General features: G+C 39.4%; 2 long non-coding RNA genes across 2 annotated transcripts; both read right to left on the bottom strand.

Moving 5' to 3' along the window:
• Nucleotides 1–792: 792 nt before the first annotated feature.
• On the bottom strand, nt 793–11,541 carry LOC120410522. The gene is made up of 5 exons (XR_005602721.1): nt 10,375–11,541; nt 7,963–8,120; nt 7,663–7,805; nt 1,441–1,556; nt 793–1,186 (listed from the first exon to the last, which is right to left on the bottom strand). It is a non-coding gene; the product is annotated as an uncharacterized LOC120410522 (long non-coding RNA).
• A 40,537-nt stretch (nt 11,542–52,078) lies between these two features.
• On the bottom strand, nt 52,079–59,524 carry LOC104683956. The gene is made up of 3 exons (XR_750890.4): nt 59,376–59,524; nt 59,201–59,286; nt 52,079–57,056 (listed from the first exon to the last, which is right to left on the bottom strand). It is a non-coding gene; the product is annotated as an uncharacterized LOC104683956 (long non-coding RNA).
• Between the last annotated feature and the right edge of the window lie 1,424 nt (nt 59,525–60,948).

Here is a 60,948-nt window from a genome sequence, read left to right as displayed (position 1 = left end):
CCTCAGGCTTCTATTTTCTCATGCCACCTATCCCAAAGAACTTGGAAATCCATAGGTTTTCTTATTATGTAGTAACTACATATTAAAATATCATAGGATGGATCAGGGGCTGCAGTTCCCATCCTACTGATTTTCAGAGGAAAGTGAGAATTTTGTGAAGGGCAACTATAGGACAAAGAGAATGGTATCCAAACATCTGCATAGGAGGAAGGGCAGTGCTTTCAGATTTTTACAATCCACCTGCAAATGTACTCTAAACTCTTACCAGCTCCTCTGACAGAGGTGTTTGCAGGGTGCACATATCCAAGAACTCCCCATGGGCCCGAAGCTCAGCTGCTTTCCAAAAACCTCATTCTGCAACCCCTTAGAACAAATGTGCACCAACATCACCCTGCCCTGGCATTTCCCTTCAGCTCTCCCTGCAGTGTGTCACAGCGTGTATAACCTCAGTTGAAGTAAATAATGTTGTTTCTCTTACACTTGATGACTTTCACCTGATAACTGGAGAGGGCCCTGGTCATCAGGACTGCAAATCTGTTTTCTCTTTGTCTCTATCTGCGTTACGCCCCAATTTCCTTTTTCTGTTGAAGGCAGTCAGGGACTCAAGATGGCAATAGAGAGCTGGAAAACACATAGTCCAGGAAAATGCTATAAATATCCCTTTTGTTGCTTAATGTGTTGTTAAACCTCTTGCTAGAGAGGCCTTTAGTGTTAATCTGCCCATCAGTATCTCAAAAATTCCCATCCAAAATTATCAACAAATAGTTTGGTTAGTAGAGAATGTTTATTTGCAGTTGCACAACTCTCAGTTTGCAGAATATTATCTGCTTAAAACATAAGCAAACAGACACAGTCTAGGAAAACCAGGACTGTGAAAATTAATTCATAACCTTATTTTGTAGTAAATTTAGCGTTAGAAGATTTAGCAACGTTTAGCATATTTGGGATATATCATGTGCCTTACAGGCAAATATTGTATTTTTTTTTTTCAATGGCTATCAGTAAAAAATATGATTTTAGAAAGCAAACGTGCATTTTTGTAAAGAACAGGTTTCTAGTTCCCCTTGTGTGGAACCACCCCACAATACAAACTGGATGCAGGGTTTCTGGCTTGGCTTTGAGGCTGCTGTGGAGAACTGCTGTGTGCTCCCTGCCAGGTGCTTCCTTCCATCCCAGAGGTGGCAGCCTGGAAATGATGAATGAACTAATTCATACAGTCTGCAGCTATCTGAGTGTCAGAGATATACCTAATATGTATTACATATGTCTAGATATAAGGACACAAACTAAATTTGGGTTACTAGCACTGAAAAGCCAAGGAATTGTACAATTATCACATACCAGTATTCCCCATGTTAAATACATCCAAAAAAGAGTAACATTTTCTACAAGATTATCCTTAATTAGTCTTTGTTCCTTGAAGATCTCGTAATAGTTTACCTCTTTCAGCCTAAGTGACTCTACTGGCCAGAGAACGTGCTCTGTGAAGGGCTGGGCCAGAGCTGATAAGGGTTTATCCCTTTTCTTCTGTGGAGTTTGCATCAAGCCTACAGCTCCTGCTGGGGGAGAAAAAAAAAATGTTTTTTTAAATAGAAAAGGCTAATTTATGCCTAAGCTCCTGTTTCTGATCAGAGTAAATGTTGAAAGCTTTAAAGCTGATTACAAATTAAATATCTGTGTCCCCAAATGCTTGCCTAACTTCAAACAATTGGCTGCTGGGCAGGAGCTGCAGGGACAGGTGTGCTGAGAACTGACACCTATTCCAAGATCAGAAGAGGGCACTAGGGCTTAAGTTATATTCAACATAATCCCAGACAAAAAAAAGAGAGAGGGAGCAAAAAACAGTGAAAAGTGTCAGAAAGAGTCTTTTGTTATTCTAGTGCTTCTCTCTCAAAAAGTGAGAAAACAGGCGGGGCTGGAGGCCCATGGGACCAGGATCTGTGGCAGCTCCAGCACAGCTCAAGGGGCAAGTCCTGTCACAAACATTTACAGCAGAGCCTCCAAGCTGTGGGACCTCATCCCCCGCCAGAGCCTCCCCTCCATCCCTTGAATCTTTGCATGTTGTTCCTCTGCTGGGCTCTGTGCTGGCAGCAAAGGCGAAGCCACCAGGATGGCAGCTGCTCACAGAGACAAAGAGCTACCCACCCACCCTACCGAGCATCAGGAAGGGTCAGGAGATGCCCCTCGTGGGCTCAGGAGAAACAGGGAATTTTACACTGCAGCTTAGTGGTGATAAAGAGCCACACACCCCACAACAAAAAGCCCCTTTGTGTCTTGTTCTCCTCGCAGCCATGAAACAGAGCAGTTGCATTATGATTGTTACTTGCTGTTAAATCTGATGTGGTGTTTTGAAACAGCACAAAATGAATTTTCATTACGCAGGACTTTGCCCCAGATTGTGCACGTCCTGTGTTAAGGGGGTATCTTCAGTGGTGGTGTGGAAACCAGTCAACACAGTGCAGTTTAAATCAGCCAGCTCAGCTGGTTTATCTCCCTCTGCTATCTTTGCAGAGAGACAAAGAGAACCCAAGGTTTCTCTGAAACACCTTCTGTGTGAATATTCTTCTCCCCTTTGGCTCTAAAGAGGATTTAGGAAGAACTGCACCACATATTAGTTAAAATAGACATGTGAATATCCACTATGTATCAATAAATCCATATAAATCCAAGTTGCAAGACATACAAACAGCTGTACTAGTTGAAGCCAAATTATCCTGTGTGATAAAAGATAAATACAGATGACTGTAATAGGAGAGTAATCAACACTTTCCCAGGTGTCCTTTCCCAACTCCCAGCAATTTGTGGCTCAGGGACTTCAAGTCAGATATTGTCTTTTTAAAATATCCCTTGGTAGATTTTTCATGCATGGATTTCCTCCATCTTCCTCCAGAGATGCAACAAAGACCCAGAAGGAAACACAGTGAATTAATTTTCCTGACATTCATTTCCGTTGTCCCCAAAAAGACCAACCCCAGGACTCATCCTGACCCCACACAGGAGCCAGCCCATGCAAGGCTGCTGAGAACGAACCTGTTGGCTACGACTGGCTTAAAGATATGAGTATTGTGTCCATTCCTTACTGCTGAACATGAAACACATGCAAATGTCCCTCCTGAAAGTCCATATCCACATACACCACCCTAATGGGGACATTTGGCATCAATCTTCCAGGACTTGGAGAACTCAGAGGCCAGAAAGCCCTTTCAGAGAAGAGAAAAACCCTTTAAAGAGGAGCACCTTGAACACAATCATTGTTTAAAAATAGATTTACAGCTTACTAAAATGGAAAAGTCAAGTTATCTAGTGTATATTCCTCTGTAAGCTGGAGGGGAAAAGAAATTTGGCTTATGCCTAGAAAAAAAGATATTCTGAACCCACCGAGATGAATTCAAATTGCATTTTGTAAGAAGAAATTATGAGTACAAGTGACCATCTGTCTTTGGTTTATTAAATGGTGCCTTTCAAAATGCAAGATCCCTACCCTGAGTCTATTTTCTATTTAAAAAATAATTATTACTGTGTTTTACTAAAAATTGAGTGAGGAAAAGCTGAATTTCTCATGCTGCTTCTAAGATAGACAGGAACAGAAGGGGACTGGCACATTTGTGTGTAAATCAGGAGTGACTTTATAAAAGGAATTAATACTTTGGGTAGAATACAGAATAAAAATAATAATTAAAAATCAGAGAACAAAGCATTTGGATTTCTGAAGCAGCTTATGTTACAGCACCTCCGCACAGACTGACACTGACAAAGCTTAGCAATGTGGTTTCCCAATGTGTTTGAGGGTAGCAGGTCTCTGTAACTAAAGTCAGACCTTCTAAGATGACTTGCTATTGCTCTGGCCTCTCCCTTGGACCAAGAATTTTAAATCTTACCCTGCAGCTTTTAGATCACCTTGCCAACTCAGGCCTGTATCTCTTCTGCTCCAGGGAGAAGGTGCTAACAGTTGTCTTCTCAAACCTTAGGAGAAGATGCACATCTGTAGCACAAATATCAGCACCATGAGGAATCCACAGGAAGTTGAGAGGAAAGGGGTGGAAAAACTGAATTACAGGGAGATAAAGCTGCTGTACAATGGGCTTTCCCAGGAGACCTAGGCAACCTCTGCTGTTCACCTGATATAAATGTCTGTGGACGTAGGATATCAACTACAAATCAACAACAGAATATGCCGAATTTCTAAAATATAAATTTGGTTAATGTGGAAGACCTTGTCAGAACTTTTTTTAACTCCTCACAATTTAATCATGACACCACTGAGGTTATCTTGACTACTACCCCAGATTGGCTATCACTTCTCTCCAAAACAATCTCCTTTTGGTCGTCTTTGCTTTTCAAACTCAAGAAGTTGAGTGAAGAACCTAAAAATGCAGATTATCAGAGGAACACAAACAATGTTGTCTTTCATATAGTCCATCCCATGCTTACAGCAGACGTGCCATTTTTATCTAAGGACCAAAATAAGAGCCCGTATCTAGCCAGATCCTCCTTGTTGCCAGTACTCCCACCTCAGAATTAGTCAGGTCACATGAACACATCACTGAAATAAATTGTCTTGCTGGACAATTGGTTCTTTACATGCACAGTCACAGTCAGGACAGCTCAGGAGATTCTGATTGCACAGATTAAAGGTATGATCTCCCACAGAGATCTAAAAAGGCAGTAACACCCACCAGAAATTTACTACAGTTATGAATCAGGACCTTGCCACCAACATCTTGGAATGTCTGGATATTTTAGCAGAGACATTGCAGGGGGCATACACTGTCAGAAATATCCAAAGGATTTCCATTAGCCAAGAAAAAGGAAGAAAATACTCAAGGAGGGTATATTCCTGACTGCAAAATTATTCTGATGTAGTTCTTAGAATTTTGAAATTGGTCTCCCTATTCCACTGGTGTAAAGCTGGCCAGGAGAGAAGGATTCTTGATGGCACTTTGTGAGAAATGGAAGCTGAATTTGAAATGAAGTAGCTAATTTATGGCTAATGCCTGCTAATGATAGCAGCAAAAGTGTGTGTTTATTGCAAACATTTAAAACTTCGAGGGCAGACGTTTACAAAGGTGTGAGTCAGTAGTGCCTTCATAAAGCTGGAAAGTAAAAAGACAAAAATGAGCATTAATGTTGTTTTTAAAAGGGAAAAGACCAAAGTTATACTAATGCAGATGCAGAATAAAAAACACAGCAATTGAAAAAATAATTAGGATAAAAAGTGTGGCAGCTTAGTGGGAATGATTTGCTCTTTGAAAGTCAATAATAAAAAAATCACTGCTTTGAAGAGGAAAGACAGGGTCACTAAAAGGCAAATGCTCATTACTTTTATTTTTAAAAGCATGCAGAATAATGAGGAAAAGTTGAAAGCTAGGGGTGTATTTTGGGGGAATATGTCATAACTCCGACATTAAATGGGAATAAAACTACATGATTTCAAACTGGGACTTTAGAGACATGAGATACACATTATATATCTCTTGGAAAAGGGACAGTGATTTTATGGGATCTTCCTTTAAATTTAGACCTTTGGTATTTTCAAGTATTGAATATACCATCAGGAAAGGTTAGGAGCAATGTGCCAGCTTCACTGATATCATCCATTTCTATCTGATCAAGCCAGTAACAGATTGGACACAGATTGATCAGGATAAATTTGTATGGAGTTCAGCTCTCCCTGGAAGAAAGCACTACATGAAGTTAAACGTGGTTTCATGGTATTAGGAGAAAATGATGAAAACAGAAAGGAAAAGCAGAGAAATGCTCTGAGCCAGTCCACTTTTGTAAATGAAGGAAGTGATAAGAATGGTGCAGAAATTGCCCTGACACCTAGCACTGAACCTTTTGGGCAACCTCTGCTCCCAGGGAGGACACTTCTGTACTGATTGCTGCAGCATAGCTGGACATGCACCTATCATTATTCCCCAGGAAATCATCCCAGCTCTTATTAATGCCAGCACAGGAGACAGGAGGACATGAAATGCTCCTTTTGGTAAGAGTTGCCTCTCAGAGCACAGTGGGGATTTGGACTGAGGGTTTAGTTTAGTGCCAGCTTGCCCACAGCTCTCCCTAATAACCATACAAGCATCCCAGAATGGTGCATTTTGAATTATAAAAGATGCTTTTCCAAAGACAAAAGGACTACCGCCATCCACCCATCCCAAAATCCAAAAAAGACTAGAACCTTGGAGAATTTACAATAAAATAAAACCATAGCTAATTTTTAACAGATCAGTGCTCTATCTTTGCAAGCTTTGTGTAGCAACACATCGTTCACTTCACCTTAACTTCACCATTATGTTATAGTTTGCACCACTGTAATTGTCTCTCTGAAAGGGATCCCAAAAAGATTCAGAAAGGCATCTCTTTACCCAGTGTACTGACTGTGCTTATTGATGTGAGTGGTAGAATAATTTGCATGACAGCAATTAAGAAATTCTACAGCCAATTTATAATCTTCTGTTTTTATGGTATAGACAGCAAACATTTTCATGAAAGAAGGCTGACTTATTTGACTGGATGGATTTTTAACTTGAGGGTGACAACTTTCCTTTTTAAAATATCAAATGAAGACATCTGCAGACATCAAAAAAAAAAAAAAAGGAGAGAAAAACCCTCACAACTTCTGCTTCTCTGTGGAAGATGTTGAGAACTATCACATTTACGCTGCAGTCACAAGTGTGCAGACCTGTTCCTCATGCACAGCTTACACAAACCAGCATTTGAGGTGATGGAACGGAAGAGTGCACAGGCTTGCTCAATATGCTCCTTCCTTTAACCACAGAATTTACTGCTTGTAGCAACAGCTAAGAAAAATTTAAATTGTGGTTTTTGCTGAAGTGCACCACTAACCAACAATTCTGCCATAAGAAAAACTGATTACATAAAGCCATAAAGCATTGCAGCATAACAATATACATAATTAAGAAATTAAAAAGTAGTTAGGAGATCTCACCAAGACCTTGGTGGAATTAAGATAAAATTTTACAAGTTGAGGAGCCAGCACTGAGACTGGAACAGTTTTTGGAGGGAGGGCAGTGTGTACGATTGGGTTTTGTAAGGCAATGCTCATCCATAACTCAGGAAATGTTTTTGGTGAGCCTCATGGGGCAGAGACAGCTCCTTCCACCCTGCAGGCCACAGGTCTCAAGTTTCACACACTGCTCACAATAACCGTAAAGAACACTGTTAAAAAAAAAAAATTAAAAAAAAAAAAGAGAAGAAGCTCTATTTTTCCACCTCACAGATTCCTTCAGAAACCCCCACAGTTCCAAGGGCATGGATGAAGTGGTAGTTTCCTAAAGGAGAAACCTTATGGGCTGAAATAATGTAACACAGATAATGACAACTTTCTCCTTAACTAAATACAGACATTTCTCTGAAGCCCCATGAGAGGCTGGCAACACCTGAGCAAGTTAAACATCAAAACTTGGATAAAGTCACCATATATTTGGTCCCTAGAAGGAAGAGTCACCTTTTCAGAAAGGCAACTGCTCTTGCTTTACTGGGGTGGGTCTTTTTGATGCTGGTAAACAGAACATGAAAAATACTCCAGCAACACAAACCTCCTGAAGGTGCGAACCACTGCTAGACTAAACTCGCATTGTCTGCGTGGCACTTGGGTTGATGTTTGTAACGAGATACTGTGAAAACAAAAGTGAACTTGACCTTGCCCTTATCTTTGGACTTGCAAAGTGATCTCTGCTGGAAACTTCCTCGCATTTCCTTTCATGTGCCAGATCAAGACTGAGACCCATCAGATAAAGCAGCGTGCCTTGAAGGCTTGACTCGCAGCTGTCCAGACAGTTAACCTTAGCCATGGAAGAAAAACAATAATCAAACAATCTGTTTTCTTTGCAGCCCCACAACTGCTGCATCACACGATGTGACACTAGTTTCCCAACAGTGTGTACTTTGAAGCTGACAAGTGTTAAGCTGTGATTAAAAATTCCAAATGAATGTGAGCACCTGTCGCTCAGATGGGTCCCTCAGCTGCACTGGTGGCCACAAGAAAACAACCAGGAATCCACCTGCCCATTTATGTAGGAGGAAGGTGCTGCAGAGACTTAGTTAGAGGGTGCATCAGTTAACTTCCACAGCAGATACAGACTTGACTCACAATCAGCCTAAATGAAAGCAATTAGTTATTATTTTACCTTTAGGATCAAGGATTATACGGAAGACAAAAAAAACCAAAACCCAAACATACCCAAAAAACCAAACCCCCTAAAATCACCATGGGAAATTTTGCACACCTGCTCCCAAAACTCACAGGTCTGTTTTGATCAGTTTTACTACCTGGCTCAGGAAAATAGCTGTTTTATCAGCTAATTTTCATTTATCCATGAAAAACCTCTACCAAAACACACTAATTGTAATAAACAAACTAGAAGTGTAATTGGATAACTTTATTACCTTCAGGGGAAATTGTGACTTTTGAAGTAACTTCATGTCACACAAAAATGACAGCTCCTTGTGGACACTATTTCTTTCAAAACTACACTACAGCTAATTGTAGATGCTTTGAATAAGCACTTACAATTAAACAAATACCTGGTGTCTTGTTAGCAGGACACAAAATTGAGCTATTTTAGCTTCTTTGATGAATCACTCATTCCAAAACCTTTTTAGAGTAATGAATGCTTTTTAAGTAAACTGCAGCTGAACTGCAGAGGTTATTAAATTGTATTAAACAGACATTCTAAACATTAAATACCGAGGGAACACACTAAGTAGGAACACTACAGATGATTTAAATCAAGAACCAAAAGCTAGAAAGTGAATAGAAAAATTCAAAACATTTTCAGTAATAGTTGCAGCAAATACTCAAAACAGTTGTTTAGTCTAGATTAAATCCTTATTTGGGACATATTAGACTAAAAATGCCTTCTGGTGTTCATGTGCTGGCTTTCTTTCATGGAAGAGCAGGAGGAATGTGGGAGAGGAACAGTGACATTTTCCTCTCAAACATTTATTTGTATGAGTAATTTTACCACATGAAGACTCCTGTTGATTTTACCAGGACTATTTGTGTAAGGAGTTCCTCATGGGCATGATTGTTCACAGGTTCTAAGACATTAGATGCTATTAACTCTCCTCCACGGTAATAACCTTATTTACATATTTATTCTCAATAAACAGTCCCAGTCATTGAGAGAAAATAAGGAAAAATATTTCACTGGACAATATATTTCTCAAAAGTACAGTTATTTAAATTATAGTTTGTCAAAGCTGCTATCAAGCAAGGAGTTGACGAAAGGCAAGTCAGGAATTTGGAAGTCACTTCCTTTTTTTTTCCAACCTTTTTTTTTTCCCTGAAAATTGACCCAAAAGAAAGAGGGGGAAAAAGTCCCTGACACAGGAAACATCTTTAAATTTTGAACACCCCTCTTTGATTATGCTGCAGAAACCTCAAGTACAAAACAGTTCCTTTTCCCTTTCCCATACCAAAAATGTTACAAAACAGACTCCTTTCTCTTGTTTTGACTTACAAAATCTACATGAATTTTGATGAAAACAGGAGCTAAATCATATAGCATTTTACCCTTAAATTTGTAGAAAAAACAGTGCTTTTCACTGTCATGGCAATTTTCTTACATCACTAGAAATACCCACGGTAATGTGGGCACAGGTTTCTCTACAGAGAATCTCTGTATAGTGTGTGTGCAGTGTCCTGGCAAATTCCAGGATGCTTCTACAGCATTGCTGGAAAAACCCCTTGTAATCACACAGACCTCAGGGCTCTCTGTGTATTACACAACCAGATCCTGGCTGAGAGCCTTTCCCTTCCCCACACCTCTTTTCATTTAAGATGGGAGAAGTCAATGTCGGCACCGGATGCCTCCTTGGATTCCAGTATCCCTGTGCAATCACCACAGCTGTTTCCAGAACAGGAGGTGACCTGGCACTCCAGTAGGGATGACAGGATGGACTCAGACTTATCCTACTTTCACATCCACCTACAGTGACTTCTCTTGCCTTTGCCCACCTTGTTTTTGCCACTGAAAGGATGGCTGTCTCCCCCAAGAGCAATGGGCTTTAACACACAGGGTTATACCCGCTGAGAGACCACGCACAACAAGAAATTAATATTTTGTTAGAAACATGACACTGAAACAAGGGCATTATAATCACTGAAAGATTTAAGCGGACGTGATTATAGTAATTTATATCTTGATGTGATTACAGTAATTTGTATCTATTAAAATTAACACACATTTTAAATCTCTTGCCATGTTAACTTTTTTAAGGAAATTATACGCTTCAATTTAATGATACAAAATTCACCCCAAACACATTACTTCTTTCTTTTCAATTTTGTTGCATAACTATAACACAACCACAAAACAAAAAGTACCAGATACAGAAGGATTAATTTACCTAAATATGATCAGAACGAAATTGTGGGTATTTCTGGCAGTGTTGGTGAAGATTTTTTTTCTTTTGAAGGGTCTTCTGTGTAAGTGACAAAACTATTTCCTTCCCTTGACTTCACCTGTCATAAACATAGCATTAAAGGGACATATCAATATATCTTCAGCCCATACCAGCATTTCCCCAGTCAGATGTTGCTTTTATGTCATTCAGATCCATCCACATTTCCAAACTACAGGGGAGAGAGGATTTCTGACGAATAAATATATTGAGCAATTAAAATTAATGCCCAGAGTGGAAACTTGCTTGGATAATAATAGAAAAGTAATAACAGATAAGCAATCCTCACACTTTATGTGTTCAGAGGAATTTCAAAACATCAATCACTCACCTCAGCATCAGGTAGCAGACGTGCTTTTGCTGTTTTACAGCTGAGAAAGGCAAGTGGCAGCAACAGAGGCATTTGGAAGAAGGATGAAATAGCTACAAGGACAGCATAAGATCAAGCACAGCTTTTCAGATGCTAATGTCACACTCTCAAGAGGCTTCTTTTTCTTCTTCTCTCTCCTCTCCCTGTGACACGAGGGGTCTCCAAGCTGCCACGTAACTATGTTAAAAAACTGGGGAAAAGCCAGTGTTGACCAACTCTTCAATCTACTAACTTTCACCCACTAGCTGAGGTTCAGCAGTTAATGCTGTTCAAGCACTTTCTCCTGGATTTGAATTCTGATTCCTACCTTTGGAGAAGGATGTGTAAGCAGTGGCAAGCACAAAGGTTAGATGATGACGGTAATGAAGGAAAAATAACTAACAAACCCCAGAAGCAAGTAAGATGAAAAGGTCACAGGCCAAACAGTGCCAAAATGAATTTGGCAGATGAGAAAAAAGCAGGGAGGAAAAATAGCACCAAATTCAAATTACCCCGTGTTAGCACAACCTGGAGCACTCCATTTCTGCCAAAGGCTCACAATCATATGCTATTGATCTTCCCTAACTTCTAGCAGATTTCAGGCAGAGGAGAATCAAGTTTCAAGAAAACAAATCAAGTGCCAGAACGGTGATATCTATTTCTGTCTCCTTTCCCTGTTAGGTCTTTGAATTTCCTGGGCAGGACTGAATTCCATCAATTTCACATTAATCATCATTTTAATGTTTTACATTTACAGTAGCAAGCCAGAGCTAGCAGCACTTTTCCCTGTATCCTAAACTGGCATAGTTTCAAAACATTGTGCCATAATTTCACAAAACAGGCTGGGGACACACTAAATTTATATCTACTGTTGGCAGCAGTTTATACCAACGAGACACTGTGTCAGGATGCTAAAACAGTTTTCAAAAATCCGGGAGAATGTTCTGTACAGCACACCTTTCAGTAGCTGGTTTCAGGCAACCCACGTGTAGCACTGTTACACTGCTGTCTCATAAGAGCCAAACAACTGAGCTTTGTTATAGGCTGACTTAACATCAAGAACGTGTGTATTTTTAACTTAAGTCTAAATCAAAGGGAGTATTTGATTCCAGATACGGCGTTGAATAAATGTACGTGACTGCTAAAACCAATTACAGGAATTATGTGAGGACATGCAAGGAAGAAAGGTCAGAAGCTAGTTTATATTAAAATTCATGACAAATTGGCTGTTCTCTTAATTTAGAAAACAAAGTTCTTCATTTGCCAATTTGATCAAATACATGTTTAAAAAAGCCCGCTCCTACCAGATGTTGGTTTTATATGGCTTACTTTGTACAGTTCACACAAAAGACACATGTGGTTCATAGAATTATTTTTGGGAGCTCTCAAGGATTTCCTAAAATGCTTTAATAAATTGCTAAAAAATCAGGTTAGCCCCTCTAGAAGAAAGAGCAGATAACACATGTATGGATGAATTATGAGACATTGCTTCAACACCCAACACCTCCAGCTTTCTTTGCAAAAATGTCCATGTTATTTTCTGTGTTCCCAGCTGCACAGCTTCCCCTTATTCATCTCAGAATTTTGTGCTGCTCTGTTTACATTATGTATGAAGGTAATACCTTCTCCAAAGAAGAGACTTAAATTTCTTATAATGTATTAAATAAGAATAAAATGGATCTAAACTAATAACAGAAGATTTAATCACAGTAAATCAAGCAAATATTATGGAACACGTTTTACAAACAGGTAAACCGAACTGAAATGAGCAAGGTGATGGAACAAAGTAACAGCACACTTGGAAATCAAAGCAAGAAATCCTATTTCATTATTTATTTGAACTCAGGCCATCAGATATAAGCAGCACACGTGAGACACTCCCCACTTCGTGCCTTCCCCACACAGCAGATGTTTCTGAGAGAGACAGAGGCTTGGTGCTGTCCAGAGCCTGCCTTGTTGTGTTGGCAGCTGACATTAAGCAAAGTCACCCCCCATGCTGGAAATAACATGCAACAGAGAAAGGGCCATGTACACTATAGAGCACACCCCTGCTCCAACCTTTCCAAATAAGAAAATATTGCACTACCTTTGAAATTTAGATGAAAGGACATGCCTGGATGGTGGGAGCTAACCCACCAAAGAAGCTGCTTTGACTGGTTTTCTATTCCGTCAGCTGTTCAGCTATTGAAGGGCCATGCTGTAGTATGTCCCAGAATTTTAGTCATCCAAATAAAAAAAGCACAAGAAGCCTGCAGTACTGGGATAAGTGTTTTCTCTTTTTCAAATAACTGATCACTGCTATTTCTTGAAATAGCAACATACAACAAAAAGACAAGAAATCACCTCAAGCGTCATATTTTTCAAGATGTCTTCCCTTCCCAGCTCTCTCAATTCTTCTGTCCAGAATCACAAATTCCTTACCCTATGACCCTTTTCCACTCCCCCTTACACCATGAGACCAGTCAATGCCAGCAGCCTCACCATGCCAATGACTGTAAAAGGTTCAGAGTCTGTCTCTGAAAGAATGGCTGACTAAACAATGACAAAGGCAGAAAAAAATTCTATGAAGTTACACTCACTTTCCCCCAAAAAGCCACATCAGAAGGAAGGAAGGAAGACAGCTTGACTCGATACACTAAGGAATTAATTTAAATTTAAATTAAAACCTGATTATTGTCATAATGTATTTGTATTTAGGAAACCCAATGATTAACTGAAGAGAAAGTCAAAAGAAATGAAGTGTGGCCTACAATAGAACTGTGGAGGCAGCATTCTTTAGTTGACTAGAAATGCAGATATCTCTATGTAAAACTGTTGTAGGTTTTGTTTGATTGGGTTTTTCTTGGTTGTATTTGTTTTGTGCTTTAATTTTCAAAAGACTCATGAATTGTATGTGAAAACAAATTTCAGTGCCAATTAGTTTCTGTAGCTTAATAAAAAAAAAATGTTCTTAATGAAGATATCATGTGTTTAATTTCTTTTGAATATATAATGAGGAAAATGCAGACAAAAAAATGGTCGTGCTTCTGCAGGTTGAAGGGAAATCAGCTTATGTCAACGTAACAGAATTTCTTGTTGTACAGATTTCATCAACATTTCTAATCTATCTGCAACTTCCTGAGCAGGTGGAATGTGTTTGGAATAAGAGCAGTATTAGCTTTGCAGTGCCATTTCTATAAATGTGAAATTCAGACATTTTCTCTGGTAATTTTCATGTGTCTGTATCATCACCAGTGATGCCACTAACATTTTGACTAAACCAATGATATAGTTGTCAGTGTTGTGTTAATATTATCTTTTATTAAAATAGTATCAGCCATTCAGTTTTTCAGTCATTTCAGAATTTTTTTAAGTGTTCTGTTTGTTTGGGTTATTTTTAAAGAGCCTATGGACATTTATATAATATATATATAATTAAATAATAATAAAAAAAAAAAACATTTTGGACATTTATATAATAAATTTCTCTCCCAGGTGAGGCTGACCAATATTTCTCCCTGTCACTGCAAGTGAGAAATAGAGACTCGAATCAGAACTCAGTCTCCAGAAAGATGAAAGATGAAATGACCGAGTAGCAAAAGTCTGGAGTGGTGGCATGACAACTGGGTTGGATATAAAATATACTGAAAGGGTTAAATAGCACAGGAATCCCTGGTTTCTGTGATAACAAAAAAAGACATTAAGCTGTTAGAGAGTGTCCAAAGGACTGTAAGGAGGATGGTGAAGGGTCTGGAGGTGAAGCCGTGTGAGGAGCAGCTGAGGGTGAGACCTCACTGCAGTTACAACTTCCTCGTGAGAGGAAGAGGAGGGGCAGGCACAGATCTCACCTCTCAGGTGACCAGTGACAGACAGGAGGGAACGGCCTGAGGTTTTGTCAGGGGAGGTTTAGGTTGGATATCAGTAAAAGGTTCTTCTCGCAGAGGGTGAGTGGGCACTGGAACAGGCTCCCCAGGGAAGTGGTCACAGCACCAGCCTGGCAGAGCTCCAGAAGTGCTTGGATAATGCTGTCAGGCACACGGTGTGGCTGTTGGGGATGGTCCTGTGCAGGGCTAGGAGTTGGACTGGATGAGCTTGGTGGGTCTCTTCCAACTTAGCAAATCCAGTGATTCTGTGATAAATGCAAAGACCTTGATTTATCAGTATTTGACCAGTAAATAAAAAGGGGCTCCAGGTGTTCTTTTAAAAATAAAACTTGGCAAAGTGGAAAAGAAAAATTCATCATCAAGGTACTTCTGAATTTGGCAGGTCCAAAAAAGTTAGTAACCATCCTTTTTCCTTCACTTGCTGCTTGGGGTTGCTCCAGACATTTGCCATTGGGTAAAGACCCTCCTTCAATGGGTCAGTGCTCACCCACTTCCACGTGCTCTTCCAGATCCTCTTCCTCTTTCCACATGTTCATATTTTCTTTCTCTGACTTGGAAAGTGCAGCCTCATTCTACCCTGAAAGATGACGAAAACAAAGGAACGCTGTTCACACATCACATGTCAGCAACTCCCATGGATACGGTGGTTTGGACTTCCATGCTGGACCCAGGAACATTGTGTGGGCAGAATGTTATTTCCTTGTCTTCATGTTGAAAAAAAAATTGCTCTTCTCTCTGCAACAAAGACGACTTGTATATTTTTAATGTGAACAAGCAATCCTAGGAACCTCAGACAACCTGGGAAGCCTAGTAATATCTCTGAAATTCTGTGATGATAAAGATTAAATCCAGCAGTCTCTGCAGTGAAGGTACAGGGCAGAAACTAAGTAATAAAGCCTTAAACTTGTCCTCCTTTTCCTTTATTGTCAATGTCTTTTATGGCATTTTGTCATCTGCTTGAAAAAAATTCTCCACTATCAATAAATGTGTTACAGTTCAAGAATAGTTACACTTCAGCTAAAGTCTCATTAATGTTATATAATTACAATGCAATCCCCTGATATCCACTGCCCCCAATAAAGGACAATAAAAAGCAGGCAGCAAGGTAATGAAACAAACTTATCTAAAAGCCAAAAAAAAGTAGACATTCACAAGTTTAATACTATTATTTCCTCCTTGGCAATGAGTCTCCTCCGCCTTTTTAATAAAGAGCAGAAGTGTTATAAAATGTATATGGAAAAAATGCTCAGTGCCAGATGAAAAGGGTTCTGGGTAAGTAGCACTCCCAGTTTAGCAAATTGTAAAGGCCCCGAGTTGTTTGAAGCTGAGACCCCACACACAACAAGCTGCCTTCAAGTGCCAGCATTAACCCACCTCCTGCTGCCCTGGCTGCCCTTTTTGGGGCTATTTCTATAAATGTAACAAGATATTAGATTGCCAAGATCACCAGTCAGAACGCTTCAGGTCCTGACATCTACTGGGAGAACCATTTGGCCACAAACTTTCATCATTTTAGATGTTTTGAACATGAAGTCATGGGCAGCATCACCCTGGGAGTCCTACTTATAGCTCTTATGCTTCACTGTAAGCTCTTGAATTAAAGGTAAAAGATTACTTCAGTTCTTTTATACACACTAGAAAACTTGTTGAAATAAAGTCAGTTCAGTTGAATTTTTAGAGCAAAAGGAAATCAAACATTCAAAGTGCTGCCTTTTAACAGTGAAAGGAGCTTTTATTCTTTTTATAAATATCATATTTTATATGAGTTTTATAAATAAACTTGGCAAAGAAGCTCCATCCAAATGTTAGCAATTTCATATCTTTCATTTAAAGGATATTGACCCAGTTGATTTGTAATTAATTGCAGCCTTTTTTCCCATTAGCTTATCGATTGAGGAGCCTGCAGTGCATTCCTGACTGCATTATAAATTACAGCCGTGCTTCCAGGGTACATTTGGTTGCAGTTAATTCCAATTGTCTACATTTTTCACATTGTAAGAGTTACCTGCTCTAGATCTTGCCAAACCGTATCCCTTACAGTAGAGAACTATGGGTCCTTTGTTTTTGTAGATCTGCTTCTATTAGAAATAAATCCATTTTTCTGCTTATTCAGATTTAAGAATGCAACAGTGAAAACCAAAAATGCCTTCATTCTCATGATATCAAAAAGGCCCCAGACAAAGCTCATGAAACCTCTGGAGGTTTTCCTTTGATTTCAGAGAGCTTTGGATCAGTCCCCCAACTGAGTAGGTTGTTGCAAAAGTAGGCTTGAAGGTCATACCTTAAAAAAAGCCCCACACCTTCAAATCATTATTTAAAAAAAAATCCTTTACTGGAAGCTCAATAAACCTAGCAACAGTATAAAAACTAAAACCTTAGATAAAATAAAAACAAAAAGTCTAGGAAAGGGGTAAATTCCAAATGTGTTCAAAAAGATGGAGACATTAGAAAACAGCATTTGTAAAAGCTTGTTTTTCAGTAAAGGTAATTCCTCTTACTAAAAACCCCAACCAAACAAAACTTGTGCTAAGTAGCACTTAGCTGATTTCACACTAGGGGAGTTCAGTATCATGCATTGAAGTTCACATGTAATCCACACCCTGGAACAGGTTTAGTGCCTATACAAAAAAGAAACACAACCAAAAAACCAAAACCAGTAAGAAATTAAATTAATTTAGTCTAGATTATGCCTGGATTGTGGCAGGAGAGAACAGTATCACACCCTAAATTTTGTTTAGCCAAGAGCAGCTCTCATTGCAGAAAGCAGAGTCATTTCTTTTCTGTTCCAGAAGGTGCAGTTCTGATCGTTGGTTGTAGGCACAGATGTGTGTCCCGAGCAGCACCTCTGTCAAACACAGTCTCAGCAGCCCATAATTCCATTTTAGACATTCAGAAATTAAGCTGCCTTCCCCAGAATGCATCTCCTTGGCACTGCAAACACAACATCCTGAAAATGAAAGGAATTCTTAAGTACCTAAATTACTGACATGTTCAAGTCATTACCAAGAGGAAACACTTCTTAGAACACTGGAATTATGATCCATTCTGGCAAACACTGAAGCACTGCATTTCCACCAAAAATCAGAAGGCTTCTGAGGCCAGTCACATTTTAAATTCCATCTCTCTCTTGATCTTCACAGCAGGATTTCTACTAAAATCCCAACTATGGGGGAGAAACTGATGTCTTGCTTTTATAGAAAGGTTTTCCAACAAATGAGATAGAATTAAACTATAGAGGATAAACCCATCCCAGCTGAAAAAAAGCCTGCCTCCGAGCGGGTTTCTGTGCCAGCACAGACTAAACCAGTTGCTAAAACAGAAGACAGTTCAACACCAGACAGTTGTTTTACCAGATTTCTTTCAGAGTCTTTGCCAATAGAGCAGTATCACTTTAAAGGCTCAGCTGCTTTGCTTCCTGGGCAGCACAGCTACATCCATGAACACTGCTCAGCCTGGGCACTATGAGCAGGGACAGGGTCCCCCATGTGCAAATTCCTTCTGAACTGACAAAGTTGCCCTTGCACCATGAGCACAGCCAGGCCCATTCACTGCTCACTCCTGCCAAGCAGGCACATGTAGCTGAACCAGAAAAACTGCATCTGCTCCAAGGGCTTCTCCTCACACAAATCTGCCTGTCAGGGATCAAATTCCCCATCAAACCTGGCTTGACACAGCCCTGCCAGCAAACATCTGTAGCAGAGACATGGCCTAGAAGTCACTGCTTTAAAGGGAAAGGCCACCAGCTGAGCCTTGATTTCTCTTTGATCTTTTTGAATGTTTACATCAAAGCAATCCAAAGGGCCTCAGCTGAAGGAATTGTTGCTGCACTGAAAAGGCAAAAAAAGAAACACAAGAGGAGGTGAGGGATGAAGTACGCACACACAGAGTACCTCCCAACCTCCAAAAAATAAAGGGGGTTTTGGCAGTATTAACTTTATTGTGGATGCCTGTAACTGGCTATCTAAAGACCTACCATGCTGCTTATGTAAGACCCAAAATGTCTGAATGCATCTGGCCAGGGATTACATGTCCATATGTGCAACCAAATCATTAATTAAATAACTTATTTTTCTTCTGCCGCTCATCAAATTTCTTTCAGAATGGTATCAGTTAAAATGTTTGCACAGATGGTGGCTTCCAACAGCAGAGACTAAATACCACATACTCCAGACACGCAATGTAAAACTACCCTGACACTGCATTATTTCAATCTATGCACCTAATTGTTTCAAGCCCTTGAAAAATGTTACTGTTTAAACCATAATTTATGAATGGTCTCAGAGTAATCAGTGGCTGCAGCCAGCACAAAGTCATTGATCAGGCTGAATCCATTCACCCTGTTTTGACAGAGGCTAACACGCTGTGTGATGGGGCTGCTGTGCAGCTTTTCTGTTCCCAGGTGGAAATTCCACCCACTCATGCCTGCTCTTTTTCCAGTGCACCAGCTGAGATCAGACAAAGATGCTGAGACGTGTTCTCACACAGCCTCAAGCAACCCAAAGTAAAGATTCTGGATATCTGTGAATGTTCGCTCATTATCACACAGCAATTTCTGTTTACCTAGAGACCCTTGTCCCTTTCTCCAAGGCAAGTCAGCCAGCTCCCATGAGGAATGGTGACCTTGACACACATTAATTTGACAGAGCTACCATCCCTGCTGTTATTCCCTGGAGGAATCAGATAGTACTGACCACAGTTCCTCAGGGCGTGGGTCTCAGTAGTGTCCTTGGAAAGCAAAACATTACCACTGCCAAATTGGTGAAAAAAAGAGTCTTTTGGAAAATCAATAGCCAGACTGACTGGGTATTTCCTCTTCGCTTCCACAATACGGAGAAGGACAAGAGAAACTCCAACAATGTCCCTGGGGGAGGGTAGAAACTCATAATCCTTTAAAGCAAATACTTAGAAAAACACAAATCCTCAAAGGAGTTCTCTTGTACACATTTATTAGCAAGACTAATCTTGGCTTCTTAACTCCCTGATTATGCTTTCGAAGAATAAGGAAGAAGGTTTTATTTTTCTTGGCAGTCCCACTGAAAACTGCCAGGATGAAGAGCAAGTAAGAAAGGCCATTCTAACATCTGGGCAAATGGCAGAGGCAGACTACCAAAAAGTAAGAGGGACATGATGCAAACTGAAATGTGTTAGACAGAATTGATTGATTCCCCCCAGCAAACTAAAGAGGAAGGCTGCTCCAAATCCAGCTCACAATCTTTTTTTGCTTCTGCTACATCCCATGTTACCTTCCATCTTTGCTCCTCAGCAGTCCAGTATTGTTCCTGTCCCTGCTCATGGCCGTTCCCATTTAGCCATGCCTGCCTCTGAAGCACAGGTACACACATTGACATTTCACACACAAACACCTCTCAGAAAACAGAGCTGAAGTTCTCCTTTGCACTCCAGCCACTCACCTTGCTCCAATCTCATGTTTGTCCCCAACACCACTTTCCTCAAAGTGACTTTGTGATGTGGACTCATCATTAGAGAAATTAAACCAGGCTTACAGAGTCCAAGACATCTCAGCTTTGATAAATTACTAGAGGCTAACTTCACTCATGCCTGAGAGTGAAGCATCCTTAGATAGCTCATAACTTGTTAATTTTGTAATGAACCTTTTTATTTACAGCATCCCTACTGAAATCCTTGATGTTGCACTCCTGTGCACAGACAGCAAATATTTTTTTTCACTCACTATTTTGACACAGACAAGCTGACTACCAGTTAGCAGCATCAAGCCAGGCTCCTCAGCTGTGTAACAGGTACTAAGATGAAATCACAGCTGCATGGGTTTGGTTTACAAATATCCTTCTCTGGGTGAGGGGAAGGACAAATTAGGCTTAGTTTTAAGTGACATCAGTTTAAAGGATTGCAAACATTGTGAGTTAGGTCAAATATACAATTACTCGCTAGAAAGTGCTTATACCTTTTGTGTGCTTGAAAAATCAGTCTAATGGACTGTTTCAGTGGCAATGGCCTTATTTGTGCATGCAGAGCACTACAAAGGATACAGGTAAACTGCTTGGTTTTCATGAAAGAGAGCCTCAAAAAAGGCTGGAGGTGAAGACTGTTTGCAGATGGCTTACAGCAACAGAGCTTTTGCTGGTCAATCACAAAAGCATAAACTATATTAATTCACTTTGATATAGTAACTGCATGATTCATCCTAAAATATTTATCAGCTGGGTTTCCCTCATCCACAAGAACAAGCATTTAAGCAGATCACATTGGTTTAACTGAAAGGATTTTATGCAACATTTTAGTGAAATTCATGCTTCTGGACAAGATGCTTCTGTTTGCAACTGTGGCCTGAAGACAGCATTCTCTTATAAAGTTAATTAATTTGCTTTCATTCTAATTTGTCATTTTATCGGAGACAGACAAATAAAACAACTGGGTGGAAAAAAAGAAAAAACAAAGGAGGGGGGGAAAAAAAGGAAACCTCTTCCAGAGAACAAAGCACAGTTTATGTTTTGGTTTTATTAACCAAATCTGATTAAGCTATATCCAGCAGAGCTGGAAAGTCAATACACAGCATTCATATCACCAGTGATACTTGCCTCACTTCTCCAAAGGATGATTAAATGGGTGTAAATATCCACTGGGATATTTTCAGTGTGACATTTCTGCCATGTCTTTATCCAAAACACAGAGTATCTGCTCTCAGGAAACATGCCACTTCCTAACTCAAAGGTTTCACAAAGACTCAGTGGCACTCCAGATAGAGCAGGAATTTCAGTGGTAGTTTGATCATGTACCTTGCTCCGTAGGGTTTTCATTCCCTGGAATCTATCCTAAGAGAAGAGTGGCAGAGTTACACAGGCTATAAATGAAAGAGCTGGACTGCTTTGGGCCTTCCCTTGCACACTCCCCACACTGCTGGCCAAGGAAATTTTCAGTGAGAGGAAAATGCAAGTGGCTGAATGGAGTCAGATCCTTCTCACTGCAGAGGAGGGGGGAAATAGTATTGCCAAGGCAGCTGAAGCAGGGGGATTTCAGCTCATTAGACTTGTATTATTATATTCTTAAATGAATCCCAGAGAAGTGGAAAATCAGGCAAAATTGTGACAGGCAAAGCCTGAATGCTGCTCAGAAATCCAAGAGCCAGTTTAACCTCATCTGACCTGTCTGGCAGGGTTCTTGTGGCAACTCATATCAATAAGTCACCTTAATGCCAAGAGTGTGTATTTTTTTCAGGAGTGGATTAACTACTTGAATCAGATGATGCTTCTGTTAATAAAACCTATAGTCTATAAGATGATTAATTAATGTGACTAAAATATCAACAAGCTTGAGAGCCTACATGTCAAAGGCAAATCAATCATTCCTTCCTTTGCTTTTTAATGTATTTATGGTCTTGTGCAGAGGAGGAAAACAGTCAGTAAAGGAGAAAGCTATAAATAGTAATGGGCAAGCAACTATAGCAATTTATTTTTTACCATGGTGAAATAAGAGTTGAAGCAGTTAATACTGGAATTAGCCCATATGTTTAAAAGAACCAACAAACCAAGCAGGGAGAAAGAAAAAAAAGGCTTCTCAATCCCTAATTTATTATGAACAAGTTGACCTTTGGGGGAAAAAAGCCTGGGTCTCTTGGAATGGGACCAGCCTGGATTTCTATCAAAGCACTGGCAGTGGTGTTTCTTGTGGTAAATCACTGGGATTAAAAAAACAAAGCAAAATTATATTCTCATTTCTTAATGTCAGGACTTTGCAAAACTCCTGTAAGAACACAGAACATGGTTGGTTGTGTAGCAGCAACCCATTAGTGGTGCGAGGCTCTTTTCACAATCCCTGCCTTGTCACTCTATACATTCCTGAAAAAATTAACCAGCACGAGAATTGGGGAGTCTAGAGGACAAAACACCACAGCAAAACATTCACACAGTTTAGTCAGGAAGAGTGCAGAACATTTGGATTAGAAGCATGTTGTTACAGTGGTGTCTGCAGCTGAAAACCTTACCCAAAACTCAGCACAGGAGTGCTTTGAGCACTGCCCAGGGCTAAAAAACCATAATGGCATCCACCTCCAGAGCAGAATTTTTTCACAAAGACATCTGAGAATACTCCCCCAAAAGAGGCTCTAATCTGAGCCCTGAGATGACAGAAATCTCACTACTACTTGAGGACAATTTGTAGTTGGCAGGACAATGCCCTTACAAGAAGCTGTTCACCATCGTTTTTGCTATAAAAGCAAGTGAACTCGATCACCAATTTAAAAGTGTATTCACAATTGCTATTTGATATTTACAGAGAACCTTTCACCAATTCAAAAAAAAATTAATCCTACACAGAACAAAGAGCTCCTATATCAGCTTCACAGAAGCATATGACATGTTCTCATCATGCACATGAACAAACAGGAAAGAACGGATTTATTGTGAACTGGGATTTTTGCTATAAATTAAAAGGCTGTTCCCTTTTATATGTCATGTGTATTTAATTTCACTCCATAGGGTAATCCACCGAGAATTCAGAGAGTGCCAAGATCTACTTTCCCCATTCCTTTTATTTCCTTAGGCAAACACCTAGAATTAGAGACAGAGAAAAGATGAAAAAAAAAAAAAAAGAAAGGCCAAGGGAAATACAGGGGTTCAAGAAAGAAAGTAAGACCAGTCTAAACAAGGATTTTTCCTGGTCTATGCAAGCAGCACTGATTATTTATAACAGGCAAAAGCATCTGTCTTTGATTATGATTTCATGTACACTGTGGATGGTGGTGAGCTCAGTGTGTGCCAGAGAAGACTGTCATCCTGCAGTTTGAAATTCCAGTGAGAAAAACTAATCTCTCTCTCAGGGGGAGCCTTCTACCTTTGACTAACTGAAGGACAAACAGAAAGAGCTTTTGTGCCAGAAAAAAACAAAACTGCAAGCTATTACAGAATTTAAGGAAATCAGATTTAATTTGCAAGCAGAGTAGAGTCAAAGCACACAAATTTTACAGAAATATCCTTTAAAGTGTAGCTGTCCAAAGGTGTTTCCACCAGTTTAAATTTAAAACTGAAGAATCCACATGATGGAAAAAATCAGCTTTCCTTTCTACAGACCTTTGTTTGGCAGTCTATAAACAGCCTTTAGTTTTGTTCTACTTGAGAAGCATATGCACAGTGGCCTAAGGGAATAAAAGCAGCCCAAAAAGGCACTAGGTAAGTACAGCACGAGGATACCCACAGGACACACATAAATCTGAGAGAGGCACTCTGCCATCTCTCAACTCATGACAAGATGCTCCAGCCTAACAATCTATTAAACTGGCATGTAAAACATCAAACCTGCTGAATCTGTGTATTATAGTCCCTTTCAATGAAAATAGAAACAGCTGGACCTCTCCAGCTGAGCCAGTCCACAAGAGGAGGGGTAATAGCAGCCAGAAGCACCTCGCAAGCAGAGGCTTTGCTCAGACAGGGAAATGGGTGCTATTTCAGTGCTGTCCCTCTTGAAAGGGTGGAAATTACATACTACAGTGACAGCAGGAAAAACCATCAAGACATGTGACACTTTGCAGCCTGAGCAAGTGCTCTGAGCGTTTGTTTCGTTTTCTAGAGCTGAGAGAAGCAGCTTCCAATTAGTCATTGTCCTTCAGGACACCCCGTCCCTATCTGAGATGAAATGAGCGAAGTGCCAAAGACTTCAGGGCTTCCTTCTTCCCACTGCCAGGTACCTCAGCAAAAAGCATCACTTGTTCCTCTCTACTCATTTAAAACTAGATCTCAGGCCACAGGTACAATCAGAAACGCCTTTCTGCCTTTAAAAAAAGCCACCAGCCACCCTAAATGTGCTACCAATAGTGCCAAAAAGGACATCTGCTGATTTGATGGACAAGCTACGGTTAAGAGTCATCTGAAATCTGTACAGCTTGTGGAGAGGCAAGGAGCTGACAGCATTTTGTTGACACACTTCCTCAAAGTAATGTGCAGTCTTAGAGATTTGATTTTGAAACACTCTGCGTTTGAAAGTTGCCAAGTGATAAGATGTCACTTGCACTGTAACTCCATCTTACCAGTTTCTCATCGACTTGAACAAACTAGAAGGAAGGAGTCTAGATAATTTTTAATTATGGTGGCAGGGTAATTATGGAAGTTTAGCCACTGGAACAGAATGCTCTCCAAGAAAAGCTGCTTTATTGATTGATTGGCTACATCTGGTAATGTATATAAAAACTATAAAATCACATTAAATTATTTTTCTTGTAGTAGCTAGTCTTTTAAAGCTTCTCATTTAACACACTCCATTAAAAAACAGAACATAAATCCCAGATAAAATAAGAGAAATCCAGTCAGTAATCACCATTGGATTTCTTCGAATAATAGAGCTTCAGGCCTGAGCTGAGACTGTTGATGTGACTGGGATTGTTGCCATTTCAGTGCCACTGGAATGGGATCAGGCTTGGGCTTGGGTAGTTACACTAATAATGATAATGAATGATAATTTCCATCAGGCAGCCTGGGCTAGCAGGGAAGGCTGTCACATTCTTTTATGTACCTGACATGGTGCTGAGAAATTACTATCGCTGAACAAGCTAACTGAGGGCAAGTATTATAAAAGAAAAATTCAAACTGAATCCAAACTATTTTCTTGTTCTCCCACTTCACCTCCCTCTTTTAGAGCACACTTAAGCCCTCTGATTTGATTTTCAGACCACAGCATTTCCTAGCCCAAACACCCCTGACATTTCTCAAACCATGCCCGAAATTTCTGTCAGCTCTGAAAACGGAGGAGGAAACTGCTTACAAGATTCACAAAGGACAGGGCATAAATACTGAAACCAGAACTTATTTATTTATTATCAGTGATTTTAGTGATGGATGCAAAACACCCAGTAACCCAAATTTATCAGGAAGGGCTGTTCAGCATTTTAGGACTATTGGCGTTCTCTAAGTGCCCCAAATAGGGCCCTTTAAGACTAAGGCCACAAAATTCGCAAGGGCATTATTTTATAGAACGCCCAGTGGCAGTATGCATTGAGTTTGCTTTGCACATTTTCAAAATTTGACTTCATATTACTTTCTTGATTGATTTCTGTGCGAGAGGAGAAATCAAGTGAAGCATCTGTTTCCTTCTTCAGGACAAAGTCCTGGCAGGAGGAATACAGCATTCATTTTTTGGAAGGCCTTAGCTGAAGGGTTTTTATCCTTTGGGTATACAAAAAGATCATTTCTCAGAGGGCACAGATAAAATTTCAGAACCAGCAGCCCTGGCTTCTCAGACAACAATGAACATCCTCAGCTACCCCAGGCATTCAGGGTCTCTTACAGACTTACCTTTGCAAAGCCAGGTGCAAATGGAGCTTCCAGATCGAACACCTGCAGCTGAACAACTTAGAGGTTAAATGTCAGTGTCTAGAGAAAGCAAAAGACTTAACAGTGGTGGAGTACCTTACTCAGTGCCCAAGTACAGTGATAAGGCTAAAAAAAAAAAAAAGAATATTAAGCAACATTAACGAGTGCTCTCCCATTTAACAAAGAGAGCAGGCAGGGAAAATGTCTCACACTTGTACTCTTACCTCGCTAATTCCTTTATTTATTTTGTTCCTTTGTAATCTCTGATACTCAGAAGTACTTTAGGCTTGACAGTGTGGTGAGGCAAACATTACAAAAACTAGGAAGTTACAAGCTGATATTTGGAAGGATGGGTTAAATGCCCTAACATTTCAGCCAGGTCCAAGAATCAGCCATGGCTTGGGTCTCTAGAGAAAATGTATTTGTGGTCTCTGTGGACACAAATGTTTCAGAGTACTACACCACATGGAAGTAGTAGCAGTCCTGGGAGAACAAGAGCTCAAAGAATGAGCTACCAAGAACATTCTGGGTCAGGATGGCAGCAAGAGCAAAGGAAACGTGTTGAGAGTTGCAGGGGGCATCCCCAATCACAGGCTCAGCGACCTGCTGCTGCCCAGATGCATGAACAGAGGGGTTTTTTAATACAGTCAAACTTTCTGCTTGCCCACATCTTCAGGGATGTGTCAAGGCATTTGTTACCTGATGTGTGTATGAAAGCAGCACCTGGGCCCCAGAGAAGCTGAAGTTCACTCCATGCTCAGCCAGCCTGGGGTGGGTGGGGTGTGACAGGAATTGCAGCCTCTGCTCCCCTTCTACCACTGGGCCAGGCTGCACCTGCTGGCATCAGTGCTCAGCAGCAGTGACCAGAGGGCAAACTTGGTGACCTGGAATAAAAGGAACCCAGCAAAAGCCAACCTCAGAGACCATGCCAGGAGATAAAGGTGTTTCCAGTCACCGCCACCATCACTCTGTGATGTGTGTGACATCAATCAAGAGTCTGACACTCATCCCATCCACTCTTTATGACAGGTGATCCCACTCCGGAAAATTTGCACCTGGAAAGAGAGGTATGGTTCCCTCTCAATACATTTGATGCCCCCTCCTCACTTCCCCCCTCCAGGCTTTTCTCTCTCTCGAATTTCTTAGGTGAAATCTCTCCATTAAATGCTACGTATTTTCTTAAATGCAAAGGCATGGAGGTATTCCATGGGCAAAAGTGAAATAAATGTGAATTCTGACTCAAAACTAATATTCATTGTTACTCATAAGAACTTATAAAAATACAACATCTTTATATGATCATCTATTTTTATATGTTTAAATGAGCAGGAATTTCATCAGACACAACTAGAATTAACTCGGTCTGAAGTGATGCTTTTGATCACTGTAGCTTTAAGGAGTGTGTTTGCATTTCTGCTCAACTGAGCACTTAAGAAAAACTGAAAAAAAAATGTTTCTTGCTCTGCCAGTCTCACTAGAATGGGAGCTACAGCGATAAAATTTCCATTATGTTCAAAGTCATCAGCAATCAGTCAATGGGACAGAAGAACTGGGAACTGCACTTTTAAACAACATGTCTAAGTTATTTCTTTTTGTCTTTAATGCAGACTCGGTACAAGTCAGGTAAGAAAGGAAGTGTGGTTTCAACATCACAGACAAACCTGGCTTGGATCTGCAGAGATACAAAATAAACATCTGGTCAATCAATTTTAAACTAAATAACCCTATGTCCTTTAAAAAGTAATAACAACACTTAGTAAAATACCATTCAAGTTTTATTCTACTGTAACATTCAAAATTGGGTGAATTTTTCTAAAATTGGGTGAATATTTGTGCATGACTCATAAAAGCCCTGCAAATCACAGCCAGCTCCGGAAACAGTGACATAGCTACACCAGCATTTCGCCTCTGCCATAATGAGCTTTAATTATGTAATTATTTCACACTTCAAGTGATTTGCACATGTTGTTCGTGATCCTAGAAGCCATAAGTAGTGACATATGAGAAATGATAAGGCCCTGTCCTCAAAGCTAGATGTCTGCAAGCAGCAGGAACAACAGAAAATCCTTAGAAATCTTGTCAGAGCTGAAACATCATTTTCCTGCAAAATCATAACAACTCTTACCCAGTTCAATCTTGCACTTTTTGGATATTCTCTTTTAACAGGGTGCACCCCTGCTGAGGCCTGAGCTAGATTAGCTCTCCACACTCAGATAGACTGAACTGCTGGGATTTAAATTGGTGTTACTGAAAGCTGGAAGCGTATAGACAGCAGAACATAATTTGAGGTTTAACAGCGAATAGAAAACAAGGAGATGCTTTTCATTGCATTAGGCATATTAAAGGCTGAAGATTTACTGCACACACACACTCTCTGGAAATGATCAGTTATTCTACTTAGGTTAAAAAAACCTGCAATTGTCTTTGCAAAACAAATCATTAGATTTGCATACAATCATACTGTGTAGCCACATGAAAATAAATTATATTTTCTGCTTGCATTTCTATTGCAGATTTAATTGATGTAACAGTGCAGAAAACTGAGACAAAATTTTATTTCTTCTGGCTTTTAATTACCATCTGCTAACATAAGATTACATTTCTTAAAGTGACTGGGTCTACCTGCCAGCTGAATTTTTCGCCTGATTTCCTCAAGCTCTGGCAGCTGCCTTCATTATTGGTGAAAATGGCATGGCAAAGCTAGCATGAAAAATGAGGCTAAGCACCTGTCACTTCATTTTTCCGCAAAGAAACAAAGAAAACACATGAAGCTCTCTGCTCTGCACCATCTATACTCAGCAACAATTTGCTGCAAATAAAATAAAGCATCAGTTTGTTCTTGCACAGAGGAAGAAGCATGACATATAAAAGCACCTCTAGCAACCTACATATTTATGATAATCAGAAAAGATAAATCTCTGAATAAACAGTGCAAGGAAATAAAACAAAGAAAGCGTGCTTCTATAAATAGAAGCATCCCCTAAATACCAACTATTTGGTGATGAGAGCTTTGCTATTGAACTTCACCTAACAAGCTACAGAGTCAAGCCTCTTATTATTTCCTTCTCCAGCACAAAGAGCCTCCTATTATAGCATGAATCAGCCAGGTACTAAGCCCATGAGTAATCTCACTGCAATCACAAGTGTTTGGATGCTTTAATATTTTCTAGAGTTGAGCCCTTGATCCCTATGAAAGATGGCTAAGACTTGATGGGTTTCAAGCCAATGCCTGCTGGAAAAGGCAGCCATGACATCAGAACCAGCTGTTTGAGCACCCTTTGAAACCTGTCAGCTTTTATGAGTGGGAGAACTCACCTGAAAAGAACTCAAGAATGGAAACTATGGAGGAGGGCAAAGAAAAAGGCATAAAAAGCACATTATACCAGCTTGTTTCTGCTGAATTTTCTGCTTCATCACAAAATAAAGAGTGGTTATGTCAGCTGCTCTTTTCCAAAAGCAAAATAACCAGTTCAGGATGCCTGAAGCAGTTGCTGATGTAGTTAAACTAAAAACAGGGCTGGATCCCCTATTTCCCTCAAGCTCAGAGTGAACAGTTTGACTAATTTGTACCAGGTCTTATCAGCACCATCCCCAAAGTACAAAGCTACAGCAGGGCCTCTCATTGCCTGAGAGGAAAAAGAGTGAATCCATGAGATAATCCCTTTAAACCCTTTAAACGAGTGCAAAACTAAGGTGAAGGAGTATGGGTAGATTCTGCTGTGACTGAGTCACAACCTGGTTCTTCCAAAGTGTGGAATATCTAGAATCACCTGTCACCTAGAAGAAATTTCACCTCTGCTAAAGTCCACCAATTATGAATTGTGATGGCTCTTAAGAAATACACTGCACAACCAAAAGGAACTGCAGAAAGTACTGAAGTAATGGGAATTTTCTAGCCAAGAGTTACCTCTGTGGTCTAGCAATACCAGGAACTAAATTGTGACACAAGATGTTGCTGATTTTGCTTGAAGATAATTTTCTGCCAGGCTGGATGCAGAGAACAGCACTGCCTACTTTGCACGGTAACAGTTAAATCCTGCAAACCATAATAAAATAAAATAAAATAAAATAAAATAAAATAAAATAAATAGATTTGATGCTTCTGCAGTTGTGTTTTCTATTGTGTTTTTTTCCCATCCATTATCTTATTTTCTGTCAAATTTTGAGGGAGCGTCTGCAGGTGATTTTGCTGAAGTGTGGCAGGAGCAATGAACAATCTTAATTTTACAAATGGTCCAGCAGCTGCCTAAAGGAAAGACCTCAAGTTATCAGATGCTGAAGTTTTTTATAAAAGATCACCAAAAGACTGTGATGCAAATCTAAGCTAATCCTTTTATAGAATTCTCAGAGTACTTTTTCCAATCAGAAAGACCCTCGTTGCTCCCATTTTAGTATTTATTTCAGTCTCTTCTTTTTTCCCCCCCTAGCAGAGGCACGTGAAACAAAGCTTTGTGTTATGGAGATATTTGTCTTTGTTCCATGAAGTTACTACTGTCATCCTCTAATCCAAATGATCCATGAGAAGCCAAATCACCAACTTTGAACAAAAGTTTGAAGCTATATCTAAAAGGTGTCCAAAATACTCACTCTGTGAGATGCAGTTTTTATACAAAACTGAAGTTGTCCTGTTTTTCCCTTGGAAATGAATATGCACATGTCCAAAAATGGAATTTCTTTCCCTCTGCTATGCCAAAAGAAAGATTTTTTAGAAGGAAAAACCATGAAGAGATCTGAAATTTCGTCATCCTGAAATGAATAAAAGAGTTTATGGGTTAAATATATATTTGTTTCATCCGTATTTATGGAATGATAATTGAAATTTTTGCATGACAATCTTTGATGAAATTCACTTGAACGTCTAGTAGGAAGTGTGAGAAGCCTTATTGGTTTAATTCTTTCTAAAGACACTTCTAAATTTTGTGAAACTGGGACTAAGATATCACCTCAATTATTAGTGGATTTCCAAAGAAATCCTTAGCAGTGCATTTTAGCACTTACAGCAGTGAAGAGTTCAAATCAGGCTCAGATAATAGCAACGCTACTTGGGCTGTTGTTATCTTCACTTTTATTTCTGCCTCTTATAATTAGCGTGTTAAAATACATGTTGTAATACTTGCAACAAAACCAAAAAATACATCTGTTAGCAAGTGCCAGGCTGCAGTAATCCAGATTTGCAATGATATATAGAGGTGTGCCATGCAGGGACCTTGATCCTCACACATTCCTTTCAATAAAAGGCAGGATTTGGTCACTGCTCGTGGTGGGAAATTGGCAAATACAGATGTTGCAGGCAACAAAAGCAGGAGTTCAGTAGGTGGCAGCCTTCCCTTGGAGTTGGTGTGGAACCAAGGCGCCACGTGCTGTTAAACCCAGAGATGTCCTGGCAGGAAGTAGATGCTAAAGAGAGACTTTTACCACACAAGGACAAAAACCCCAAAGTATCTTTCCCAGAATACCAGTGGCAACCAAGAGTCCTGTTCAAGGTGCCCTTCTGGGGGTCGCAGCCCGTCAGATTTCCCCTTGTCACTTCAGTAGGGTAAGGAATTGTGTGGTTTGTGCAGCCCAGTGCTGCACATGGCCAAAAGGCTGAGATTCCTGAGACACCCCAGTTCAGGTTGTTCAAACCAGGACAACATCAGCACATCGCTCCTAGAGCATGTCACCACTTCCAAAGCTCCAAGATTAAAGCTTTACTTAAAAGAAATATTTGTCACAGCTATTCCTCATGACTAAATACATCCCTGGGTGGATTCTTCGACTTTTCCCTTTTGGCATTACTCATATTAGTTTTAATTATGAAAAGAAAATAAAATCAATATATTTTTTAAAACCCCCTACCCCAATCTGTGAAAAAAACCAATCCACATTATTTTAAAGATGTAGTAAATAAATAACACACTTTTCAGAAAGAAATACAGAAACATTTGAACTTGTGCCACCACATACAAGACTGAAGTACACTTAGAAATGCACGTGGACTTTTATCCTAATGAACAAGGTGCTCTCACACATTAAATAAGTTAGACAAGTAACTACCTCTGGTGTTCTGCTGTTCTTTTAACCAAACTCCAAACTATGGCAGCTTTCTGTCTGTACACTTACATTCAGAAAACCTCAGTCTTCATGTGTAAAGCAAGTAAACTTAGTGAAAGTCATTTAAGCCTTGATTCTTTAAAGAAAAGTTAGTAGAAGAAAAAGATCTATAGATAGATATATACATATATATAATGTGTACTTAATTTGAAGGGGAAATATTCACATTTTCTTTGTGCTACCCTACTTGAAGGTAAGCAAGTGCCTTTCTAAGGCATTAAGACTGTTTAAGAATTTGGTGTCAGAAGACTCCAAGTGTGGCTATCTATAAGACAAATTAAAAAATCACCAGACTTCATCATTTTGTGAGGCAGATCCTTTGAAAAACAAATAGTCATCGTTTTGAAGCTATAAAAGACAATTCCTATCATCTACTTTGAATACCATATACCACAAGCCAAATATCCTCTCTCAATTTTTTCCAGATCAGGCCCATAGTTTCAGACTGAGCTATGGTAGCTTCTTCATAAGGATACTCAGACTTTATTGAAGGAGAATATTCATCCCCCTATTTAGAACAGTCTGTTGCTACCCCTGACATCAACATTAATTCCAGTCCTAACTACACCCCTCTATACCCCACATGCCACAGAGCCCAATTTCCACCCTGTTCCTTTTGCTAGGCTTTCATTATCCACTGCTAAACCATTTATTTAAAATGCACTGTACCCTAATACTGGCTGGGGCTTACTGCAAAACTACAAGGCTCCAAAAATAGGAGATACACTCTTCTCAATTATATGGAGCATTATTCCATACAACATTCTTAAAATCTCAGCAAAGAGATAGTATGAGCAAAAGTGAATTTTTTATAGTTGGTCTTTTGCCTAGATCTGTGGTTTGATGAATGAAAGACCTTAAGATAAATTCAGAACCAAAAGCTACTGAAGGACTGACCCCACACACTATAGTAGCTGACAGAAGTCTTCCTTTCCCAACCCTAATATTAACCAAATTTTTGGCATTCCCTGACACTTTCCTGACTATGTTCATGTTTTTGTAGAGATACAGCTGAGATTCTGGGCTAGCAATGCAAGGGAATGGAAAGTCAAGGTTTTGCTTTCCCCAGAGAATGGACAGAGCATTCTTTGACTCATTTTCTGAAAGACAGCAAAGCTAACACTTGTTATTTTGAGGTGTATTTGGGGTATATTAGAAGCTTTCCTTGTCTGAATTTCAGAGGGCACATCACTGCTTTCTCTAACTAAGCTCCTAAATTGCAAAACATGACCTAAAGCATTTCACTGAGGCACAGGGAGAACGCTGATGAACATTCTGACAAATATCAGGTGCAGTCATTTTGGTTAAATAGGAAGTGTTCTGATACATTTGCAGAAAATGCTGAAAGTGCAGTGTGAATATCAAAAAGCTGAGTAGGTCTTTTAAGTCATTTGCTGTCCATATGCAACATCATTATCTAATATCAATCTAGTCTTTCCCAGAGAAATCAATATTAGACTGTGTGCTAAGTTCATATTTTATTAACTACTCCGTAGAGCAGAAAGTGCATGCATTCTGTTAAGCTCCCCCACTGGCTGTCATTTAAAGGTGATGAAATCTTTTAGATCCAAAACCTTTCTCAGCATGCTACAATTTTACACCAACTATGACGAAGTTATTGATAAAAAGGATAGAGGGAAGATGCAAGACAGCATCCTCTCAATTTCAATTCAATTTCAAACATGCTTTCTGTTTTCATAATATATGTGGAAAGGGAGCAGAAATCAGGACTTATTTATGCACTGCAGCCCTGTACTGTATGTAAAAGAACAAGCTGTCTTATGATAGCATCACAGTTACAAAACTTTGAGTGGCAAACTGCATTTAGCAGGCTGCTGGGAGGCCTGTGTAAACCATAATAATTTGTGTCAGGACTTATGTTAAGGGTCATTGTGATTTCTTCAAGTAATGGCACTAAACAGCATGACTTTCTTATTAGTAGATAATATATTCACAATATTTAATAACTAGTTATATTGTGGTCCTGTGACAAACTCATCACTGGGTACGAAGCAGCCCACAATTGTCAACTATTTCCAGCCAGCTCATTTATGTAACAGGAACTTTGGGAATAAAGCAGCTTTTGTGGTAATTCAATTTTATAGCATGCTGCACTGCATATTAAGGTGTATATCAAAAAGTTGCAGGAAGCTGAACACAGATGCTCATGACTCTGCAAATCAGAGTGGGGCTACCTTCTAAACCAGGTCTTTTCAGAAGCTCAGTGAAAGTCAGCAAAGACCAACCAAATTCCCATGGCAGGGCTTTTGGGGGCAGGGCTCTTCTTGTCTCCAACAGGGAGAACCATTTACTTTTTCTTGATATCTTCCTAATGACATATTTTCCTACTGTGATAACTTCAACTTTTTGCCATCCCTTTTTTCCAACTACTTCTGACCATGAGCCATTTGACAATACATTGAAATCTGCTTTTTATCTAAAAATCAGTTATTCACTCAGTCTCATGGGACACAAGCAACCTCAGACTGCAGCCTACATGCAGTCAAATAGAGATGAGTGACCAGAAGAGCACTGGTTATTTATACTCTGTCCTTCCCAAACCTTTCCAACAATCAGCCTTTGATGCTGTCCTCAAAGAGCAAAGGCTATATATTAAGCTTTTTTCTACTTTTAGGCTTTATATGCCTTTTTTGTTCTTCACTGCTTAAGGCTCTGTGCTTCCAACCTCTTTTTCCCCCCCTCAGCTTCTATGCTTGTTTCAGGCTGGCCCATCAATTTTATGCAATTGGTCTACATTTATTTATGGTCCTCAATTCAAATCTGGTCTACATCAGGAGTTGTGTGTATGCAACTAAGGTGGTTCAGGTATGTGGGGGAAGTGAATCTATTGGTATATTGTCTTTTTCTGCAGAGGAGATCAGGGGTAGAATGTTCTCTCTGATTCTGCTACTACTGTCTTCAGCTAAGAATTCAGTTTTACTACTTCACTAAACATCACAAGACTCAGACCTTACCCAGAAAGTCACAAAGACTTTAACAAAGAAAACAAAGATAAAATCCCATAATGGGAAAACCTATTTTCTTTTTGCAGTGCTGGATACTGCAGCAGGTTGGGAGAAATGACAAAATGTTCTGGGTGAAAGACATGTGAAATGATCTGGGAATGACCACCCAGCCCAAGATACCTAATCATCTCCACAGACTCCTATATTTTTGTCACCTCCCCTCACCCCCAATTCCCTGCCAGAAGGTTTACCACTATTTCCATATTGTCATTATGATTCTTGCTCAGACCAGAATTAGTTTTGTCTTAAATGATCTTTATACCCCTCTTTCTTGATATTTTTCCTTCCTTCACACAGTTTAATCATGTCTTGATTAAGCCCCTCAGCAGGAAATCTGTCTATCATCAGCCAGATGCTATCATAAGATTTTTACCTTTCCATCCTTATATTATTTTTCCCCATAAGTAACAAATTTAGAAGCATGCTGTTCAATCCCAATAACACAAATTCCTGCAATGCAAAATATCATTTGGCACCGTGTTTCATCACTGACTATGTAGAAGCTTTACTATTCTACTACTGACTCTTACAGGAAGTTAACACAAACCTTTTCCATACACTTTTCAAGTCTCTTCTATCAGAACTGCTCTGTATTTATACTGCTCCTGCTTTTAATTTACAGCTGTCTTCTCTCACTCAAGTCCAACCTTTGCCTTCCTTGCTATCTATATGCAAGTCACTTTTCACAGTTCTGTAAAGCATTATCTCATTATTCTGTCTCTCACTGTTGAGCATTTTCAGACCCTCTGTGTGAAAGATGAGATATAAAAATAAATTGAATTGGAATACATGATGCTAAGTCCTGAACTTAAACAGACTACACCCACAGTGCATATATAATTTGACAGCTACAGGCTATGCTTTCATGGCGTACATCAAAAGGATTCATGCAAGGGAATTAAAGTTCTAACCGTCCTGGGTAGTCTGACCTAGACATCAGACTCACAGCCACGTAACCCCAGGTTGCTGTTAACCAATCTGCCAAAGAAGAATTGGGGTGATTACAGCAATGATTGCTACTTACGCTGTGTGCCAGAGCCAAACTTCCCAGTTCATGTGAAAACATTCCTGTTTTCTGTTCCCCATATCCAGGTAGCATCCAGCCTTCATTAATACAACATGGGAAAGCATTTGTAAGCTCACAGATTTGTGTCAGACAAAACCAAACCAACAATAAAAACCCCACAACAAAAGCATGATGTTTCAGAGCATTTCTAAACAGGAAAGCTGTGCAGTATGGAGCTTTGGGTGTCAGCTTTGATAAAGCTGGACAAACTGTTAACATTTTCATTCTAAGGAGGAACAGCAAAGATGAAAATAATGAGGATGTAGGTTGACATAAGAAAGAGGAAAAGCTTCATCCAGTTGTGTAGGTCTTAAAAACATCCAGAGCTTTTTTGTTTTCCATTGGTATTTCAACTCTCATGAATAGGAAGGACAGAGTTATAAGAAACTTCATGCATCAAATCCTGTAAATATGATTACTTGAACATTGGAGGAACAGAAAGTTTTACATCCCATATCAACGTGTACAGATTTAAGATTCATAATTGTTTCTCTTTGTGGCAAGAAATAAAAGAATACATTAGAGAATCAATAGAAGTCATTCCAATTGCTCCAACTTCAGTTAACTCTCTTGGTGCAAGAGCTGTGGCTTTGAAGCTGCCTTCCTTCATATGGTCTTTAATCCCAAAAATAAGGTAGCAATAAACTGATATGAAGAATAAATAATGAATGGATTTGCATTTTTTACTTACTAATATATAAATGACTGTGATGTAAGTCCATCTAATAAAAATTAAATCTGAAACAGTTAATGTGGTTTTTGTTTAAATTCAATAATTAAAATCATTAAAAATTATCAGATTTTAAATTGTAGACATATAAGACACTCAGATTCTATGCCTTTCTGAAAATTAAGTTCCACAGGACACCTTTTCCTGCACTGACTGCACTAGGATTTAAACTTGCATGCCTGCTTATTAATCTGCAAAAATATCAAGCCCCAAGGTAGACATTAATTTTTGAGTATAGGGAAAATTATTTTTGACTGTCCTGAAGCTCAAAACTGGAACTATGTAAGGACTTTTTATTTTTAAACACTGAAAAAAAAAATACACTAAAAAAACCTTTTCATGTTCCTTTGTAGTGCTGGGGCACATATTGTATTTCCCAAAAACACACAGCTCTCTGAGTCTCTGTGACATGTGATCTGGTCCTTCATCTTTTCATGTAAATTAAAATGGTTGGGAGTGATTCCATTTTCAGGATTTATATTGTAAAATATTGATATTTTTATGCAGAAGAAACACCTGTTTCCACCACTTTTTTCCTGCTCAACACAACATAAGTGATGTTTGTTGTGGGTTATTTTCTCCCTCTAGACAACATTGACATAACATTGGTAAAGCTGCCTAATAATGCAGGAGGAATTTAGCCAAGAGCAACAGCCATTGTGAAGTGGTTTCAATCCTTTCAATGAATCTCCACTAAAAGTAATTTAACTCAGGTAAAACTTGATATTTTACCTCAAGCCTTCATTTAGAAGTTAGTTACCCACCAGTACACAGATTTTAAATCCTCCCGGCATATATTGAACAAACTGAAATAGAATAAATGTTTTTAAAGAGAAACAAAGGAAGATTATGTACAAGCTGGCAAGCAGAAATGTTACAGCAATATTTATTGTAATTATCAGCCAACTTTATATTTTAATGATCTAGCTTTAAATTAGGGAGAAGCATAAAACACGTGCTATAAAGAAGCAATTCCATTTATTCCACTAATAAGTTGCAACCTGTTTCCGTTTTATGAGCATGCACAGAAATGTATTCAGTTAACATGAATTATGTATGCATGCCTGAATGTTCATGAACCATGTCTAATGGCTTCAGGTTATTGCAAATCTGATATCCTGAGAGTGAGTTATCCACAAGCATGTATGGAAGTGGCAAACTCAGCCCTGTGCCCCACTTGTCTATTTCTGCTTGAGAGTGCTGAGGAAAAGGGACTTGAAGCTTCAGTTCTGGTGCTGCAGATGGGTGGCCTTTAGCTCAGGGGTTGCTGTAGGAGAGTCCTGAGTGCCACTGAAAAGCTGGTCCTGCCTGCTGGATTTGCATAGCTGTCTGCCAGCTTCCCATAGGGAGATGAAAGAATCTGGGGACGTTTCAACAAGAAGGATAGATGGTCTGGGAAAGGGACCTGATAAAAGAGCACTGTGCTGCCTGGACAAATTATGTTAAATTATGCTTGGTGTTTGGAAATAATGAAGCACAACCAGAACTACTCAGCTTCTAGACACAATCTATTATTATTATCATCATCATCATCATCTCCACTTTAGAGTTCTGGTTTGTTTCTTCTGTAACCTGAGTGCTGAAAAAAGGAAATAAGACATTAATCACTGAAATCAACATTCAAGAAAATTTATGCATATTCCTTCTCCTCTACATTGAGTTGGCAGATGACCTGAGCCTTAGTTTTGCTTTATGCTGCACTCACCTTTCTCTTGTCCACAGAGCTGCTCTGTTCTGCAAGCAGCAGACTGGAAAGGTGTGCTCACAGGTAGTGCAGACTAGAGGAACACCATTTAACAATAATATTACTAACAGAAGACAAGAAAAAGAAAAGAAAGAAAAAGAGTCTTGAACCCAATCCACAGCTTATCACAGGCCAAAAAAGGAATATGAAAGAACAGTCAGGAATTTGAGCTATGTAAAGGATTGTTTGTTTGACTGGTGTGTGGGTATGACGAAAAGGACAACAGACAAGCAGAATTTTAGAAAGAAAATCCAGATGCAGGCTGGGCAAATGTGGGATGCAGCACAAAGAAAATCCTAGACAGAGCTTTTGAGTCTGGGTGCCAGCTGAAAGCAATCTCCTGTTGTTTGATCTTCCTGTGCTCAAGGAAAAGGTACTTGGCACATCTTTTAAAATAAACAGGATTACATGAAAGACATTTGTCTCCAGCATCCAATTCTCTTTCTAACTGGAACAAACTTGTGAGACTGAATGGTTGACTAACTCAAAACCAGTGACAATGTTTTTCTGAAAAGCCTTCCAGTATTTTCATTAACATCATATGCACCATGGCAATTAGGTGGCCTGCATTTCAGCAGGTCAAAAAATAAAATTTCGTATTACAGTTTTACCAGTAGTTGTAAAAACACCCATTCTGAAAGTCACTGACGTTTGACAACCCATTACACTGCATAACATAATCTGTACTGATGACTCAAGACATCCAATCTCTTTCCTACAAACCTGATTTCTGGCACTGGAAATAACTGCACAGCTGTGAGATATGCTGACTCCAGTATCTAACATCAAGAACTGTGAACGCAACATCTCAGTTCTAATCAAGCAGCTATATATGTTTAATGTAATTCTATCACTGTAAAGCACAGGCTCTCCTTTCTTTGAGGAACTTGGATGAAGGACAGATCCAGTGCTGTATCCTAAGGAACAGCCTGTGATACTTCTGTGTAAAACGAACAGTGTAACCAAAATTCTGAATTTATGGATCACATAACATGAATAAAAGGACACATACTTAATATCACTGACTTTTCCTGAGAGGTCAACAAACTACCAAAATATGCTGGTGGGTGCATATTACAACATAGAGGATTTCTCCAACCATTCATCTATTATTTTCAACCACTGCAACATGCCTACAAATGAAGTACAAGAATTAATATCAAGAATACTCATGGCCTTAGAGAAGACTTGAGTCTAGGCATTCTCAGACAAAACACATGACTAAGTCATCACCATCAGCAATACCAAACTTTATCAGCTTATGAGGGCAAGACAGAAACTGTCTGGCTGAGTAATAGCAAAGGTTCACATAATTCATTTCCAGTCTCCAGCTAGGCCCACGATCAGATACTCTGGAGGAAAGGATGACTATGCTGGCAAATTTACTTTCATGTTAAACCTCATCTGCATGTCCAGTAGCAGCCCAGGGAGTGGCCATGCCCACAGAGAATCCACTTCCCCTGTTGGTCAGCCCAGGGCCTCGTTACACTTCCCAATGGCTGAGCTGGACTGGACTCCCAGCAGCTGCACACATTCCTTCCGTTTTCTCAGCTTCATATTTCTGTTCAATTTTGTTGACTCTGTGGAAATGGAGCCAACTTTTCTGCCAGTTTTAATGGATTTCACCCTGAAATAAATAGAAAAATGCCCATCTATAATAGCTACTAATTTAGTTCCTAATCTGTGTTATGCCAGACAGGAAGTTTCTTTGGCTGACTTTGAGGGAAACAGTAAGAAGCACCGAAATGAAAAAGGGCAAGATTTATCTAGGAGGTGGCAGCAGCTAAACTCTTCAGCTAATGCAGCTGCTGACATTTCCAGCTATTCAGTGCATTCCTCCCTAAAGAGAATAAAGCTAAAAGAAACTACTTAGTATGAAACTACTGGATGTCCATTAGAAGTCATTCTAGTGGTGAAGATGAAGAGGCTCCTTGGTAAAATACTCTTTGTATAATTCTAAAAACAACATTAAAAGCCATCCAAAAAGCAGGCAGTTAGATAGATTCTTTCACACTGAGAACCAGCAGTACAGGAGACTAAAATGGATTCTAGGAAAAAAAAATTACTTTTAATTCAAACCACTGATAAAGAGATTTCCCAGTCAATGTCTGTGTAATGCCAAAGAGAATGATTTTTTGCACAAAGCCCTAAGAGGTCCTAGAAAATATGATTCAAAGAACAGTTTTAGAAGCAAAATTCAAAGAATTTTTTGGGGATGGCAGATGACTTTCTTATATTAACACCTCTTATACAGGATGACAAATTAAAGAATAGCTTCATTCTAATGAAGTATGGGATTTAAAGGTTCTATGTATTCAAACATTACGGGAATTATGGAATCTGGGATGGTAGTAATATCTGATGCTAATGAACTTTAGAAATTAATGGAGCCTTGATGATTTAAACTAATTCAGAATGAAGTTTCGCCAAAATGTCTTTAAAATAAGTAACTTATGAAACACTACAGGCAATTTTGAGAAAAGAAACTTTGTAAGGTACCTACCAGCGATGGCATCTAGCTCTAATAAATGGGAATATACCAATCATCCCTCTGGGAGTGACTCTCCCATGGAACATTCAGTAGTAATTCCACAGTCCTATTCCCTTATGCACAAAATACTTCTGCACAGTAACCCTTCAAGATACCAATCAAGGCCAACACTTCAGTGCCCTAGGCTTTTTACAAAACAGCAATAATTCCTGCTACCAGAACTCCAAACTTGCCAGCTCACCTGTATATTAGTCCCATTTCCAGTTGATAGCTCTGGGAATGGGTGAAGACTGCATGAAATAGGAATGGAAAAAGGCTCCACAGAAGTACTATTTTACCTCCATAAGCAGATACCTTGGTCAAGTCTATAATTTATGTTCCCTCTAGACACTACAGTCACAAGCAAGGCAATGCATGCCCTGATTTAACCAGATTTTCTAAGGGCATGGGTTTAAGTGCTGCTCAGTGACCTCCCTCTTCATTTGAGTTCGCTGCCCATAATGAGGTTTTATGAACTTCACTGTTAGATTTAACACTTCTGTTTCACATTCATCTTATCTGTTCACCATCTCCACAGCAGGATGGAAAGTCAAGACATTTAACCCTTTATAAAAGCTGGAAACATTGATAAATCTTTTACCTTGTTATATAAGCCTGAAATGAAAAGCCAAAAGAAAGAGACAAAAAACCTAAGTGGGAATCTTTGTCAACTTCTGTGAATGCCATTTAAGAAAACGGAACAGAAAATAGATGTACATGGAGAAAGCAGTTAAGGAAAACATTTCAATTCATTTTCAGCAAATCTGGTTTTCTACTTTTCTGTTGAAATGAAAGCACAAGTGGCAACAACTCCATGCCTACGCTTGTTATTGCCTACTCAAGAATCAAGTGCTCTTTCACTCAAGACTTGATTGTTGGAAAGAAAATAAACTGTCAGTCGGTGAGATTTGTTATCAAGCTGGAAAGTGAGAAAGGCTTGCTTGCTGCTGCTAGTCTTGGGATTTCATCAAAATAGCTTTTAGAAGCACGTTCTTTTGTTGTAATCCTTGAAGGAGTTCTCTTAGAGGAATAGCATGCAAGGAGATCAGAGAGAAGGAGCCCCCCCACCCAGGCTTGTTTTCCTTAGTGCTCTCCCCCCTGTAATTGAGACAACATGGTCCAACAGAGAAAAAAAACGGGATTCCAGAGGCTTCAGTTCTTCTCTTAGCTCCGTTAGTGCCCTGTTTTTACACATAGGAAGGCCACTTAATCTTTCTCTACTTCACTTTCCCCATCTGTAAGACATGACCAGTATTCAGCTTTTAATGACACACTAGGAGGTCTCAGACGATGTCTATTTACTCAAGCTAACTCGCAACAAATTAATTTGGCATTTGATCAAACCTCATGTTCTCTGCTCTCTGACAAACAGCCTTCTCTGAGCTGTAACCCCTTTCCATTCTCTGGGCAGTAGTTGCTCTCTTTGTGCTGTTCACCACCCAAACTTCGAGCTAAAGATCGGTTTGCATGATAAATGTTAAACAAAAAGCTTCTTGGCCTGCTACTGACTGTCACAGAGGTGTGAAAGTCTTCTGGGAGTAAACCCTGGAAACAGCTCCAGAATGCATACAGCATCCCACTGTGCTCACCACTCAGTTCTGGCTCTCTAAGCAGCTCTTCAGCAGGAGATTGCGGATATTGCTAATCTAAGGAAGACAGAGCAATGGGGATTGGAGCAGGAACTATTTTAAGTGAAGTGACTAATAAGTCCAAAAAGATAGTAGTAGTTTCATTATATTTCATTTATTAGTTGCTTGTGGAACAGCTTTCAATGAGACCAATACACCAGGGTCTACATATTAGTTAATAATTTTTCAAGGTTATACTTATCCCAAAAAGATGCCTTCTAGATAATTAAAGGTAATTGACCCAGGTCAGTATTCTTATTAAACAGCAACAGTGAAGTACCAAAAGATGATCTTCATAGACCAGATTAAAATACACACAATATGGACCAGTGTCAACATTACCTGACAGGGAGAAGACAATGCAGGACAGCACACTGGGAAAAAAAGAGTCATAATTTTACCACTAAATTTAGCCCAAAAGATTGGGGCTTATTCACATGATTAAATAACACTGTAAATGAAAGAATAATATATGCAGAAATTAGAATTTTTAGGGCTGAATTGCATCTGGTCTACAGTGAAGACACTTGGTGCAGGCCTTTAGGGTATGGTTTAGCAAGAAGCAGCCCACGTGGCAGGTTAACCAAAGATTCATTTAGCCCATTTAGCCCTAGTGTCCTGTCTTTGATAACAGCCAAAGCAGATGCTTAAGGAAAGGTTATGAACACAGGACAAGCACAGGGTATGTCCTGCCAATTCTCAGCAAACCTGCAGTTTTGAAACTTCCTGAGCTGGAGCCTGGCCCTACATCAGTATCTTTAATGGCTCTTTACGAACTAATTTTTCCATGAGTTTATCTAATCACTTTAAGAAACCATTTCTACTTTGGCATCTCCAGCATCCTGTTGCAATAGCTTTCACAATTTAATTAGGTGTTGCCTGATCACTTAACTTGTTTTTTGTCAAGTGAGAATAAATAATCACCATCTCTTCACTTACTTCATGTCCCTCCTAATTTTATGGAGCTCCAGCATGTCTTGCCTCCCCCTTATTAGCTGCCTTTTCTCAAAACTGGAGAAACTCAGGTCACTGAATCCTCCCTTGCACAGAAGCTGTGGCATCCCTCTGATCACATTGTTTTCTTTTGTACCTCCACAACGTGCATCATATTCTTGAGATGGGACAGCTGGGATTGCAAAAAGTATTAAAAAATGAGGTTGCACCCTGTATTTTATTCTAAATGTGGAAAACATTGAGAACATCATTTATAACCCTTAATGCAGTTATAGCATGCCCCAATTCCCCCTATTCAGCTGTCACAGTATGTCTCTCTTCTTTATGTTTTGTCCTCAGCCCAGCTCTGTGCTTTCGATCATCCCTTCACCTATGCTCTGTCAGCACCACATCTTTCTTCTTCTCCTCAATTTCTTCTGACCTCAAATACGAGACAGCAAGTTCCCTGACCCATATCCCTGAAAATCTGGAGGATTTATGGTGTCTCTCCCCGTATCCAAGCTTTGTGCACTACCCAGACTTACATGCTGTATAATATCTATTGTTACTTTCCTTTACCCTGCCCCTCTGCCTTAACAGCTGAAGCCAGAATTCTAGCTTCAGAAAGATTCCCTGCACACTTTTCAGACATTTTAAGATAAGTTTTTATATATAAAAATACCACAAGGCATTTTGCCTAAAGAAGTAAAGCTAAATAAGACATACTTGCTCAGGTACAATCCCAAACATAGTTACATAAATCAGGCATCACAAATTGTGGTTCAGGTCATATGCACTTCTCACAGTCACATGGACAAAGAAAAGTTACCTCCAGGGCAGGCTCAGCTCACGCAGGGGGCAAATTACCCTTCAGAGATGCTTGTATCTCATTGACTATATTGAGAATCTAGGACATGTGTGATCCTAAATTTAACATCTCAGTTAAGTGAGATGACTCTGGAATTTTGAATTTCTAGGACAAAACAACTTGGGGTTGTATGAAAACAGAGCAGCAGCTAAGAAAACAAGCTAGATTGCCTTCACCCCAATATCCTAAACCCTTCCAGCAATATCTAAAGTTTTAAAACCACTCTTTCCTAGGTAGATTTTGTATAGCTAAAGGAAGACCATACAACAGTTGCAGTGGACTATGCCAGGCTAAATTCCCAGGGTCTTTGCTTCTGTTGGGAATAATTGCCAAAGGGGGCAATTCATTGAAACTTCTGCTATCAGGTTTCCTGCTTTCCCTATAAACTTTTACAAAATGGGCATTTCAAAATGGTCTAGTTCATATCCAAATGTTTCCTCATGGCAAGGATTTCTTTTCAGCAACACACAGCTGGAGGTCCAAGAATAAGCAGCAAAGCCACAGCATCTGCAAACTCTCTCCTTCTCCTGAACCACTGTGCGGTTCCTACATTTGAATTGCATTTCTTGTCTTGGTTTCTCAGTCTTCTAGTGTTACTTCAATGCAGTTGCCTAGTTAGCAGAACACTTTTTGCCACCCCTTTCCTTGGAGCAGCCTCATGCTTCAGACTGGCACAATAAAACCAAACCTCAGGATTCTCACACAAGTGATGCACAGAACAATTGGCTCTGGGTGCTGCTTGCTTCATTTTTTTCATTTCATATTTTCATCATGACTGTAGACCAAAATGAACTGAAGAGAGTGAAACCACAAACACCAATGTACATGTAAGACTTCAGCTGACATCTCCAAAAAAGCAAAAGTACCCACCTCCTCAGGGGAACCTAATCTTTCACCCACATCTCTATAAGCCCACGATAGCAGAAAACACATTTGCTTGCAAAATTTTATCTAAGGATCTACAGTATTAGTTCTCATACGAGGGTGAGAATCCATAGGAAAATTAAGACAAACTGTTTAGATCTCATCTGCAAACAGGGAATGACAGGAAAAGAATGAAAAAAAAAAAAAAAAAAAAAAAAGGCAAGCCTAAACTACTCAAAGCAGGAGTCAAGGAGCTCAGCATTACAATACTCTGGTTTTGAGCACAACAGCATTCAACTTGAAATCAAAGATATTGATTCAAATTATACTGATAATCCAGAATGCTTCCAGGCAAATGCTGCATGAGAATGTTTACTTTTCCTGTATTTCAGATAAGGATGAACCATTTCTTTTTCCCCTCAGTACTCTAGGACTACCTTTATCTGTCTGCTACTTGTTTATATTTCTTGCAATTATCATGGACTACACTTGGTTTACTCAAGGATAACTACCACACATCCCAAAACTTAATTCATTAAAAAAAACCCTAAATGTTTATCCAGATTCATCTCCCAAATGCATTTATTTAATTTTTTAATTCTACTATCACTTTTTGCCAGGGAAAATTTGTATAGAGAAGAGGCCGAATTATTCACTTTACACATGGAGTGAGCAATTGCAACACAAACTCATCCATTACACCTGTCCTATGAAGACACTTCCTTCAGTGCTTCTCCCACTGACCCCATTGCTGTGACAACAAATGGTAGTTCTTACAGCAGGTGCAAGTGTTTACAAGAATTTCATTCAAACACATCATATCACATTGCAGATTGAAAAGCAAGAATGGCAACACTGGTGGAAAGCACCACACAAAATTATTTATATATATATATATAAAAATGTTGCTGTGTCATCAGACATGAAAGAAGATAAGTTTTTCACTCATTTGAGCAGACATTATTTGCTTTGCTAACTAAACCACCGCCAGAGTGGTATTACTTTAGAATAACAAATATGATCAGAAGAGAGACATGAAAGTGTGACTCCAGATTTTCTCTGCATTAGTCAGAATGGTGAACACAGAGACCAAATGCCAGAGAAACAAAACACTACAAGCTCACAACAAAGGCTGAATATAGGATGCCTCTGAACAGGCAATCACTGCTTTGTTGTAGAGCTTGTGTGAGGTAATCAGATCTGTGGTTTTTACAATCAAGCCAGAAATGCCTCAATGTGTTGGACAGGTAGCCCTGAGTTCTGTACTTAGAATGCAGACAAGGAGAACTTGTTCAAGGCATTGAGATGTACGATCCCCATAAGTAATGTATGATCCCCACAAGTAAGAGGCAAGAAGACAAAACTGTCTCTAGTCAAAAGCATTGCCTGAAGTGGCCCCACTGTAAATGATTGAAAAATAATTGCTTCACAGAATAATTGTCAGCACATATTCTTCCCCATGTGTGTGATCTCACCTCTTGGACTCTGGCCTTCACACTGAGCAAGATGATCCTGAGACTGAGCCAAAAAAAAAAAAAAAAAGGGATGATTTGTCCTTTGGTGAAGTTTGTGGGGTTTGGCCTTTTCTTCTCCCCCTTGACAAGTAAATAAATAATACCAGAAGCAAAACCAAAACCTCTTTCATTCCAGTTTGGGCAATTCAGGTGAGACAGTTGCAAAGCAGGCTATTTTATGGATCTTTCTTCCCATACTATGTCATCACTGATAGGCTAAATTCTTTCTCATTCAGTTTTTCAAAGACAAGGGAACTCTCCTCTTTGCTATTTCCCAAGCCTCCCATTACACCAAAATCTTGGGAAGACAGTTTGGCAGCATTTTTGCCAGTTTAGCTTTTGACAAACAAAATATGTTCTTCCTGTTTGCCACTTTGGAAAGGGGTGTTTATTTGAAAGAATAGAGCCTGGGATGATATTTTATGCAATGGCTGCTCACATGGCTGTCATATAAACGGCTCCTTCCTTTGTTTATGGACCTGCCCCAGTCACGGGGTAACTGGCCAGATTTGGACATGCCTTGACAGGTCTCTGCATTAGTGCTGCTCAGCATTACATAAGCCTCACTCCTCCCAGAACAAGGCAAGCAAGCTCATTTCCCCATAGTCTGAGACCCTTCAGGAAGGAGGATAAAGATCTGGGCTGAAACACAAACCCTGACACAGAGCCTGATGTGCTGCCCTCGCAAACTCAGCCCTCTCTTACCACCACACCTTGCTAAACAAAAGCTGGATTCCTCTTGACTGAAAGCAAAAATAGGTTTTCAACTCCTTTTCCCCATCAATACTGAATCCAATATCTAAATTTAGATTTGAAAAAGCTTCTCAAAGAGAACTGATGAAAATTATGTGACTTTTTAAACAATCTATTAATTTTCTCTCTTTGTATTAAGAGGCTGTCTCGAAAACGGTTATGGCTGGATTCCAAAATCCTGCACTAGAAGATATGCGAGGAGAGCACAAGACATCTCCCATAAAAAGATTTTTCAACTGGGAAGGTAAATGTGTCCATTTACCAAACAGACTAAGCCTGCAGATGCAAGAGGCCTTACTAAAATAATTGAAAATGTAAGCTGCATGACAGAGCTCGGAGCAGAGCTTTGCACACGCACTCTGTGCAATGATTAGAGCCGTGGAACTGTGCCCACCACAGCAATAACTGAAGGCAGATGAGGGATTCATGTAGACAGGGCTGCTCCTACAGTCTGGCTCTCGCACTCTGCGCTAGAGATTCATTCTGATCTCAGCAGGAAACCATGTGTTTGCAGAGCTGGCTTGGGCTGCACAAAGTTAAACTCTTTATTAAATTTTCTAGTTGGCAGTAGTCACCAACAACTTCCAAGCATGCTAAAGAAGTTTATTTTTGAAATCCAGATTTATACAGTGGAGTGCAGCACATGTTTTCTGAATCAATGTTTTTCCCCTCCTTCCCTGTGGAGATCAGGGCTGCAATTTTTCCAGAGATGTTTAAGATTAAGAAGCTAGCCCCCCTCCTTTCAGAAATTCCAAATTTTATCTGGCTATGATTCCTGCAGTGTAACCATTCAGTACTACTGGCACTGTTTTTAATCCAAATTTTTGGTTTAGATCAGTTCATGATCAAGTGAGGGGTGCTACTTCAGAAAGGAAGGTACAAGCAAAGATTTGAGGCTAAAGCTACTCAAGTATAGGCTGCTATGAATAATTTATTTTGACTTTTTTTTTTTGCTAATCATGCGAATTTGATCTTATTTGGAAATAACCAGAACTTTTACAATGACTTTTCCCACCTTGAAAGCAGCTCTTTTCCAAATACCTGAAACCCCCAAATTTTTAAACTATCATTAAATATCAAACTCACAAAAAAAACCCTACTAACTGGGTAGTTATCTTACCAACTGGGTTAATTGCTAAAAGCATAAGCTAGCTCTTACAACACAAAAAACCTACAGAATGCATAGCTTTAAAAAATACAGATTGAACTTTTGAAAGCTCAGATTTAACTAGAGCTATTGGCTAACTGTAACACACTGGGTATCAATAAAGCCAATTTTTGTCACAAAATTGATGCTATACAAATACAAGTTAACACAAAATCTGGCAACAGTGTAGTTTAAAACACTGTGCAATTTTTAAACAAGCTGAATTAAAATTAAATCTCAAAAAACCTGTCAGCACCTATAAACACAGACAAATTGACCTTTCCACCACCCTCTGCTCTCATGCTTGCCAAAAGAAAATTACACACAAAAAAATGAAATCACTCTCAAACCTATCTGCCAAGCCCACAAGGGGAATTCAGATCACATTTTCTATCTATAAATGTCCATTTTAGCCACTAAAGCAGCAGCTCCAAATATAGAACATTTAATGCCAGTGTCAACTCTTAAAATCAACTCCATAATTTCAAACCTCTGTCACTCCTCTGCTCAATTATATAGTGCAACCAAATCCACTCTCAGCTGAACCCCTGTGCATCACTGACTCCTTTTTTAGGCTGGGGCACAGAGGATTCCGACTAAAGAAACAGGGAGGACCACTGCTGAAGAAGAATGGAGCACCTACAGCAAGCTGCAAATTTAGTTCCACACTGTAAATTTGCAAGACAAGAGTGTTGTCTTAAAACACACAGCTCATGTTTGCAGTTCAATCAATCCTGAAATTACAAAAGGTATTGACAAGATTTTCAAGAAAACACTTTCCATAGCTGTACCCTACTGGGTTAGGTAACACGGCGACACAGTGTGAAGAGCTATAAACTTTACAACCTTTTAGGCTGAATGCTTTCCTGCCAAGCACAACAGCAGCAGCACCAATATTCCAGGGAACAGGGAGAATTATCCCTGCTGCTTGCACAGTGCTGGTGTCTCTCCGGAACAGTGACTCTCGTCCGCGTCTCCCCTCTTTTCCATCACAAGGAATGTGATTAGGATGATGTGCAATCATGTACCTGACAACTTAAATCCCACTTCCATTGTGCTCCAGCCCCTTAGGGTGAGTTTATGGCTAACCTGTGTAAGAGAATGCTCCCCCTCTCATAGGAAAATTACTTGATGCAACACCCAGTCGTTGGCGATGTGCTGAGAAATAACTGAAGAGCGAGACCCCTGAGAAGACACTTCATCACCCTCCCAAGCACCATGGAAAGAACAATTTACTGGTTTCTCGAACAGTGCTGATACATTTCCTGCTCAGAATAAAACAAATCCGAGGCCCAGCCCCTTATTTTCAATCAGGACATCCTTTAGGTTGCGTATAAGAAAAAAAGAAAAGCAAAAGGTCAGGTATAAATGATTAGCCACATTAAATCAGTTCAACAGTTGAAATTTGTTGATGGTTACATAATAGGTGCAAATGGGGGAAACTACCAAGCTGCTGAGAGAGCAATTCAACAGCCTTCAAACTGAAGGAACAAGTTACAGACTTTCAACCCCCCCTCCAAATTATTTCAACTGTTCATATTTTAACATTCTTAACTTGGTGGAGTTGTAATTCCAAAGAAATTATTATTTCAAAAAAGAGAAAATTAAGTACATTAAGCTTCTACTGAACTAAGTACAACTGTAACAACAAATCGTGGGAAAGAGGAGCATGGGTTTACACAACAAAATTTTCTCTATTTAAAACAATGCAACACTTGTGTAGCTACAATGGAATGCTACTCCCACTAGATTTCAATTGCACTTCTGCAAGCTAGCACATGCAGATAGACAAAATAGGAAGTGCTCTTGGATGGAAAGTACAGCTTTTCAGTTGAAGAAACTGTGGTTGTTCATCAAACTAAAGAACTTCAATGTAAAAAGGTTTATATAGTACAAAAACATGCAGCTGAACTTGTGCTCAAATTTCAGTTTTACGCACACAAAAAAAGGAGAATCAAGTAAATTAGGACAGTTTTATGAAAAGAGAAGTATTAGTGGTACATACAAGGAGTAGCACTTGGAATTAGCCTAAATATGCCAAAGTGTCAATGACAGTGGAACCAGGCACAGAAAATCTCTTTTGCTTATAAGGGAATATAAGGGGTTCCTTGCATTTAATTTGCAGTGTAAGCTGATTTCAGAGTATTCCACTTTAGCTTATGAAAAATAACACATTACAAGAAACCACTACGTTAACATTTAGTTTCCTCTCTTGTGTCTTTGTCACTTCCTACAAATTAAGTGAAGATGCATAAAATGCCTTTCAAGAATGAATATGATGAAACTGGTGTATGACATGGGATCCCCTGCTATGCCAAAAACACTTGGAAGTTCTTTTATGCGCAAAACATCCTTAAAACTGAAGGAGAGCTACCTGGGAAGGTCATACACCTACAAAGGTATGGCATCATTAGGAGGATACTGGACTTGTTGCCCATCCTGGCATGACTGGGTATCCTGGTATTCTCTCTGCCACCAGGTCCTTACTGGTCTTGGAGCATAGATCCCAACTAAACCAAATTCAGATCCTCCCTTTTGCTCCAGCTCTCAGCAGAGACATTCACAAGTCAAAAAAGCAAAGAAGGCCTATCAAAAGTATGCCTTGAATGTGTATTTCCTGATTAAAACAAAGTGATTGACGTTACAGGTAAGATTTAGGTCTTACCAAGGACAGTCAGCACCTCAAAATCAGAAGAGATCATTATCTAGCAAATACCAGTGCACTGAATGCCAAACGAGAAAAGAACAGTAAAATGGGAATTGGAAAAAATTTCAAAATATGTAACACCATTATCTTAAAACCTTTGCTGCCTGGGAGTTGACTGTGGATTGAATTTTGAGGAACGCCCTGGGATTCACAGCTCATTCATCTTTTGTTGCCCTGCATTGTACCTGAGAAGTTTTATTTGCAATGCCTTCGCTTGAGGTCATCCATCGGCATGTACTCCTGCCACACAGCTCTTTCCAGGAGCTGCCAGCACTGCCCACGGCCAGCTCTTCAAACTAAGGAGGTTTTCCCATGTAGTACATCTCCCTTTACAAAGAATTTCTCAAAATTTATGGGAAAAAGCACACGTCACCCACCAAGCAGACAGATTGCAATTAAGCTAGTGGGTACAGATAAGGGCAATAAGCAATTAATGGTAGAAAGTACCCAGGCACCAGGTTTCATATTTTCCCCCAAAATAAGAAAGGGGTGTGTTAAAAACAAAATACATAAACCATTAGTGAAATACACGTTATTACTGCCCATTTATTCCTTTATGAGTAACTGTTTGAGGAGATACAAATACCATAATATTTAGGCACATTTTCTTCCTTGGCACAGGTGGCTGCTGGAAAATAATCAAGTCATGAAATGCTCCAAGTTCTGCTGTCTTTCTGGTGGTTTAATCCTTTAATTTTTCCCTCACTCTTAATATGTGCTTTAAAATCAAATTAATCCAGCAATTTCAAACAAACATGCAACTATGAAACAAACTGCAGAGCCAGCTCATAAGTAAACCTCTTCAATTACCCCTATGAAATCAGTTGTTGAATTTCTTTTGATCTTTAAAATAGATTTTTCTCTGAAAATATGCAGCTCCCTACTTAAAGACAGAAAGGCGGTTCTTGGAAAATCTGATTTTTGTTGGTTATACTCAGGCAGACCCAGCAGAGCCCCCTAAACCTGGCAATCTATCTGCTTCTTTTAGAGCAATTTTGGGATGAGGACAAACAGTGGGAAAGGCAGATGGCAAAAGTGTAGCATATCAGCAAAGGTACAGCTGCTCAGAGGCACACACCTCCCTAGTGACACACCAAACCATCAGAACCTTGAACCTGGTCACAAGTAGATGTGACCTAAGCATGTCTTGTCCAGAGGTGGGACAATGCTCTTCTGGAAGCTCACAGCTGCTTCTGAGTAGGGAATCATGGAGTTCAGGCCCAAGGGTAGCACCATTGCTTGGAATACGAGCTGTAAACTTCCTTTAAATTGCTCGAGCTTCTTCCAACTGCCAAATTCAATTGGAAGTTTCATGAGGAGATACTTTCCAAAGTTGTCACTATCAGAGACCAACTTCCTTAATGCTCAAATAGGGTGATGATGAGCAGGCTACAAAATCTGAGAAAGGATTACAGGGGCCAGTCTTGCATGACTAGTCACAAATTTTCCTTTAATTCAGTGCCAAAACCAAGAGAATGTGAGGAGCAATGCAGGAATATCACAAGAAACAACATTTCCAGAAGGAAAATAGACCTACTATTTCTCATTAAAAATGAACATACACAAAAAGAAGTATTGCAGCAATATTTCCTAAAAGAGCACCTAAAACTGCAGACCCATTTGCTTTTAATGATTTCATCTCTTTGGTCCTCTGGGACTTCCAGACATATTGATGAACGAAACTGGTTTAACTAGTCTGGCATCTTGGCATGTAATCATTTAAAACAGAGACACTTCCTAACTTGTGCAAAATTGAAACATTTGTTTGAGAATAATTAGTGCCTTAGCCCAACAATGCTTGGCAGATTTTTCTCATTAGTTGAGAAAAATGATTGAGGCAGGCAGACAAGCAAGCAGACTTTGTCAGGCATTCTGTGAAAATAATTTGGACCACACACTTGGCTGCAGAGCCAGATAACGTATGTCGTTCTTTGCTATCTTAACAGGTAGGATTAAAAAAAATACAACAAGGAACAACCATCTGGCACATGGAAACTGAATTGAGAGGACTTTTCACATCTTCTAGTGCAGCTCTTCCATGTTCTCTGTGCAAGCCACAATGATCAACTCATCCAGTGTTAGGCCCCAGCAAATCACTTATTTTCTTTTCCATTTCCTATTGTGCAGTCAGAACTAGAGCTGGAAATATTCATTGTGAGTCACAGGCTGTGCAGGTCCCAGAACAATATTTGCAGAGTATTCATGCTGGGATAGCCAACTGCGCTTTCCTTCTCCGGGGATGTTTTAACGTGCAGAGCGTGTTCAAGGCAAACTGGGATCAGGGAAATATCAAATCACCACATGTTTTAGTAGGCTGAACAACTTCCAGACATGTTTCCTTTCTGAGGTCCTTCCAGAAATCAGACTACTGGCAAACAAAGACAAAACTCAAGGTGCCAGGTGAATTAACTACACCAAAGCAAATTTCACAGAATTCATTCTATAAACGTAACTATTTGCTATTTCAAGTTAAACATTCATATCTCAACACAACTAACTTAAGCACATGATATAGATAAAGGCTTTTTGTCATCCAGATATATCAAGAATTTCTAAGCTCTGTATTTTACACTATTTCAGAGAGAAAGCAAATTCCATTTTAACATGAATTTACAAAACAAATCAGCTGGTCAAACCATTAGAAGTAAATTGATATGTTGCAATTTATAAAATGCAAATTATGAAATAATTACATTTGCTAGCAACATCTACATATTTCCCATGTCTGCCTGCAGCCTTTAAGTAGCCATTTGGCCTATTATGCTTAGATAACCACCTGGAACTCCTTCCTGGGAAAGTTCCCAAGTCTAGACACTAAAAATCACATATGTTTCCAATTATAAGAAACTATTACTATAAGGCCAACATAAATCTCCTACATCAACAATCAGTTGCCAATTATATCACATTCCACAATATGCCTTCTTACTATAACTAATCTATGGAATGCTTAGCCTAGAAAAATCAATAAAATTAGGAGAAAAGGAGAAGTGAAAATATCAGACCTTGACATCAGGGTGAACGTTTGAACCCAAACGTTAGTTTTGTATGGAAAAAGAGATGCAATGAGCTGGATCAACAGAACTATAAATTTTTCTGTATAAAAAGCTTCATTGTGCAAACAATGTTGGCTGTTACCCACAGTATCCGTCACACTCATTCCTGCTTCACGCAACAAGATTTTTAAAAAAACTTTTGACAAAAAAATTGGTGGTTTTTTGTCCTGTTATGTTACACATCCACTACACAAGAGGCCAGAATTACAGTAAGGCTTTTTTGAACTATGTAGCAAAATCCAGTGGGATCTGTTCCACCTTCTGTCAACCACTTTTAGATGTTTTTACCATTATTGTAAACAGCAACTACCAAAAATCAGCTGATTTTTAGGAGATTCTAGAAAACAAAGATGATTCAAAATGCCATTAGTGGGAAAACAGCCTTTACTCAAACCAAACTGCATACAGGAAAAATGACATTTTATACATAATATATATATGGGGAGACATATCACACTTCACAGGACTAGTAAAAACACTCATAATTCACCTACAGTATTAAAGCATTTTCCCTTTGTGTTTCCCACTGAGGGGATTGATTCATCTGCTTTCTATAACCAAGCAGTATTACCTTAATGTCTATGGATATCACTATATTAATTTAAGTAGCAGTGAATTCTTTATGAAAAATTATGACGTTTTGCAGTAGAAACAGTGTAATTTCAGTTTTAAATTGTGAATTTGTTCTGAAAATGATAACTTCCTGCAGTTTACTAAGGGGGAAGAACATCCAGAAATAAAAGGATTGAAATCTTGGTTTCCAGGACAGGCGACTTCTGAAGATTACAGCCCCTCTTTCCAGGCAAATCAATCAACCTTTTCAGCTTATTTGTTATCAAATACATTAATTTGTTGGCAACATCTTATAAAGGAAGCTTTAAATGCAAGCAACAAAAAACTCTGCTCTTTTTCTACTTATCCTTGTTTTGTTCTGACTAGCATGAAAAGCTGGTCAAGATTTTTCTGTAGTTCATAAATTTTGAAAGGAAAACCTCAGGTCCTGCCCAGATTTTGCCATTACAATATTAATTTCAGCACAAAGTCCAACTTAGATTTGGTCTAAACAGGACCAAGAGCTTCAAGTCCCTCCTTCACTCTATTCAGGTTATTTTGGTCCAGATTTGTGTAATATTTTCTACTGGCATGTTTCTCTTTGCACAAATAACCAATATGCAGTAATGGAAAAATAGGTGCAACTACATAAACCATGGAGGACAATTGTTTGAAATCATTAAATGAGGCTAATCCCATGCTCCTGTAGACCCCTGCTGCTGGAATACCTCAGCATCTACTGCTGTCAGAACTTGCATAAAAGTAAAAGAACAAGGTGAGCAAAACACTACAAAGCTGTCTTCTTAAGTTACCAGAGAAAACTTTAGTATGTGCTTGCATTTATTTAAGTTCAACAAATTCCTGACATTCTGATGACTGTAAAACATTCTAGGGAAAATTATACTTGTCAAATTGCTAAAAGCGTTTCTTTTCCTAAATACCATAAATTTCAATGCAAGTTGGTCAGAATCTTAATTTCAGCAACAGTTGAGAATCAGAAATACTTCTGATAGATGGAAAATATATATAACATTAAGGCTGAAGTTCTTCTCCTTCACACTCATCAGAAGTTGTTCCTTGGAACAGAGGAGTCACCTCAATAACACATTTCACTAGGAATTATCTGGCATGAGACTTACATTTATAACACAAGGAATACTATCTTCCCTTATAGGATTTTCTGCAAGTTAATTTATTGGGCGAAGCAATAGTGCTAAAAAAAGGGAATTTTGACACAGGAGTTTCAAGGTCAGTCTGTTTTTCTCCATATTTGAGGTCTTTAAATCTTCAAAACACGGAGATGTCAGCACATATATTTCATTTGAGAGGTCCATCAGTAGTAAAATATGGAGAGTGGTTATCACCTTTCACACCTCAGAAGTGACCTACATTCCAAAGAATTCTGAGCAGCTCACGTGTCGGTGAGACTACAATAACAAAGCACTTAGGCACATTGTCCAGCCATTAACTTAGGAACAGTGCACATTCAATTTTGCCCTCCATTTTTCCTTTTGAAATGGAATTATGCTCTGGGTTAATGTATCTGGTTGTATAAATAGCTCATTCAAGGTTTAGCAAAAAAAAAACTTAGAAAAGCATAGATGCAAATGAATCGTGTCAAACAAATTAAAGCTTTCCCCCAGACAAAGGGTGGGTTTAAAACCTACAGTTTCTCAGTATTATTGTCAGATTAAATTCAATATAATTACAAACCAAACAATTATCAGAATGCTAATTTCATGGACAATACATTAATTCTTCTCATTTCTTAATTACTCACCTTATAACACCAAGTTATATTACTGTTTACCTTCAAGCAATTCCTGAAAACAACATTGTGGGAGGCAGAGGAACTTTGAGGTGTTTTTAATGACATCTTCAAAGAGTAAAAACTTGGCTCAGTACTAAAAAAGAAAATTCATGCTTAACCTGAAAAAAAAAAAATTGGATTTACATTAATCATTCAAAAGGAAAACACACTTGCTTTTCATGTTTTAAGAACTTCATATGTTGGATAGTTTTGCAGTAATGGCCTCACTTCTGTGAACAACTTAAAACTTTATATACTTGGAGTCACTCCAATTGACCTTTTTCAGCTTTGTGTTCTAAAGGAAATCCCCTAAACATCCAAGGAAGCCCCACTTTTCTGACAAGTAAGTAGTGACTAGTATTTCAGAATTATTTTTTCCATACATATACAGTGCTTAGTACTCATACAAAGTCACTAATTGCTAAACCTCATTGAGTTCCAGTTAAATACAGACTTCCCATCTACCAGGGTTACTTTCGAAAGTATACAGATATCAAAAAATACAGATCAATAACTGGATTTTCAAGAGTACACAATGGTTTAGGCAATATTTCATACATTCTTACAGAAACTAGATACTTTACCTGGTTAGATCCTTCTGAAAATCCTAGAAGGTGCCTGCAAGTGGGAATTTTAATCCTGATCTTTCCTATCCATGAGTGCTTGACTTTACATGCATTACTCTTTGAACACCAATACTCATTTTTCAGCATTTAAATTTTTAAGTCTGCAGCAGACGTACCTGCATGTACTGTATTACTGCTCTACTAGCTACATGCAGTGGATTATTTTTTAATAATATGAGGAATTAGGTTATGACATAAAAATAAAGCAGCAAGATCTCAAAAATTTCCATTGATTTGACAGAAAGAACTGCAGTTTGGGAGACTGTGAGAAGGTGGTTGGTTTGATTTTCCAAACCCATAGAAATGCAATATTTAGGAGCAGCATGTGACAACTGCATTGGCAACATTTCCAGAAACCGCAAACGTGCCCATGCCCCACCCACTGTGCCAAACAAGAAACTCAGCACTCCGACACCAGGTGGGGAAAAAGGACATCAAGACAGGGAGAACTGAGGACTGATCCTCTGCCCACTGCAGGCAGTGAGGATTTTATCACTGAATTACACACAGTAGAACCATTAATTGGGTTACCTGCAAGACAGAGCATGAGAGCTGTTAAAAAGAAAGGTGGGATAAAATAAAAAACAGCACTGATGCGTCAGTAACCATAATACAATCAGGGATAATTTGTGACCTAATTGAGAAACAGAGGCAGGGAGATAAATTTCCTCAGTGCTGTATGAAACATTAGACGTGTGCTCTATTAAGGATGATGAGATTTGTGTCTCTAATTTGGCCTGAAGTGCACACAATGTCCTATCCTCAAATATTTCTGCAAGTACATTTTTCAAGTTCTCAGCAGAGGAAGGAGTGCAGATTATGTGGCTTGGGCTGAAACAAGCCATTCATCAATAAATACAGCAGCAGTAATAAGCAATGAAATTAGCTGGGATAAGGCATAACTAGCAAGTGAAAAAAAAAAAAAAAGAGAGAAAAAGGCAGAAAAGGTGATGGTAAGGATACACAGCTAACATGAGACAAAATGAGCCATAAATAGGGAGTGGCACAGGCTGTGAGAAAGGAAAGTGTCACTCAGCAGTAGTGACACACTAACACACATTGCCAGGATGGATGGACTCGGGGATCAGACAAGGCACAAGGAGCAGCTGCACGTGTAGGTCACTGCAAAACACTGATTTGAGAGAGATCAAATGCATTTTACGCCCCAATATCAACAGGGGTGCACAGAGGACTGATTCTTAAAATAGGACTATTGTCTACTAAGAGGAGAAACCCAAATGCTGTAGGAACTTTGACTCTTGTAGTTGCAGATGCTGTTTTAACCTAAGAAATTACACAACATCCTAAATTCTCAATGAGAAAGAAATTACCTTCCAAACTTGTGAGAAATTAAGCTGGGGAAGCAAAGAGATATTTACATTCCTGGTTAGACATAGATCTCTCAGGATGAGAGTGGTAGCAAAACAGGGAGAAGCTCATTTCTCCTAGAGCCAAATCCTGACTGCAGAAAAAACACAACATATTTACTTCAGAGACCTGCCTTCACCAAGCAAGGAAAACAAACAAAATCCTACTTTTTGCAAGAAAGTAAAATTCTAATAAAAAGCATGAAGTTCAACTCCTCCAGTTTTCTAGACCCTCAAGCAAACCTCCACTCCCTGGCTACTAAAACTCACCTGAGGCACTCCTGTAGCTCTTCTGCAATGCTCAGCAAGCCAGTGGAACACTTGATGAAAGACAGGATGTGAGTGTTTGTAGGTCACTGTAAGGAATATTGAAAAAGAAAAGGGAAAATCACAGAAAAATTGGATTTTTGTTAAGTTTAACTTTGATATCAAAACAGAAACTTACATTTTAATCACCAATGAGAAGTACAAATTTGAGAGAACAGCAAGCAAATGGTTTTTACAGCGTAGTGTGCCTTACAATGCCCTTTTCAATTGTTTTCACTGCAGTGTGGAAAACCCCACAGGCTCCAGTGGCGGACAGGTTCACCTCTCAGGTTTACTATAAACAGGAAAAAAAAAAAAAATCACCGTTGCAAACACCCAATAGTCTGAGAAAGAAGAGAGAGAAAGAACAGGAGCACAAACAGATGAGCCAAGCTGAAAAATCTTCCAGAACAATGCAGCAGGTTTCACCTCTCCACTTCCAGAGAGTGTCTAAGCCATCCTACCACCTTCCAACTCAGGAACCTGCCACTTCCACTAGATCAGACATTGGTGACATGCTTTGCATTGTTCACAAAAGTCAGATTAGAAAGCTCCTGGGAGGAGACATGTACACCATTGGCTGAGAGATCCCTTGGAGACTTGGGTGCTGGCTGGAGGATATCCCTGCACAGAACACCCAGCACTGGCACATGAGCTAAATCAGGTGGAAAGGCAAACGACACGAAGCACCTTAAGGACCCCACTCAGATGTGCTTTGTGAGGAGAAGGCTCAGATGTGAATTCATGCAGCTCTGAGGCAGCACTGCAAGCATCTGTTAGGCACCACGGGCTCAGCTCGCTGGTGGGAGGCTGCTTCTTTAAACTGTTCCAACAGCAAAAAATAGTTTCCAGACAAGCTTCAACTTTCTAGGAGAATTCCCCAAGGGGGGAGAAGCCACCACATGACATGTCATGGAATTAGATCAGCACTTTGCTACCCTTGTATGGCAGTTGGTACAGAAGGGTATGGAAAGAGCAAACACTTCAGTATGTGGACAATACCTCAAGCAGCTAGAAATACATTAAACCAGCTTTTAATTAGCTCTATTCTTACACCAGGATGAGACTTGGCCTCTATTTACTTGAGTATAAGATGGTTTACAGGAATTTTTTTCCTTCTAAACTTGTATGGGATAGGGAGTCTGAACTGGAGATAGAACAGATATTAAAGCAGCACCCTTTAGATAGGATGCACCATTATTCACAAGAATTTGTGAACATTTTGAAGCTCAGGATGTGCCTAGTAAGAATTCTCGACATCTGGTTATGTCTGAGTCCAACCTCACTGAGTTCTGAGCCACTGGGATTTTCACAAAGCAGCTGCAAAATATTGCCTGGCTGCCCTCCAGCTACTGAGACTCTGAGGACCGTGTCTGGCAGGACAGACCAGGCAATGTGTCTTCACAAAAATGTGCTGTAATTACGAGAAATCACTCACAAGGAAACAGCATAAGAGAAACAGGGGCAGACATGCAGGACAGTGAGTTTCAGGACCATATGAAGACATTAATCAGCATAAAGAATGAGCTTCAGGGTCAGTACAGACAAGAAACCAAAGCAGCCAGATCATAGCAGGAAGGGAGTCATTTCATCTGATATAATGAACTGGGGAACAGCTCTCAGGGGGTTGTAATCACTGAGGATGGGTGAGCAGCTTTTGATATCAGCCATCACACACATCATTCCAGATGGAGAGTTCCTCATCTCACACA

Source organism: Corvus cornix, chromosome 10 (genome assembly GCF_000738735.6).
Source record: "Corvus cornix cornix isolate S_Up_H32 chromosome 10, ASM73873v5, whole genome shotgun sequence".
In the NCBI taxonomy this organism is placed as follows: Eukaryota; Metazoa; Chordata; class Aves; order Passeriformes; family Corvidae; genus Corvus; species Corvus cornix.
This window is presented reverse-complemented; position numbering and strand designations above follow the sequence as displayed.